Consider the following 72,089-nt stretch of genomic DNA (forward strand, 5'->3'; position numbering starts at 1 on the left):
CAACTTCTAGTTTAGAAAAATCAAAATATGCTGAAAAACAGCAGCTAAAATATTCCTTCAATACAAGGGGGTAATGGTGGTAGTGTCTTCTTGCTATTGTCATAGTTAAAATCAACCTTTGTCCATCCAGTACAATATACCTTTCTCATTTCTGTGTGATATGCCTGTATTTCTTTCTTACAAGCCATAAAGATTGTTGTTCTCTTCAGAAGCTCTCTAGATGCTCTTGAGTTTTTTGCAGCGCTAAGAAGCCAGAGAGGGATTAGAAACTAATAACACATTGGTAATCACCAACATGTATAACCACCATGATGTATTTTAATCACTGAAACACACTCTGAAATTACACTAGAATTAGAATTACCAGAATTCAAGTTCCTGACATAATCTTTTTCTAACTTAAATCTCACTTTGTCTCTTTGAATTACATACTCCTGTGCAAAGTAGATGCAATTACTAGCGCAAGTCTCCTGTAAAGTGTAGTGGCTGTTTGCAGACTTCCTATAAAACAAAATATCATGCCCCTGAGAAGAAGAAAAGGAGAGGAAGGCTCAACACAACAGATTGATCAAGGTAATCTCAAAGCTTACAGCCTTTTTTTCAAAGGAATTTCTTACAGCCTTTATATCCACTCTGTGTTAGCTTTGTAGGACTGCCACATTTGTCTAGGTATGCTGCCTAGTCCGTAGTAACATAGCACAGCAAAGATGTTAGGTAATTTTCTTCTTTTCTACCCAGCTTTAAGACTAATTTAACCACCGAGTTTCCCTGCAAAGGCCATGTTTCAAAAAGCCAGTTTCAATTTTGGCTCATGCAACATATCACATTAAATCCATCTGACCAGTTCTCTTTGATTCCCAGGGTGCCTATTTTAAGGGAGAGGTTCAGGCTGAGAAGGCAACATGGCAGGAGAGTAACAGGAGAGTAAGTTTGCTCACTAACCCAGACTAATCACATTATAGGAGCTGAAACCACAACGTTGTCAATGGCATTACATATAAGCAAGTTTCACTTGGGGAAACACTAGAAGACAAATCCCACTGATGATACCTGGCCTCTCTTGAAGGTACACAGCTCAGGAAGAACTGCAGAACGGGGTTTGAGCCATGCAGGCAGATCTCGGGGCACAGAGCAGCAGCTACTGACCCACAAGCCCCTTTGAGAGCACTTATTTTCCAAAGCAGGTGCTAAGGCCAACCTGCTGGGAACATTTGCCTTCTGCAGTATTGCCGAAGCCCAGAGTTGATGTGAAGTTTGCTGACTCTGCCAGAGCTCACACTGATTCTTTCATCTCTGGAAGGCAATTGCAGACTGGCTTCAGCCCACAGGATTCCAGGGCCAGCAGCACCCAACTCCCCATCCCTTTCTGGGGATGTGCCCTGGTTCCCTCCCACAGGATACAGGAATGGCACAATCAGACCTCAAAGGAAATATTAAATGCCCAAGATGCAACTGAGGCTTGGTGCCACAAGGATGCCACACACACCATGACAAAAAAGACCAGCCAAGTTAAGGGCAAAGCTGACATGAAAACAGACAGGTGTCACCTTGTCTCTGTTTCAGCAGGAGCAGGATGGAAAGCTCAGCTGCAGTAAAATCCAGCAGACCTGAAAATCTTCCCTCCCAAGTGTGATTTCCCCCACCCACTCACCCATTTTTCACATTAGACATTAGTGATCAATAATGCCAGGCAATGACACAAAGAAAATTGTTTATTCAGATCAATCTTTTAATCCCATCTTGCCCTTTAAAATAAATTAGCAAATAAACTCTCCCATGAACTATGCTCTAAATCATAATGCGGTCACGGGACAAAAAATTCCCATCAAAGAAAAAAAAAATCACTTTTTTTGGAACTTGTTATTGGTTTCACTGATTTGTTCTTTCTCAAAATATGAGAAATTCAGCAAAACTTTAACCTGACACAAAAATCAGAATACAGTAAACAGCAGATTTTTTCCTCAATCACACATTAGTTAAATATCAATAAAGTAACACCAATACTTTAACAAAGGAACTGCTTCTACAAAATCCTGATAAAAACATTCCTGGGAAACATTTAAAAAAATGCTTCAGTTGGTTTTGATGTGTGGTACCAGTCTATTTTACTGGATTAAGTGGATTTAAGAAAGAAAATAATAGAAAACCTTGACACAGCATTTTGCAGCAGGTTATCTCGATGTACAACAAGCACTTAGGAATCAAGCCTGAAAACATCCCTGTAAGTCAAGGACTTTACAAGCAGGGAAACTTGCATCAACAGTTAAGTCAGATGGCAAGATCACACAAGGACTCAGTCTCAACCCTTGTGGTGATTGCATTATCTTGTAGAGAATGATTTATTATGACAGTGATAATTACTGTTCAGGTTTCCTATTAGTGTTGTCTGCTGGAATGCAACCCCTCCTTAAGATGGGATGTTTTTGAGTAGAACAGTCTGATCCACTACAAAGCTTTTTCAGATTTAACCCATAACTGCAGGTTTTAAAACACTAACCCTGTATGGCTCCTCACTCATTTTGATACCAAAAAGGAAGTGCTCATCACTAAGACTACAAAGTAAGGCTGATGTAGCAATGAGCACCAGCTGTGTCACTAGAGAAGCACAACTCTACAGACCACAGGCTGTATGTCCCTTCTTTTACTCTAGATTTGAGTTCCCCCTTCTCCCTTTTGCTTTTTTTTTTTACTTGGCTTCAAATTTTGGCTCAGCCAGTTATCAGTGCCCCCAGACACCAAATCCCACGGGACTTGTCTTGCCCTCATCACCAGCAGGTGTCACATTGAAGGATGTGAAGTACCTTTGCTGCCCAGCTCAGGCTGCAGTCCCTGCTCCGGGGTTTGCCGGGGAAAGCCCCGCTCCCCCATCCCCCTGCTGGGGCACAAGTCAGCACCAGCACCTTGAGCATGCTCATGCCTGTAGTTTTCTACTTGCACCATCTCTCTCCACAACCAAGAGATGAAAAGTTTCCCCTGATAGCTGCCCACAGCTCCAGGCTATCAGGCAGCTGGTCTAACTCTTTACTAGCTGCTTTCTGTCCCTTTCTCTAATCACAAGATTATTTGTTGATTAATAGTTATGTATTTCTGTAAAAGAGAAAAAATGCCTCTCTGTGAAAAAGTTTAAATATATAAAAACACTTCATAAAAATATTTATTATAAAAATGAAATGCCCCATGAGCCTGTAAACGTTGCCTGTAAAATCTCCATTAACTGGAATAATTTGAATTACAGTCATTCAGGCTCTTCTCTGCCCTCTCCAGTAAGATCTTAAGATAGCCAACAGAAATGCCACTTGTCTTGTACTTCAATCCTACTGCAACCCGTTTTTCCTCTTATTTTTTTGTTTACAATACAACAGCTTGATTTCCCAGTGCTGGCAGTTTTCTTTGAAGGCATCATTTATCTTTACTTTTGCTAGAGTTCAGCATGTCCTGATTCTGAGCCCTTCTTACAGAGTGGGTTTGAGGTCTGCTTGGTAACAGGAGCAACACCAGGATGCTTAGAATATGCATGTGAAAATACACAGACCTGGGAACAAAAGCAGAAAGAAAATTATATTTTTGTGGGGAATAATATGATTTCTGCAACCCCAATATACAGAATTTAGTGCTAAGGGGTGAATGCAGAATGTATGAACCTGACCTAGAAAGAACAAAAATATACCCTTGAATTTCACACAGTCTCGGAATATGGTGTCTGCTGGCTGGTCATCTGATGGGTGAAAATGCTGCTGTGGATGATAATGGGGCAAGGTAACCATCAGCAAACCCTAGAATCCAAAGTCTGACAGCTCAGATAAACCCATATAATTCAACCCCAGACTTATTCAGCCCATCTCTCTTTTAGTGTTAGAATACACAAGGCCAAGTTGTGAAGAAATATCATTAATGGTTCCAAAAGAATTTTAAAAAGTGACAGGAAGAAATAAATTCAGCCAAAGTGCTGAGATCTGAAATAAATCAAAACACTCAGCTTTTAACTGGAGAACGTCAGGTAATGATGTTTACAAAAGGCTTGCACTGTTGAAGGTAACTGCTCAGAGATATCTGTATTTGGTATGTTTCTAAACATCTAATATTTTTATTTCAAATAATTCAGAGAAATAACAAATAGTTAAAGCAAATAGATGAGGTTCTGGCAGCTTGGGGAAGATGATGATTTGGATCACTATGGTCCAGCTGTTAAACACAGCCATGCACATTTCTGTGGTCTCATCTATGCTTCTTACCATAGGTCTTAATATCCTTGTAAGGTGCTTAAGACCACTTTTTGTGGTGTGAAGTGCTCCAAAAATTCATTCCCTAGCCCAAAAGCGTGACATTTCCTTGCTTACAAGTCTCTAAGTTTAAATGTTAACTATGTTCAAAGTTAACCAGGGCAAAAGTCACCAGGGCAATTATTAAGAAATGAAGCTAAGAAAGATCTGGAGAAATTTTTACTCCATGGTAAGTTTTCTATGTTGAAATCAAATGTTTCAAGAAACAAGAATAAAAAGTGTTGAAATTCAGCTTCCTGCAAACAGACAGCAGCTATCTTTACTACCACTTTTGTGTCTTTTATGTTGGAGGAGGGAATTGTCTTTCTTCTGAAACAGAAGCTGTTGCTCTGTATTGACAGTAAAATTAAAGAAGAGTAAAGCCATGTAGTCCTGTTTCCTTTTTCTAATTATTTTCTCAATTTTTCTATTTCGACTTGGTTTTATTACAGCAGAATCAATGTGCTCTGCAACACCTGTGTTTTCTTATTTTTAAGGAATCTGGGGAAGTAATTCTTTTGTAAGAAGAAAAGCATACTTTCGTAACAAAAAGCATACTGCTTTCAAGGAGCAATGCTTTACCAGGAGCCCTCCATATCTCCTGCTGATACATTACAGCTCCCCTTATATGCATTCAGCAGCTGGGAGCCTGGTCTTTGCTCAGCACCTCCTTCCTACTGCCAACTCACATTATTCTTAACCTCTCCAGCCTTGGTTACTGCTAATGGTTGAGGCCCAACTGTTTTGAAAGTGGAAACAGGGTATATGAAATGTCATGTAAGGACACAGAATGAGGAGAACAACCAAAGTGCTCTGCCTTAGCATTGTTATAATCTCATTATGTTACAGGAGTGCTAAAGTCACCTCTTATACTTTAGCAAGCATTCCGTCTGAGCTCCTTTCAAATTTGATGAAATGCTAGCTGCTTTTCAGTGTGGTTTGGGTGATTTAAAAAAGTCTATGCCACCCTGGAGAACAAAGTCAAGGGAAGAGGACTTACTTGTAAAACTTAATGGTGGGCTCCACAGCCAGCATAACAAATGGTGCGACAGTGTAGCACACAGCCAGCTGAGTGACCACCCAGGTAACAATGTCGTAGGCTATCTTAAGAGGCACTGACGAGAGGAAGTAATGTCTGCAGTTGTTTCTTATCTGCAAGTCAGGGAAAAGTAAGCAGAAAATTATATTAATTCATTTCTGAGGCAAAGCCACACAGACACAAAGCAGTGCATGACTCTTTGTTTACCATCAGCATTAGTATCACAGCAATGTTTATTCACCAGTTATAAAGCACTGGGAGCAGGAATACAGACATGTATGGACTGGCATTTTCAAGATTTCATAGTCAACCAGTGGCAAACAGAGAAGCGGCCCCCAGTCTACTCTGTCATAACCATAGGTGCAGACTCTCTCATTCTCGATGTCTGGCACAATATTTTTTGGGAGGGAAGTTGTTCCTCCCTCCTGGTTTTCATTTCTTACTGGTTATCAACAGTAAATCAGTTACTTTAAATGAACAAGTAAGTGCTTATACATACAAGTGTGTCATTCCCTAGAGATTTTAAGTTAGTTTCACATCTGTGAAATCTTCATAATTGAGAGGCAAAGCAACCTGCTCTAGCGATAGTGGTTAATACTGGTCACTAGTTTAATTCTCCTTTAAGATTAACCTGGTTATTTATCTGTAGTCAACTCCAAAAGACAACAGTGGTGCTTCTCAGCCCCGCACAAGTGGCTGGTTCAGCCTGAAAGATCAGTAGTGATAAATTCAACAACAGTGAGACATGAACATTGTTCTGTGTTTGGTGACTCTACACAAAATAAGGCCCATAAACACAGAGACCATTTTACTGCATCAATTGCATCCACACAAATTGTTCAAGTTTGGGCTAATGCTCACCCAGCAGCTTCTTGTACGAGACTGGGTCCAGAGTTAATTACAAGCCATCATACAGCAACATGACCCAGGAGAAGTCTGGAATCCAATATGACCTTGAATCCCAAGCTAATTTGACTGCATGGACATAGCTGGTGGCATCCCTAACTGTACATCATCAAGCAACATTTCCTCTGACAGCCAGGGACAGCAGTGCATCACATCCAAACTGATGCTGGTTATAACTGCTGGGTGCTTTGCAATTAGCATCCACACAGAACAGAGTTTCAGAGAACATCAAGCCTGCAAAGGCATGAAAGAGGGCTCACAGCAGTGACAAGCTGCTTGACCATGTGAGGGTGCAGCTGACAGCTGGATAGTGTCTAGCCTTAGAAGGGAACAATGAAAGGTACATACTGCTCTGGCTGCAAGTGTGATAAGGATTCCAGTGAGAAACGTAAAATAATATCCAGGATAGATACCATGCCACAGGGCCGACAGGATAAATGTTAAAGCCGTAGGGTACCAGGGAGCTCTGTCATAGCAGACACTGCAAAAATGAAAACAAAATAGAAGAGGTTGAACAATGGCCACTGCACTTGAAATCCTTCTGTTTCTAAGGCCTTACTCTGTTTTCTTAGCTATCTTATCTTGATCCAGTCACAGGCTAGGGCATGAGACACTCTCCCTTCATTTAAACAGAGGTTTATATGGAATGCGGAAGCTGCTTATAGGCAAATGAGTTCCCAAAGAGTGCCTGTACAAATATTTCTGGTGCTCAAAGCATTTAAATCAATAATGGAATAAAGGGCAGGCAAGACTTTGTTCACCTTTACATCTCTATCTGGAATCATACATTACCCTTCCAAACTCTGATGACAGATCAAGAGCAAGTTGAAGGACAAAGATATGTGACCCCACCCTTCACTCTAGTGAAGAGAGGTATTTTTAGGCACAGTTATCTGGCAGATGCTGGGAACAACAGGGAGTGCCGTAAACTATTGCAAAACAGGGGATTCCAGCTAACTTTAGCAGCAAAAATCTTACTCCCGCGATGCAAGGATAACAGTTCAAGAAAACAACGCCCAGACTATTTGGTTATCTGAAGTTTAAATCAAATGCTGTGCTCCACAGAAACAAGTCAACATAATGCATTTCTTACCAGGAACCATTTGAATAATGAAAAATAGTAGACATTGACTTTTAAGATGTAGAGATCATCATTATAGTTACAAAAACTAAAATAAATCTGTGACTGCATTTCAGACACTATGTTGACTGTACACTGAGCTTTAATCACCCCAGAAAGTGAAATGAGTAATGAGACACAGTCCAATCAACAAAATTTGAATTTATGCTAGCATTTAAATATGTGTCTTAAAAGTCACAGGTTAAAATTAGATCATCTCAGTGCTATATGTATCTTCCCCATATCCTAAGCAAGGACTGCCTAACAAGCACCTTAGGGTAACTCCAAACCAGACTACACTGGTGATCTGAAGATTCTGACCTTATTTCTCACTGAATTTCTGGATCCCAGTGACACAGCAAGACTCACCTCAGCGTGGGAAGCATAACATAGCAAAGCAAAACAGTACAGGAAAGTTAATGGAGGGAAACAACAAAGATGCTATTGCTTTCTATTATGGAAGTTTTGAACAGTTTGTTTATGACTTTGCTGCTCGTATATAAAAATAGGAGCATTTTACATTTGCAGCAATAAAACTTTACAGCACCAAATACCCTTGTATTGCACCAACTGTTACAGACACAGGAAACAAAGGAAGAACAAGAGGCTTTGCATTTATGAGAGCCAAAGCAGCATTTTTCCAGGCTATGGAGAGCTTTTGGATCTCACGAGCACATAACTGTTTCATTACTCTTACCGTTTCAGCCAGGCAGCTGTCTGAATGTTCCAGTTCTCAATGTACATTTTAAAACTTGTTGCAGTCTAAGAAAGAAGTTCACATGAAATGTTAGCAATGAAGCCTGTAAAATACTACTTGCAATTTAAATTAGTGAGGAGGTACATGGAAAATAGTAATTCTAGCAGCTAACTTTTCTGATGACTGTGCCACAATCCATCATTATACTAATATGACTTGGGAAGGACATTAACTAGGCTGATGGATCACTGCTAACACTTGGCACTTGCTCTAAAATCTCACTTTGTCTCATATAATTAAATACAGTGTTTGGTTACTTTTCAAATAATGGGCAATTTGAGAAGCTTTCTTGTTTTATATGCTTGGCCTTCCTTTCATTTCATAGTTTTATTTCTGGAAGAGATATCTTGCCACCCATTATGCAATCTGGACTTCCCTACGGTGGTACTCAAACAAAGTGTTATTTAAAAAAAAAGACATTTATTATTATTTTTATTATTATTATTAAATTTTGGAGAAGGAAGGGGGAAGACTGAAAAACATAGGCAAAAAAATTAGGACTAAATTTAGAAGCTAATTCTCAGCCCACTGCTGAGCTTGAGAAACCAGAGTGGACTCCAGTATCCTGAGAGAACCACCCATACCACCTCCTCCTCTGATCTCCCCCAGCTTTAGAGGACTGCTGGATGCCATTGTTCAGCATTGGTTCTCCCACTGCTGATGAACTTCACCTCCCAACTCCACCTTGGTCCCTCACCTGCTGGCAGAAACCTCCAAGGACACCCTGGCAAGTGGGGACTCTGCAATATTTTGCCATATCAGCCGAAGGCAAGGGATGGAAAAAATGACTGAAAAAATGGATTAAGGGCAAAGGCTTCCAAGGGGAATGTGCCCTTCGAAGCACATTCCCCTTGGAATCTTTCCACTTCCACACAGAATCCTTAAACCTAGCATTTCATCCACTGCCTTTAAAGAGTTAAAATAATTACCAATTCCCAAGGTAGCACTGCTACATTTTAATTGTATTACTGCACCACGAGAAGCCAAGAAAAACACAGTTTCTCTTCCGACTAATATTGTCACTCTTTTTTGGCCCCCTTTAAGTTCCCCTGTTACATTACCAAGAGAGGAAGTAGTTGCTGGCTGTCAAAACAAGCATGCTGCCAAGGCTTTCAAGTCCCCCATGTGGGCTTAGCCCCTGTCATGTTTTAAGGCCCACACAACCCCTTCCATGTGCTTATCTTTTCTACAGATCAGATAGTCACGTTTAGCACCCAAGTTCCCAACTCCGAGGGAATTTTACACATGCAGGTGGCTCTACCTGCTGAATATATAGACTGTACCTGTATACAATGTACAATCACACTTCAACTGCCAGCGTTGCTATTGGCACATTACGTGATTGTTCAAGGCTTAGCCAGAGCCATGGTCTCCGTGGCCTCTCTTTTTCTCATTGCAAACATGAAAAAATCAGACAGCACCCTATTTTATGCTCTTGGAAACAATTTCTGATCTCTGTTGCCCATGCGACCCATAAAGGAAGTAGGTTATGACAGGCCATCAGTTCAGTGGGTAGAAAGGAGAAGGATCCTGTTTCCTTCATTTGGCTTGACTGAAGAGTACTGGCTGCATTTTATTCTCCTCCTTCAAACAGAAGCTGCCTCAGCCCATTAAAGAATCATCTCCTGCCCCAAAACTGTATTAGATATAGAGTCAAGATCTCAGAGTGCTACCTAGGGTGTTGCTGTCATCAGGAAGTGTAAAGCATTTCTGGGCTGTGTATCCTGTACTCATCAAGGACTACACTGAAGATTAATCATGGTTAAAAAAGAAAAATAGAAAGAATGTTGAAAAACAGAATGTACAATAAGACTTCCAATTTTGGCATCTTCGAGGAAGAATTACAGGGGCTCTTTCATTTTTGAGAAGAGCTATTACAGCACATTCACTCAGTCAGAGATTGTTCAGCAATAAAGCAGGCAACTCATTTTTATCTGTGACTACTTTTAAAATCACAACTAGAGAATTACAGAGGGAGGCTCCTCCTATTTCTAAAAAAGAAGATTTTAGAAAGCAGTCGCAAGACACATAAATATTTCCACATCTCACTGGCACTCACAAAATATTTTTCAGGGCAAAAAAATTATATGGGCCATCTTTTGCATTACAGACACAAACATGAATAGTTTTCAAAAGGCTAATGGATCTTAAAAATATGCAGCAGCCACAAGGAAGGAATGAGAGATGTTTTGAGCAACAGTGCAGCTTGCTGCATGGTGTCCTAGACCAGCACCCACCTAAACTCTGTGTGCCCGTCAGCTCCCACTCAGGTTGCTTGGTTTGTACCTTTTATGTCTCCTACCCTTGCTTTTCTCCACGTACCAGAGGCAGTTGAGCCCTTGCATGTGTCTGTGCCACTTGTGGCAGCCTCTTTCACTACCACCACTCATCTCAACTGGGCTACAGAAGTGAAAGAGTGTTAAAAGAAAATAAACAGAGCACACCGCACATGGTGAAGAATCATAGCTGTGAACAATTTACTGACCCACTGAGTTCAGTCACAATCTACAGTAATTGACTGCTCATTTATTAAATATCTGATATCATTATTTTTTAGCCCTCATGAAGCTATTTAGAAATACCACCTGAATACAGAACGTGAGGAAGCCTGTGAGACAGATGCATTTTATCTGTTCAACAGATAAAATACAAAACCTCTTCATGCTAAAGAGGAGCAGTCTGGTAGCATAGGTTTACTTTCCTTTCAGTAAAGCCTTTACCCATTACCATGCTCATTTCTGTATAATTATGCCAATGCAGCCACTCCTTTATCTCACCTCAATGTTCCAGATATTCAAATTGGATAACAGGTCCCAGCGGAAAGTGCCTCTCTCATCAACTCCACTGAATCCATAACCAGCTGCATTGTTGACTGCATCTGCTGCAATGTCAAAGCAAAACAGGTCAAAATCAGACTGCTGGAAGAGAGCTGTTTTCTTACAAGTCAGTATGGCACTAAACAAACATTCAAGCCAGCTTTGTAGGATTTAGCAACCTCTCTTTCTAGGAGAAGCTTCTTCTTTGCAAAAGGGCATTACTATAAGGCTACACAAGAGTCATTTCCTCAAGAGGAAAGACTACCTACTCCTTGTGCAGAAGAAATAAAATAAAATAACAATGATAAATCACTTTTCCTATTATTTGGCCTTTATTATTCAACTGAGACAGATATTACCATAAAATGAATGAGAAGTTTTCTCAAAAGGGCACCTGGATGTCACAGCATTTTCCAGAATTCAAAAAAAATTAATATCACAAAGACATGCTTATTATTTCTATTAAAAGTTCCAATATGGCTATGTTAATTAAGATGGTCATTCAGAATTCTGCAGACAAAGCCTTTTGCTAATCCTGTTGCTGAGTGCCTCACTAAAGTGCCTCAACATCTCTATGAACCAAATATTGAGTAACTTCAGTTACACACGTAACTACCTTAAGGCAAGTAAAAGCTTGGATAACAGTAGGCATTTACACACTGATGCACCCTTGTCAATCACCTCAGAGTGTCTGGGAGTCACCTCATCACTGGGTCTCAAGATTCTGATTTCAATGTGCCCCTGCTAGAAATACCTACTTGGAGGACTATGGAAACAGAAGGGAGAATTCTTTATTGTCTCTGGATCCCTAGTTGCAGTCAACATTGAGGATCATTGGAAGAAAAAGGGAAGCATAAATACAGGTTAGGTTTTTCCTTCCAGGTCATTTACAAAATACAAGTCTGGTTATTCTTTTAAAAGGTCAGCATTTCTTCCCCAAGAATGAAAACTGATTTTGCTTTGTAGATGCTGTGAGTACAGGCACAAGCTCATGGAGAAGACCTGGTGCACAAAACTAGGGAGGGAACCTAATTATAAGTAACAAGAATAACAATAAATAAATAAACAAGCAACCTTCTCTAACCTGAAACTTTCTGTTCTGTTTTCCACTTTCCTAAATGAGATAGGTTTTACTGATGGAAAGAAAGCTCCCCATGTTTTTCATCTTCTCCCTGCTTAAAACTCCTCCAACAATAAACAACAACCCTGCCTGAAGCTGGCCCACAGGATCTTCCTGTCTCCTGAGGACAGGAAGCATCTATCGCCCCTTTCAGCACGACTTTTGTAATGCCCTGGGCCATGCCACTAGGAGCAAAACTGGGAAAGGATAAAAAAAGGATAAAGTGCCTGGATTTGGGATGTGAATAGATGAGGCCTCACCCTCCACTATGCAATGCATACTTTTCTGCAAACTACCTCATTTGCAAGACATTTCTAGAGTTTCTGCAGCTTGGTCTTGTCACAAATGCAAGTTCAGTTTATCTCTTTAATAATGGCCTTCCAGTTAACTATAATGCCAGAAAAAATGGAGGCAACAATTTAACATTGAATCCCACAAAAGTAAGTTTGTGAGCAAGCCATTCTTTATCTCAAAGCTTTTCCCATCCCACACATGCCAATCCTGGCTGCCTTCCCTGAATCTGACAGTTTTATTGCCAGCACTTTAATCACAGCCTTGCAATGAATCTCCCTGGCTATTTCCATCCCGTCACAATGACCCTGCTCTACTTCAAGGTGTATGCATTCCTTGCTGGACTTACAGGATCTCCCCTGTTAAAGACACAATGTGTCTTGTAACACCAGTAAACAAATCCAGGATATTTTCAGCCTGGCCTAAAGGATTTGACTCCTCACACATAGATGGTGAAATATGACTTGTAAAAGAAGAAGGTAAAATGCAAAAATATTATTTTGACCACCAGTCTGACTGGCTTCTAAAAAAATTTTTCTTCCCTCTTCAGTGAGCCCTCTTACTTCTCCTCTTCCTTGCAGACATTTTGATCCTTCCCAACACTTCCTTTGTTCCCCACAGTTCTACAATCTTTTCTCTGGACTGCTTAAAGCCAAGGTGTATACAGGACCCCACAGTGCTTTAGAGGCAAGGCTTAGCACCAGCCCTCCAACAAGCACAGGGCCCACTGCCTAAAGGAACACATCTCCCACGTGAACTTGAACTACAGGTCTAGGGACAATTTCCCCCCCCCCCCCCCCGCCATCTCAGATTTCAGACCTCCTTGCCCATTTAGGAACTTATTTGCTACACACAAAAGTACATAATGTAGCCAGACTTACCCAACGTCCATGCAAAATAATACTTTGGTTTTGCTGCCTGTGTTACAACATACAGGTAACCAAGTCTTGACAAGAAGGGAGTTTTATCAAGAAATTCGTTATCAATAATATATGCCATTGGAAAGTTCTTGGTAAGTGTCAAGAATAAAATGAGAGATACTAGTGTGATACACAGCTTGTACATCACTGCTCCCTAAAAAGCACAAACAATGAAACATTCATTAGAAACACTTGCTTAAGGGGAAGAACAAGGCAGTGCTCATGACATACAAAAACTATGGGCTTCAAGAACCATTAAAGTTAGCAATGACAAAGTTGATACTAATTAATTTAGAAGAGGTGACCAAGAAAAGGCCACAGTCACAGCTCTAGTTTAATTTGGTTTACTGAACTATGTGTAGATAGGTAGGACAATCACAAGTCAAATTAGTGATGAACTTCATGAAAGACTTCACACCAGTGTGCGAAGATTCTAAAGTGGGAAAGGAAACATATCAAGCCCTACAGTGGAAAGCAGAAATTTTCTCTAAATGTACTCTCCTCTCCTGGAACTAAAGACTGGGTTCCTCCTGGAAGCCAAAAGCACTGGTATTCTGTACAACAGTAGGTCTTACTACCCACCTGCCACCTAGAAGTCTTGCTAAAAATTATTTGTCCAAAAAGCATTGTGTTGTTGCAGCATACTTGTACCCACAATACAGGGTATGTGCTCTGCCACATGTTTTCTATTCCAGCTCCTTAGCTTCCTACACACCATTATTGACAATCATTGCAGTAGTGCAAAGCTTGTTTGCAAATACACACTCTTGATCCAGTTGTAATTAAAAAGTAATCTGGCACTTGGATACCATGTGAAAATTGACTCATGTTCTCAAAAGGCTAACAAAAATACAATATACTATTAAAACAACCACATTTTTTTAATGCTTTTGATTTTTGATCTATTTTTATAGATTCTCCAAATTCTGGACTAAAGTAATGTGATTTTTTTTTAATGCAGATTTTAATATTCTCTTCTGACTTGCAGCCTCTACAATATAGGCCTTATTCTGACCTTAGTCAGACTAATGTATATCAGAACTAACACTACTAGGGTCAGTAGAAAGACACCGTGCGCAATAGGAATCATTATACAAAAGCATATGCTCAACTTCAGAGCAGATATTCTGTGCACATTCACAAAACTACACTTTCAGTGTCACCTTAAGATAAGAGAGAGAAATCTGAACCTCATGCTACACTGTCCTGCTTTACAAAAAGGATATTTTCTATTTTCTAAGAACGTTTTAAGTAATATTAAAAAGATATAAAACCAGATTAGTGTTAAAACTATGTGAGAAAAAGTACCTCTTGAATCATCTTAAAGTATATAAAACGTACTCTTGCAAACAACCTGGACAGGCTACGGTTTCTGATTAGCAGTGATTCATGTATTTCTAATATCTCCCGCACTTATGGGGGAGATTTGACTTTTTTGGGTTTTTCTGACATTTCTTCTTCTGTCTAGAGCTGGACTGCAACTTGTTATTGTCAGAACCTGCAGCCCATTCCCATCACTGCACAAAGGACAACCACTAACAAGTGACCCTTTTTGCATGCCAAATCCATTTGGCAAATTCGCTAGCCCCTTCACCCCTGACCTTGTGATAAAAACAGCAGCCACTGACAGAAAAAACTCACTATAACCTTTACTGGCAAGATAACCCAAAACTGGTTTTTCTTCTTAGCTTTTAATTATGAGAATCATGTACAAAGCTGTACTTTCCTGCCCCACTACAATCAATCTTTGTAATTTTGAAACTTACAGTTGGAGAAGGATCAGGAAGTCTGTCATAACCCTTCTGCTTCCAGTTCACTTCTAACAGTTTCATGTGCACGTGCCTCCCTTCAATGAAGGCGATATAATCCTTGTAATTGCTGCAAGGCCCTGCTATGATGCTCATAAAATTGAGGAGATAACTTAAATACTCCAGTAAAGAAGGTCTTGACCTGTGAAAAATCAGCCACACACAACAGAACAGATAGAAAAAACCAAAACAAAGTAAAACACATCAAAAGCTTTCACCAATGTCTGCCAAAGTTCTCACCTCTCTCCTACCCCTTTCCCTCCAGCTGAAAACTCTCTAGATCTGTTCTGGGGGAGATGAAACGCAGCCTGTCATATTCTGGTGATGTCTGGTAGATGGCAGTCAGAGCAAAGGTAACATGGAAGTGTTTAAACTACAGGTGAACTAATGCAAATGATTTGAAAAATTGCAATCTCAGAAACTTTTTAGCTAAAAACAGTAATAAATGTGTAAATTTTGGACAGTCAGCAGTACCAGGAGTAAAAAGCTGGTATTTGGTTTTGTACATCTGCCCAGGATGTCAGGGAAAACCACAGGGCAGGGAGTCTCCAGAACCGGGACTCTTAGCCCTGGGAGGAGCTCTCACCCACCCTTCAGTTCAGCCTTTTGAAAAATAGGAAGTGTTATGTGAGACATACAGGAAGAGAATGAATAAGCACTCTCTCCTACTGTTCAAATAAAGGAAGTAATTGCCTGTATTGCATCATGAACTAAGGGAAAAAAAACACATTAATTGAAAGACTGCTGAAGATGAAAGTCAAAGAAACTCTGTCATATTATTTTTTTTCCATTTTGCAAGTGCATATCCCACTAGTTCCTTCTGGGGCTGTACATTTGATGTAAAATTAAGAAGATCCACTGCCTCTGCTACAGATCATTACGATGGAAAAAGAAAGCTGCAAAGGCCTCTCAGCAGTAGTGTAATTTGTAAATTGTTAGGCTCAGGGTTTTTATGTGGCAGAAAATGCCAACATCCAAATTGTGCACTGTGTTCTGCACTGCATTAGAGTGAGTGCTCTCCACAAGTGTCCTAATTGTTACCATTCAAGTAAACATGGAACCCTCAGATGGGAGCACAAACTCGGGCACAGTGCTTGAGGGCTCTCCTGCCCAAGACACAGATGGACACACATAACCAAAACACACTTAAAATTCTTTAAGACTAAAACAAATTTGTAGCAGAAAAACTAAGCAACAGTTAAATATTTTCTGTTGCCTACTTCTATTCTGAAGTGGAATTAGTCTGAATAAACAGTTAGATTAGCAAGGATTTTCTGCATTCACCCTACTGGTTATTGTAGATGTTAGTGCCTAAATGGTATGTTCTCTGGTGAAAGCATTTCACAGAAAGATGAAGCAAACTATTTGGGATAAGAGTCATCTTTCTGTCCTGCAAAAACAGGTCCATGATGTGGGCTTCCTAGCTCTACAGTAAGATTAAAAATAAAGTCATTAGTTTCAACTTGGGTTCTGCACATGGTTGGGTGGGGAGACATGAGCAATGCACAAAGGAATGTACAGAGGATGAGTGAGAAACAAAAACAGACCAAGAACAGGAGGGAAGACAAAAGGCTGTATTACCAAAGGGGATTTAAAACTCTTCAGTTATGACTTGTCTGCCACTGACACACAAGCTATTGGCATCTTCTTTTCTATTATGAACTCATCTACTGTACAAGGAAAAAAACCAAGCCTGTTTAGTGAGAATTTGACTAGAATTAAGGGCCAAGTGAAGTTACAAATTATGCCGTGAGCTTTAAAAATAGATACTATGGGGTCACAGCTACCCACAAGATTTTTGCTTTTCAAAAAATGACACTCTTACTTTCTGAAGTTCATAGGCAGATTTTCTGATGGCTGAATCTTCTACCTTGGAAATTAAGGACATAATTTCCTTGGCTATAACAAACATATCATGATGAAAAGTAGTTATGGTTTTGAGAGTAATTCTGTAACACTAATTCTTCATTAATAAACAAATTTAAAAAACCTCTAAAAAACATCAACAAAACACTCACATGTTGCACTTGTATTGAGAGACAACCTAGGAAAAAAAGGGTGCTCTAAGAGGTCCTCTCTCCATATGAAAAATGAGGAGTTGCATAATGCAGAGACCTAGGAGTATTAAGAATATGGAGGGAGACCAAAAAAAATAAAATCCAGTGTGCAAAAATTATGGCAAGGAAAAGCAGCACTTGAACTGTCAGACTCAAACCAAAATGGAATTTTACTATGCAGTAGATTGTTGACAGGGGAGGAGTAATTTCTTGAAAAAATAGCACATCACAGATCAGATGAAGATAACAGCCAACAAGCCTGTATAGTATAGTCTTAGCCTGAATTTAAAAGAGTTAATACAGCAAAGACTTGTTCTGTTGCATGTGGTGTACATATTCAAATCAATGAGACATTGCCAAGTACTTCAGTGCTTTGCTGACCAGCACAGGTGATAAAAGCAGAAGTCCTGAACTGAAGAAATAAGGAATAAAAGGGAGAAGGTATGTTTGTGTAAGGAGGGTGATGACAGCAGCATTACAAAAACAAAACTTCTCAAGCAAGTAGAAAAGGCATGTAGGACTTCTGGCATCTCATGGACTGGAAAGTAGCAGGAAACATTTCCATAGCTGGGCCACTATGCTGTCCCTGACATTGTAATGAAAAACAAAACCCAAAACAAAACAAAAGAACAAATAACAAACAACCTAAACAGTCAACTTCTTTGGAAGAAATTAGACACAAATAACTCAGATAATTACATCCTTACTTTACAGCAAGCCGATTTTGCTCAGCAGTGAGTTCCTCAGCTTGTCGTCCTATTCCTGGAAAGAAAAGACATATTAGATCATTCCAAAAGACAAACAGTAAAAGCTATTCCCAAAGCTTTATGCTTGCACCCCACAAATAAATTTCTAAAGCCATAATTTCAAAATTTCTTTGTCACAGGTGGTTTTTAAACGTCTTAATCTCTAACTTTTATGTCAAGTTCTACTCTATCTCTTTACCCAGTTCCTTACCTCATTCCCCCCTTCTCACCCTGGCTACACTGTCAGGAAGAGCAGCCATAGATAGCATTCCCACACACACAATGGAAGTGGCAATGCCACCAACTGGCTGCGACCCCCAACAACCTCTACAAACTGTCCTGGGCTTGAAAAACCTCTGTTGCCAGAAGCTGCTGGCTCATTTAAGCACAAGCCTCCCGCTGGCTCATTGGTGAGAAATGGAGCATTTCACAGCAGGAGGAGTGGGCAGGGGAAGGGAAACAGGGATTCAGGGAACAGAAGGTCCACTGGTGTGAACGAGCAGCCCAGCTGCCTGCTGCTGAAGCAAGCCTAAACATCCACATCAGTAATAATCTGGAATTGTACAAGGTCCAGACTGGAAGGGTGACCTCCTGTTGAGTGCACAAGACCTTTGGGGCCAGAGGTAGCACATAAACTCAATGTCCCAGGAAAACGATGGAAAAATCTTGTGTCATGGCCAGTGGTAAACAGATACTGCTTATAGTACATACCTCAAAACCTTCACCCTAGAACTTTAGCTGCACACACTGCAGGGAATCCACTGGCTTCAGCAGAACTATACGGGATGAGTCACAGGACTTGATGTGGAGTATGTGCACAGCTCCATGTGCACAGCCCCAGAAGATCAGGGGCTTGGCACCAATTGTCACTACTGTTCCAAACATATTGGCCATAATTACCAATACAGACACAGGACCCACATCCTAAAACGACTGCTGATAAGCTGCTCATTTGCATTCTCTCTCCACTGTTTCAGTTTGTAAATACTGGGAGGGCCTGAATTTCAGAGAAACAATTAGCACTTAATTACTTAAAGAACTGGGTATTTTGTTTGTCTGTTTCCATTTACTGACAGCTGTGTTAAATTTTTACAAATACAAATTTGCCACTGATGCTTGAACTGCAAGCTGCCTTCATTTGATCAACTGCTCCATATATGGATGTTTGCAATGTAATGAGCCTTTTCCACCACCATTAATCTGTAGGATTTCTCGTCTGTGTAGAATGCCTCTACCTCTGCTGTTGTCTTTTTCCTTTCTGTCTGGTCATTCAATATCCTAGGTGTGTACCTTGGCTGCTGTGGAATTGCAGCAATTCCTGAGCTGACTCAACTTACAGAAGCAGATAAACCTCGGCAACATGAATGCCAACATGGTCAATTAGCCAAGCTTCCAGCTGTATCTATTATACCCAGATAAAAGCATTAGATTCACTTGTCCAATCCTGGCTTGCAAACAATGCCAGGCCCCCGTGTGCCATCACCTAAATCTTTGCTCACAACTCTATAGCAAGGCACTTATTCAGTCACCCACAGCTTGTAAGGCAGTGGGCCTCAGACCATCAGAAATTCACATGGCAACATCAGTAGGCACAAGCAATAATGCTACTGATGACAAGTGACATTTTTAGCCCTTGCACTGTACTAGACACAGGCGTTTTACAGGGAAATAATAGCGCTCTTTGTCACAGCACAGCACAAGACTGAAGACAATGTTATTTTGCTTGCAACTGTGCTTCTCTCTGCACTGGGGAAAAGCTACTGAATTCTATCTCTCACAATTCATGGAGTACATTACCACCACATATATCAGGGCTAGCATATTTTTTGCTAAATTAACATGAATGACTGAACATATGTATCAACAGCTCTTGACTTCTGAGAATCAGTAACAGCTTCAGAGAACTTAATGGAGATGCACTGCAGCATCTAAACAGGAGATACTGGTACTAGCTAAAATCCAAATTGGGTCCCAAGGAAGTAGAATACCCAAAGGGGAAACCAGTTGTCTCTGATATTGCAAAGACAGTTTGAGCCTAAAAACTGATCAAAAGTTTAAGTTTCTAATTTTCTTCCATAAAGCATTTTTCCGCTTCATTTGGAACAATTCACTGAACTACATTCATTCACTCCATAAATCAACCACGAAATTCACTGGTATATACAGGCTGTCTTCAGAACATGGGAAGAGATTCCTTTTCTTACCATCATGTAGCTGGCATGCAAGTGTTGTGATCTTCTGTGTAATTATCATCAGCGGACTATAACAAAGACAGAAACAACAGTTACATGTCTTGCAATACAAATTATTCCCAACTTTCTCACTGAATGTCTTTATGCCTTTAAAAGGCATAACTGTATTAGCAACAAGTAGAAAACATCCAATTAAAGCTGAAGCAGGCACTCAGGCATAAGACAATTGCCTGGGTTCAAAACAACCCCACAGTAACTTGCACTGGAATTTTTAATTGCTAAGTGCACACAAAGCCTTATTTTATATCTCCCTATCGTGCAACACTGCAAATTGTAGTTCAGAAGAAATCACACCACCAGGAAATACCAGCTTCTGCAGCCCACTGAGCTTCTTTTCAGGCAAAGAGCAAATTGAAGCCCCATACAACTAAACACTAGAATACAGCAGTGCTGCTGTAACCCAACTCTGGCTCTTCTTACTGTTTGTTACTCTCCTATTGTTTGTCTCCTCAGTGCCCTAAAAAATGTTGACTCTGCAGATACAGATGCTTATTTCCCCGCATGAATAGCTCTATCAATTAGGACTGTGTGCAAATACCAGAATAGCTGTCAGCACAGCAGTTTCCAGCTTGCTTATTGGCCACGCATCTACGTTGTGAACAGCCCGTACAAGATACACCATCCAGCTGGGAGTGTATGGGCATGTGGGATCTGGAGCCTCTGGAAAAAGGAGCTGGCTGTACCCGAGGCAGGCTTGCAGAAGCCCAGCAGCTTTGGTGCCAACTAAACACTCCGCACAGAAATAGCCACTGCTCCCAGTGGGGCCAGTCATACTTCCCATATCCAGCTTTACAGAGCTTCTTGGCACTGAAGGCAAATGTGAGCTGCTGCAGCTAAGGAATGGGGAAAAAGACTAAACTCAGCTTGGTGGGATCAGGAGCTGGCTCCCACAAGGATAAAGGACACAGCCAAGAGCATTTAGAGGATGGTAAGAGGAAAGATGGTAGGAAAACCAGGGGGATAATTGACCATTTCCTCAGTTTAGGGTGGCACCCCAGGCACAAAGCCTGGTGCTGAACATCTCGAAGGACCCATGGCAGGCAAACCAAGGGATGAGCAACCCATCACACTGCTTCTCCCAATCTCTCTGACACTGGGGACAGTAGCACAGGGTGCCCAGATCACTCACAACAACAATAGCCACAGGATGGGAATGGCTGATGAGGATACACCACATTTTAAAAGCATTAGTTGTGATGACTGTATGTAAAACCAGTCCCACAAGAGATCTGCCTTCACTGAGGATTAATACAATGGGTTGTCTCCATTTGAGAATAAATTGACAGCATTAACCAGATGGAGGTTTCTGTTTGAACACAAATGATGTCTTCAACCTGGAAATGAAAACTTGAGTTTGTACACATTTATTTAACTATTTACACTGTTTGACTAGTATATGGAACTTTTTTAAGAGACATAGATGTTTGCCCCAAACATTACAGCTCTTCATTTTAACTACTGAAATATATTTTCTGGGACATAACTAAAAAAAGAAGTTGAGGGATTTTTTTTTTTTTTTTAGTTCAAGAACTGTGATTTTTGTCACAGATTTCTCAAGGTAAAGAAAAAACTGTGGAACTTACATTCACTGATGTAGTCTCTGTCTAAAATAACAGTCAAATACTTATGTTCTACAGAGATTTTCAAGAGATTCTGGATCATCCTTAACTAAATCAACCTACTGGCTACAATCAAATGTAAACCCAATGGCTAAGGTAAACTGTTTACAACCTGATTACCCCTCCTAATATAAATCAAACAGATTCCCAAGATAATTCATGGGCTGAGCATGGTAAACACACAAATACTGGCAAAAGACATTCTTTCATTTTAAGTGGGGTTTTTTTAAACACTTTTTCAAGAGACCACAAGTAATTCTGTGAGGGTAATTTGCATTTTCTACCCAAAACCAGAACATGCAATATCAGCCAATTATTCAATCAGAAACTGCTTTTATCACTTCAGAAGTACCTACTTTAACTGCCAATTAAAAAAGTTAGCACAAAAAAAAAATCAAAATAGGCTTAAATATACACAGAACTCGAATAAAATTGTAACAGAGGGGTTTGTACAGCAGCTCTTCTTGGGTCACCTAGACCACTGATAATAGCTAAGGAATGGACAAATTCAACAATGACTTTTCATCTTCCAGCAATATTGTCAAACAGTCATTCTCAACTTTATTCCAATTAATCTTTCAAGAAAAGTGATTTATAAGCTGTTTTTATTATTATTATTTTCAACATCCTGTTTCCCAAAGTAGATTTTCCCAGACAAAATTCAGCTTTGCTTTCAAAGATACATAAATCCTAATCCTTTAAGCATATGAAAAGGCAGATTTTTTTTTAATCCTTAAGAGAAACAGAGGCTGTCACTGAATCAAGTCGTTTTATTGCAATAAACACAAATTTTTATTTTGAAAGTGTTTGACCTTTTTAGCTTTATGGGGGAACATTAACACTTGCTTCAAATTGCTTCAATTTGTTGCATATGTTTCTTATGGCAAGCACTTCACGTCAATATTGAAATGGGTAACTTTAAACCTCAGGCTCTAAGCCAAAACTGTATGACTTCAAGTGTCTAAATTTAGACACTTGTCTTAGACAAGGCCCCCATGGTAAGCCAGAGAGAACCAAAATGCAAACAATCCAAGGGCAGCAGGAGTAAAGCCTGCACTGAACTCATAATACATATAAACACAGAGGAAAGAGGCTCTCCTCATCTATATTAGGAATTCATTGCTTCATTGATGGCACACTGTAAGCCAACAAAACAAGTCAGCCTTTCCTGCACTTTCATCAGAAAAGATGGACAGTCTTTCTCCCTCAAACCTCCCAGCTTCAGAGGAGACAAGGAATAACAAAAGCGACATGTCTGTCAAGGTGAGTGGGAAGGAAGTATCATTAGATACCTCCTGCTCTCCCTCCTGATATCATCATATTACATGTCATACATATTTTCCAGAGTGGCTGGAAAGTGGCCCAGCAGAAAAGGACCTGGGGGAGGCTGGTCAACAGCCAGCTGAACAGGAGCCAGCATGAGCCCAGGTGGCCAAGAAGGCCAAGGGCACCCTGGCCTGTATCAGCAGTAGTGTGGCCAGCAGGACCGGGGCAGAGATTGTCCCTCTGTACTCAGCACTGGCGAGGCCACACCTCCAATCCTGCATTCAGTTCAATTCAGGGGATAATGAGGGACTGCAGCATGTCCAAAGAAGGGCAACAGAGCTGGGGAAGGGTCTGAAGCACAAGTCCAATGATGAGTGACTGAGGGAGCTGGGATTGTTTAGATTGTTTAGGAAAAAAGAGGCTCATGGGGGACCTTGTTGCTCTTTACAGCTGCCTGAGGGTGTAGCCAGGTGGGAGTCAGTCTCTTCTCTTGACCTGCACCAGGGAAGGTTTAGGTTAGATATCTAATTAAGATTTTTACAGAAAGAGTGATTAGACATTGGAATGCACTGCCCAGGGAAGTGGTGGAGTCACTGTCCCTGGAGGTGTTTAAAACAACTGGATGTGGCACTCAGTGCCACGGTCTAATTGACATGGTAGCCATCGATCATAAGTTGGACTTGATGATCTCAGAGATCTTTTTCAACCTAACTGATTCTGTGATCTCTTTTCTACCCTCCTCAGGTGGGTGGAAAACGCTGTAGAGTAGCTACAGGATGACACACACTAAATCTTTCACGAGATCAGTGTCAGGTATCAGCCAACACTTCACACAAAGGGTAAGCAATGTTTCAGGTGAACAAGGAGCATTCTCCTCCCTCCTCTCTTCCTGCCCACCATTCCCCACTGACTTGATCTCAGGGAGACCATGTTGCTGCAGGAAAAGACAGAGCACAACAAAATAATTACATTACTGGAACTCTCCCTTAAAGGTGGGGAGTGGGGAGGGAAAAACCATAAAATCCTAAACATGTAAGTTTTGATTATTATAACTTTGAAATACCAGAGTATTGAATTACTATTTCTATTCAGCCTTTCAGGCAAGCTGTAACTTTAAACAGCAATGAAACATTGAGTATGTCAATACATTAAATACAGCTCCATATCACATACACTCAACTGTTTCCAACATGATACTATTTTAACCCTTAGACTCTACTGGAAAAAGTCAATAGTGCTAAAAATAAGAAAGGAAGTTAACAAAACTATAAACATCCCAATACCTTTTCTTACTCCCAAATTTTGTGATGCACAGGTTTTTGGAGGGGAGCAATTAGGTTGAATTCAAAAAGAAAATCTACCTACTACAGATGAAGCACAAAGACTTATCCCTAGGAAGGAAGCATTTGAAATAAAACACATTTAGGAGCCTAAACAATTTGTAATCCATCACATTTGAACACCTACCGATTGCTTTGCTGCCACATGCTGAGTGGTGATTCCACACCCTCTTCATTTGTCCTATTAAGCACTACAGATACAAACTACCACAGAATCAGAGAATCAGATTTATGTGTAGTGTGATTTCCCCTCCCTTCCCATGTTTTATATATTGGCTATGAGTTTAATCTTAGGTTGTAGCTGCGCAGTAACTCTTACACACAAGCCATAGTGGCCAATTTTTCATTAAAAAAAAAAAAAATCAAGAAATTGACCCAAGGACCATTTTATTTTTCAAGGCATTTAACATAAGGTAAAGACAGCTTTGAGTTTTTGTTTACTTCACATTAGATGTCTTGAGAAATAACACAAGACTAAGATGCAACTGTATACAGAGAATGCTCAATAGAAGGGTTTAGTCCCCTAAATAAATCCTTCCAAATGAGAACATATCAGTGAATATAATTTTTAAATACAGCTTGCCCCAATGCAATAAATTTGCCAGAAGCACAGGTCAGTGGAGTAAAGATGTTTTGTTTGTAGACTGCTGTGGGGGTCCTCACCGTATCACAGGCTGGCTTCTGCACTTGAGCAAGTTTCGATGCTTACGAGAGAAAAGACATTTTCCAAGCACAGTCTGCTTGACCTTAGGTAATCCCATGGAGAAGTCTGGCACACGCTTGCTAGAAATAGTTTCCACTGACCTGATTTCACTAAAAGAGGAGGTGGAGTCAAAAGGCTCATAGCAGACAAGACTCCAAAACAGAGAACATGTATTTCAGGGTTACCTCTGCAGCGCTGAAGCCATGACAAGAAGTTCACACAGTCACACCCTGCTGTGACAGTAACCATTGCTGACAAGGGGATGGCCAAGCTGGCAGTGAGCTTGTACTTTTGCTTTCAACAGTAAAAGGAAGAAGTACTGAAGTACATCAGAGGAAAAACACTTCACTAAACACACTTGCCACCTCCAAAGCAAATTACAGTTTCCTTCATGTGATGTGTTGTCTTTTATTTTTTTGTGTGTGTGTGTGTGAAGTATTTCTTAAGCTTTCATGCTAGAAGCATTTCATTTAAAAGAGTGTTTACTTCTGGAGAAGTGTCCAGGGATGTACTAGATGCGTGGAGCTCTCTAGTAGTGATAGCCTGCTTTAAATCTGCCTAGATCCCACACAGCAGTTCCTGTAGGGCTCCTGTGACTCCAATGGTAAGTGATCTCAAGGCTGTTTCCAGTGGACAAGCACCAAGTTGAGCAGCAAAGCAGCAAGCAGGCATGGCAAACAGACTGACCCCCCTTACTCACCCTGCACCTGCACTGCTGCACTGCCTCTGGGGACCAGCTGCACACCAAAGTTACCCAGCACTGCAGGAACAAACACTGCAGCAATATACTGCACGTCATACATTTAGAAGACAAGAAAATAAAAATAACCAACTGAACTTGCAGGAACAGACAACATTTCTGCTCTGTGTTTTCACATGGTAACATCTATCTTTGCTTTCATCAGCAAATGTAGTTCCTTTGTGAAAAACGGCTGCTGTACTTTTATTCCTTCCTTTTGTGGTTGAAACTAGAAGCCACTGAGAGAGGAAAAAACTAGCAACAAAGCACTAACCACCGAGCAAAAATTCACTGCCTGAAGTGACACTTGTTACTGAAGCATCTGCTTATATATGTGGCTTTTTGGAAGGGTTCTCTCAACAATCGTCCCTTTCTAGGTGGTTTGCTGAGAATGCTGCTGCTGCTCCGCATTTGGGATAGGGAAAACACAAAGCGGATGTCTGGAGAGTGATGTCCACCAAAGCATTTGTGTAAAAGCTACAGATTTGACAGATATGGGAAGGAAAACTGCTCAAGTCTCCCAGATACTTCAGCTATGGTCTCTCTAAGACCAATACTGAACACTGCATGTGGTGATCTTCACAAACTGAGTTTCTCTTCTGTAAGGAATGGTAGCAAGAATTATAGAATCATTAAGACTAGAAAAGACCTCTAGGATAATTTAATCCACCTGTTAACCCAGCACTGCCATCTTCACCACTAAACCATGTCCCCAAGTGCCATAACTGCATCTTTTATGAACACTTCCAGGGATGGTGACACCACCACTTCCCTGAGCAGCCTGTTCCAATGCTTGAAACACTTTCCATAAAGAAACTTCCTAAAATCCAATCAAACCCTCTCCTGGTATAACTTGAGGCCATTTCCTCTTGTTCTGTCACTTGTTATATAGGAGAAGCTTTACCCTAGCCTTACTACAACCTCCTTTCAAGCAGTTGTAAAGACTGATAAGGTCCCTCCTGTTCTCTAGGCTAAACAACCCCAGATCTCTCAGCCACTACTCATATATGAAAGAAACTCCTGTACACACAATCATTCTCTGACATTTCACTGAAAAACCTGCAATATTAGGAAATTTTACTCAGACACTGCAAGAATTCAAAGAGGAAACTAAAAAGTTCTATGGCCCAAATTACGCAAAGAATTGAAACAGATACAAGTTCCATATCTTCTGACTTTTATCTGGATGATGAGGTGCATCTGGCATTTGGTCATGAAGCTTGCGCAACTGAAATCCTATCTATTACTACTTTCTAAAAATCAGAATCAAGATTCCTCATTTTAAACTAATTTTCCTTAAAGCTATTATATTGCTATACTCAATCTGAGCCTGTGATACAAAGGAAAAAAACACAAACTGTATGATATTATTATGGTTTTTATAAAGTTGTATAGGCAGGCAACTTACCAGCATAATCCTCTTAGCATAAAGAAGAAGAAATAAGAGAGAGAAAGAGTTAGGATTTAATTTTTCCAGGTACAATGTATAAATGTCATGGCAAACCAAGCAAAATAAAACATGCATGTTTCTCTCAAAGATTGATTTGAATTAAGGGGGAAGCACAGGATGCAGTCACTGTACAATTAGCATTCAAAAACAAATAGAATTTTTGAAGAAGCAATAGAGAGAAAATTCCTAAATTACATAATCACTTATTTGAGAAATATTATATCTGAAAGTATTTTGATAAAATATATACATATTTTTAAAAAATAATTGGAATTGAACTGCAGCAAGCTGGAAATTGTTTTCCTTAAAACCTGGCAGTAGTTTTAAAAAGCCCACAAGTTTTTCCTTAAGTACTATGCAATACATGAAGAACTCTTAAATTGAGAAAAAGCTGCAAGCAGCTTGAATACAGTTTTGACAGTGAGACCCAGTGACCAAATCTTCCCTTTGCAGGAGTTAAGAATTAACTAATCACCAGCAGGTAAGAAGTCCCTTATTTCTTATTTTGTAACCTGGAAGTGATATGCCACAGCTTGATCTTCCATTTTCCAATTTGCTTAAGATATGACTCAAAAGTTACCTTGTTCTCTCCATCTCTACCTGCATTTTACAAGATCTGTTCTCAAAATGGGAGGGCTCCCAAAAAAATAGCACGGCCAACTATTAGAAAAAACACTCTAAAAATGTATTTGCAAGCACACTTCAAAAGTGTTATGCATGCAAATTGTTAATTGCACAAGGCAGATCAAGAGGGCAAATGAGGGACACTGGCTTACAGCACTGCCACTGGGAAACACTCAATGGCTCATCACTTCAGGAAAATGACATTGGAAAGCTGATGGCAATAGAACTGGTTATGTGCCTATTTGATGTGGATTAAAACTTCCTCCTTGCAAGCAGATAGCACCAGACTTATGGGGTACTGAAACCTCAAACATAAGTCAGCAGCTGATGGGTTTTTTGTTGCAACTTAAAGATTCCTCCAAATCCAGTGTCTTGCCTTCTCAACATATATCCCCAGGCACATTCACCCAAAACTGTGGAAGGCTGGGGGGAGATGGGTACATCTCCATGGTTCAGTCTGATGCATTTCTGAAACCCTGAGGGAGAATTTTAATGCCATCCTCCCAGCCAGACCCTGTCCTAATGATTCCCTATTACCACATGCAACAGATGAGGAACCATTAAATATGGGAGAACAAGCAAGAGGAGGTTCAGTTGCTGCTCATACATAGTAAAACTGTGTACAGGCAGTATATTTTGTCTCTCTGGGTCATTACATCTGTTCAGGTATGTGCAAAAAGCTTCAATGGGCACTTATTTACAGCTAAAGAAAACAGGTTTTAAGACAGATTTATGAGGGTGATCTGGGTTTCAACACTTTGGATTGCAAGTTTTTATTGATACCACTACAGTATTTTTATTTATTCTTAGCTTTTAAAGTATACCATGAAGATGCAATTCATATCTGTAGTACATTTTCCACTTGTTTACTACTTGGTAGTTTTATTTTTGACTGAAGTTTAGGAATTGGTGTGTATCTTGAGGCATCAAGTCAAAATCAAATGACAGTGTAAGTTCAAGCACTGTTTTTTCACTCAAGCTCATCATTAAATAAGTGTAATTACTTTTCCATCAAGGGAGCAGAGAACACTACTTAATCCATAACAACCACCATTCCTCTTCTTTTGCCCCCAGTCTCAGCTGGATCTTTATTAAATGTATTCAGAGAGAGAGAGAGAGAGAGTTAATATGCATCACAGTGCATTTCTGAACACAATATTCAGAAAAGCATGATCTCTCTCATTTCTCTCTCTGTCTCTTACACACACTGAGTTATAGCATTCCAATCCCATTTATAGCCTTCTTGGTACTACATGCTCTTTGAGGACATGCTTTGTGTATTAAAAGAACTGTAGAAAAAAATTACAGAACTAAATATATTTAAATATATACATTCCTATTGCTGCAGCCTCCTTAATAAAAAAACCTCAGGAGTTTGAGAGAAACTTCACCACCTGAAGTTTAATTAAATGCTGAAATCCACCACCTTAAAGAGAGAGACACAGGCACAAAGACAGCAAAAACCTTCATTCTCCTACTCTGTGCCTGTAAGATTAAAGAGACTTGGAAGAGTTGTGTAAAACTTACTGTGTGAGTTTACAGAAATTTTCCATGGTATGTTACTAATTACTGTGCCTTCAGACATTCAATTAAACAAGTGGAATACAGATTAGCATGCTGGTTTTAAATCACACAGAAGCATACCTTCCTCTCACAAACAAAGCACATAGGGTTAGCTGTCTCTACCTCTGCAAAGCATCCTCCACTGCTTCTCTGAGTGAAAGCAGAGACTACAGTATGAAAACTGTCTCACACATAACACAGCATACAAAAAGTTGTGCTATTTAAGCAGCAGCCACAAGCTGGCCCCGTGACAGAATCAGTGCTGACAACCTGAGCTGATCTCTTGTCTCTCTGCTTGGGTTACTCACCCAGCTCCATCAGCAACTCACCCCTGCCCAAGTCCTGCCCTCACACCCTGGAGAGCCTGGGCTGGGAAACACCTTCCCAGCTGGTGCTTCAAGATAATTCACAGTGGAGGAAAGGAGACACAGAGCTGACAGCTGTGCCTAGGAAGCTGGAAGAAGAGCAGCCCACCCCACCTCTCAGGGCAGACCACCAGGGAGCAGAGCATCAGCCACTTAAGTCACTCCTACAGCTCCAGGGAGAGACTGCCCAGTTAATCTTCCCAGGCTGCTCTGCAGGGAAACCTGGCAGGCTAACTAAGCTCTACCTTCCCAACTACACACCTTATAGCAAGAAAACAATAGAAACAATAAATCAGTACAAAAATCATACAGTGCTTATCCCTTTAAAAAAAAAAACAAACAAAACCCAAACAAAAAAAAACCCAAACAAACAAAAAAGAAACCACCCAAACCCAAAACAAAACAAACAAAACAAACCCCAACAAAACCCCAAAGATCACAACAAAAGCCTCAGAAAAAGCTTAAGGGAAACAAAATTGCAGGTACTCCACAAAGAAAATAAAAAATATTCTTACAACTTACTAACATCAACTAATACTGATTGACATGGGAAACAGTTTGCAGACTCACTCACCCGGAAAAATCTGTAGTGAGAATACCATAATGAAATATGTATATTCGGCTTATGTGGCACAATGTGAGGTATCCCATAGCTACGACAAAGGAGTACCTAAAAACACAACACACAAAACACATAGTTACCAACACAAGTACCAACAAGAACTAGAATCACTCAGATTGGGCTGGGCTTGTTTCAGTTTTTTCAAATCAGATTGTTAAAAAGTCTGGAGTCATGCTACAAGACCTGGAAAAAATTCTCAAAGGTGGCTCATGGTTTTGTGTACTCAGCTGGAACCTTACAGACATGTCTCCTCATACTGGGGATAGGGGAAAAAATGGAAGAAAAAATAGGATCAGCTCAAGTTGCAAAATTTAATTTTCAAAGTTCCCATGTTCATATATTATTTTGAAATTTATGTCCAACTTAAATATTTGAAACCAGATGATACTGTATGTCATTCACTGAAGTTATCCTCTGCATTTTTGTCTGTAAATGTTCTTTATGTATAAGTCTTCCTCAGATTTAGCAAAGACTGAAAGCTTAAGGTATTCTCTCTCTCATTATATTATATAAAGGCAGATGATTGCACATAGTCCAATCCTTTCAGCTCTCCACACTGAAGCACACCATCTTCCAAAAAAATCACAGAATCAGATAAATTGGAAAGGACCTAGAAGATCACTTCAGAAGCATTCCTTAGGTAGGATGTGATAAATTCACTCTGTGTTTCAAGATGATAGCACACTTCTGTTGGGTAGGGTGGGAACATGATTCTACCTTAACAACTGAATAGTCTGAAGACTGAAAATATTGCAGTGTCTGCATGGGCAAATGCAGCCTTTCATACAAGTACTTCTCCCTGTATTTACATGAGCAAGGAAGAGGATACTGGGGAGGAAAGAAGTGGATGGATGCTTGGAGACAGACTGACACATGAAGCAAATTACGCTGCAATGGAGAGCTGGGACACCAGAATGAAAGGCTGGCACCATATGGACAGGCCAGGACCAGGTCTACTGGTGTCCTCCATAGCAGAGGTTATCCATGCAGGAGAGAAGAGGCAAAGACCAACAGACTACAGAAGATGGCACATCCTGCATGCCTGGTAGGGCTGAGCCTCGGGAGGCTGGTTAGCACACACTGCCAAGAAGGGTCCTCCACAGACCCATGAAAACATCCACCACGGGAGAACTAAAGGTGAAATCAGGCAAGAGGATCAGGCAGCAGACAACTGAAAAAGAGCCAGACCTTTGTCAAATTATGGCTGGTTTTAAAAGAAATTAGTATTTTCTCCCCAGGGGGCTAATAAACTGCAGTGTGAGTGACAGTGATGGATCACAAGGCAACCTGTGGGTCATGTGGCCCACAGCAAACAGCTGGATGAAAAGCAGACTGAAGGGACATGACAGATTCTTCAGGAGATTCGGAATAGAATTTATTGTATTTTATCTGGGTCAGGCATTCAGTCCTGCCTCAGCAAGGTCCTTGGTTTCTCCTCATGGAAAGCATCCATCCAAAGGCAAATCACCCATCTCAGATATGAAACAGCGAGATGCACGATGAAGGATCTAAACTAAGCCCCCATGCTGAGGTGTAAAGCACTTAGATTGAAACAGGGGGCAAGCAGGGAGAGATACACTGAACTGCTGCTGCAGCTGGGAGCATTTCTGATGCTGGATTAATTTGTCCGTTTATATGCCTTGAAGGCTAGCAGCTTCACCAGAGAGCAAACTAGCAAAAAATAACCAGGGAAAAGAGTATAAAGGTTAAATTATGCAGTTTATTTAATTTGCTCTCTTCCACTGTGTTTTTCTGGGGGAATAAAGAGCCAAGTCTTGAAGCCCCACTCTGAGGGATCTGTTCCCCTATATGAACATGTCAAGACCTTAAAGTGGCCTTGTTCTAGCTTACTCTCAACTGGTTTGAATACATTTAATTTGCCAAAATTAAAAATGTGGATGCACTTTGAGTCACACTGCTGTGACTAGTAGAATACAATAGAAAAGTCCCACCTCAATCCTCCCTCAGAACTCCTGAGGTTTTTCAGCACATTGGAAGGGCATTTCACATTGACTCAAATCAACACATGACTGTCTTGCAGCAGTGGGTGACATTATACAAACTAGCTTGATTTGTGTTTCAGTATAAAGCTATTTTGTTGTTAGCCACTGTGGCTAATTGGCTAAAGAGGAAGAGTAAGGGGGTTTCCCGTTGAAGCTATGTCCTTTTCCTTATCACCACCCCAAGTTGTCTGGGAAGATGTAAATAACTAGTGGATGATTCCTTTGTAGACTCAGTTCTTCTAATCTACAGCCACTAACTCCTGCATTTCCCTCAAGTGACATGCAGGGACAATGACCAGAAAACCATACTACAAATTTTTAACACCTTTTTATTTTGGTCTCTGGATGGCATTTCTTTAACAAACATTGTCCAATTACCTTTCTTTTTTATGACATTATTAATTACCTCTAGACTTCTGGGCTTTGCACTCTGTGAAAGGGTGGAAAAAATACCTCGTTAATACCCTATCTTGCTGGTGCAAAATGCTAGTAGCTGCTGTAGACAGGATTGTTTTTACAGTTCACATTTCTAAATAATATTAGGAAAGTCATAAGTAGAGTTCCCATTTTGAGAGGGGTCTCTTCAGGAAAAAAGGAAGGTGAGAGGATTATCTGACCATCAGATTCTCAGACAGCCCTGGCCTTGAAGGCAAGTGAAGAAAGGGTTTTCATTCCCCAGCCCAGATTTATGTGGATTCTCAGCATTCACCAGCAGCTACAAAGACAATCAGACAGTGCAGAGACAGAAAACACCTGTCACATACCCAAACCATAAGCTTCTACTTTAAGCAATAACAGTTTTGGTATTTTCTACTTTTTCACAAAGCCCAGTACCAAAAGCAAGACCTCATTTTGTGGATCACTAAGCTAAGCTGCCTCAGTGACCTTATTTGAACAACCTAACTCAAGAATAAGTGGAAAATACCTAAAGGCCAAACAGCAATGGGGAAAACACATTAAAAATGTAATCTGGAAAAATACAAGACCAAGGAGAACATGACTTCATTATGTTTAAGAAATCAAAGGTTTGTCCATAAATTATTATGCCTGCAAAAGTCAAATTTTAATGCCAGCAATTTCTTAGGAAAATGTAATACATCAACCCAAAAAATCCACAAATTGAGATTACATTTGCTTCTGTAACTCCATGAACAAAGCTTCTGTAAGTAACTGGGAAAGAAAAGAAGGGAAAGAGAGAAGCTCCAAAAGCTCCCTGATTCTCCCTGAAAGCAGAGAAGTTATCAGAGGGGCAGCTGCAGACTTGCAGCCCCATCAGCTCACCTGTGGATGTTGGGAATACTCGCCATATTGATAATGCCATAGCTCATCATCACCAGGACAAAAAGATGAATGGAATACCTTGAAGACAACAAAGTGAGTATTTAGATAATTTCTATTTTACCCAGAAGTGCTGGTAGTTCAGAACAAGAGAATATTTTTCTATGCAAATGACATCAATGTGATGTCATATCAGGGTATCAGTAAACGTGGATTACCACAGGACATCTTTATAGCCTGACTATCCAACACAGACTGATACTTCTTAGAAAGATATTATCCGTATGTTTAACTGAAAGAGTAGCCTGGCTCAAAGTGCACATTCAAATTGGATACATCTTTTCCAGAAGAGGTATCTTCACAGCAGACTGGTGTGGCCTTAACTTCCAGAACAAACATCACAAATTAAATTAAATACTTCACTTAAAAATACTTTACTGAGTCATTCCACTTTGAGGGTTTGGAATGGTTATGTTGGTTAGGATATTTTTTTTTAAGGTAGCAATAAGGGCCTTCAGATTAAAAAGATGTAATCCAAAAAAGTGATATGAAGTTTAAAATTATTTTTACCCACACCTTGTCTAAATGGTGACTAAATACTCACCACCCAAAGCAGAAGACAGCAAAGTATATTCCAAAGAGGGTGGCAAATGCATGGCGAACAGCGGAGCTGGCATGACTGGGACTCAAGTAAATACGAAACCAAAATGCAGCCAAAAGTGCAAACAGTTGACAGGCTACAAAATTGATCTGTAAAAGACAAGAAAAACAAAGAGGTGTTTTGATTCTTGGAGGAAGAAGAGGGGGAGGATTCTCTCTGTCCTCAGAACAATTAAGAGCAGAGGTAAGAAAATCATGAGCTATTAATCTTTTGCTTCTCAGTATTCTCACTTGTGAAGTAGTGTGGTATCTTTTCTTGGCCAGTGACAGAGGGATTAAACAGGCACACAGGCACTCAGAACCAGATGAGGAAGGTCAGGCTCCACCTACTCCAGGGTACTGGTGGGGCTCTGGTGGTTCTCTCTCCTTGGAGGAAGGCTCTGCTCTGCTGCCAGCCTGGCCCAGGTGCAGGGCACATCATTTCCCTTCTCAGTCCTCTTGGCAACAGGAAGCAGTCTGGGACTCTGAAATATTACCCCAGTACCTGACTCTCCCCCACCTCAACACAAGGGCAAAATCAACAATCCTGATGTGACACTGCTCACTAGCAGTGAGAACAGGGCAGCTGCCTTAGCTGAATTCCTCCACTCCACAGCATCTTCCACACAGACTTTCCAAACCCCCATTGTTTTGTGGTTTGAGTGCAAAGAAAACGACTTTGCTCTACCATCAAGCAAACATCTAAAGGAACGGGCTTCTCAAATGTTCTTTGGCTACTGTATATGAAAATCAGTCTGGCCTTGCTGCAAGGAGGTAGTGATGGAAGTGGGAGCAGAAGACATGCAGAGGAAAAACAGTACAAGAATAGAGGTTACTCTTGTCAGACACAAGGACAAGCAAAAGCTTCAGTGTCCTCCAGAGCAAAACTGACATCACGCTGCCTTCTTCAAGTCACCTTCTCTTTGACAGCCTCAGCAAAAATCCCAGAAGTCAGAGGAAAAACAGATCAAAGTCAGAGTCAAAACAGAGCCAGGAGCTGTGTCTAACAGAGCAAATACACCACTGGGATACAACATCCTTAAGTCCAGCCTGGACCCTGAACAGCTGGAGGTAAATTCATTTATTCAGACACAGTGTTGCAGTCCTAGTTTGTTTTTTTTTTTTTCCTTTTTAATCTTTTGGGTTTTTTTTAAATTCACCCTGAGCTCTCCAGCAGCAAGTCATACCAGACCAAGCAAAACTAAGCAGGCTGCAACATTTAAGCAATCACTTGGATTAGAGGATTATCCGAAGCTATCAGTCCAGGACAGGATAATACATCTCACTCAGAAATGCTCTGACATGCTAGCTGTCTAGGGCTGGTTGAATTCTGCCAGGCTTCTTGTCAAAAACATTTACAATGTGTTTAACAAGATACTATAGCCCCAAAGTGCTTTTATTCTGGTGGACTACATCCAACATGGTGTTAGCTGTTCATGCAAATGCTTCCATTAAAGGTTTGTTGGCTTCATTGGTGCACTTGCTTTATTTCAGCGATACATGCAATAGAATAATGCAATACTTTAAATATTTAGATATGATGAATTCTAGTTGTTTGGAGCAGAGACAATATCAATTTATTTCTTGCTCAAGCAAGCAACCAGCATTTATAATAAATAGTATCACAGAATTATAACCAAAGCAAGTAATTCTCATTTTTAGTGCAAGATCTATGGAACAAAAAGAACAAAAGAATGAAACTGCACTGGTCCCACAAAACCCTGATGCTGTAAGTCCTGAATTTGTCTGTTACCACAGATTTACATTCAAAACACTAACACCTTGCTCCCACCCTTCCACAGACAGAGATGCAGCAGAAACCACTGAAGCTCCTACAGGACTGCTCTGATTGCATGCTTTCCAAGCAAGCTCCAAGACTGATGGGTGCCAATTCATCAGTGCCAATTCAATGAACCTTAATCCCCCCTCATCCTGCTCCAACTTAGGGTCACACTCGTATATCCAGATCCAGGGCAGCTCAACTCTGTGGCATGCAGAGCTTCTCTGATCTGGTATGAAGAAGGAAAGTGCAAAGACTCACAGAAGCTGACTTGGCTGATTGTTTGAAAGACAATGCCCCACTCTGTGCAGTGTCACTCACGGAAACTTCACACCAGTAAAAGCCATCACAGCAAGCATTTGCTCTTTACTGTCATCCGGCTCTTGTAGGCCCAGTTTGAGATGTTAAGGATACTGGGACCTCAGAGGTTCACACACAGAGCATAAGGAAAGTGCAGGACCCCAGAGCAGACACACTTGTAACATTATTTAGTTAAGGCAGGGAATGACAGTGGCAGCAGCAGTAAAAAGCAGCAGTGACTTCATCACAAGGTAACATCCAGCAAAGGCAGCTCAGCAGCCTCATGTACATGTGCTCTCGCTTGCCTTGGCCTTTGAGTATGTGTTACCTGTGCTACCAACCATGCCACTGTCACACCTTCGTTTCGTTGTGCAAATTAACCAAGACAATTGACCAAGACTCTGTGCTCATTTTTGCAAGGGTCGGTGCAAAGCCTCATACCAAATCAAAACATCACCCTTATGTTTCAATGAGTGTTTGGTTTATAAGGGTTGTTCCTGCAGACCAGCCAAACATCACAGGCCCAATGCACTCACCAAGCAATAATCTGGCAACAGATCAGATTTGCTCTGTCCTACACACAGGAATAGAGGGACACAACAGCCTTTCATATGACCTCCTCTATTTAGTTATTTCTATGTACCATTTTAAACACATGCAGTGTTCAAACATGCATACACACAAAGGCTGGTACTTCATCTGACAGTGACTTTACTGCATTCCTTCTGACATTAGTTTTATTCTCCATTCCACATACTTGAGGCATCCAAGTAAACAGATCCCTAAGAATTTAACAAATGTTGCACTGCATCACAAGTGAACCAAGTCACACTTTCCTTCCTTTCCCTTTCCAAAGAGAAAAGGATTCATACTAATCCCTTTTGGTTATTTCCACTGTTGCTAAAAACACTTTATAAACAGAAAATTCAGAGCTTCTGGACACTGATGAATGGTGTCCAGGCAAAAATAACATGGAAATAAAAATTATATGCCAATTAACCTTTTTTCAGCATTGCAAGTAATTTGATACATGTTTTTAGCTAGCCACATCTCTTTGGTGTTGCCACCAAAAGTTTGCACATATGGTTTCAACTTTTCTAGCAGAAAGGAAACACCTTTGCTTTTTACAGTCACTTTCTTCTATGCTCTAGAGAGTAAGATGTAATAAATTTAGGAACCAGAGCACATGATATGCTGCCAAAAGAAGACAGTATCTTCCTTTCATTGTCCATGCTTAAACACTGGAAGACAGAAAGGCAGTCTCATCACAGTATTCTGCAACGACATCTGGAAGACTTGTATCTGAGTCACAGCCAGCTGGAGACAGCTTTGCAATACTGAAACAAGATAGCCACGCTTTTGGAGAGAGAGAAAACCTGGAACAGCTCCAGCGCAACCGAGTTGATCGTTATTGTTGTCTGGTTAATGAATCCTTTAATTCTTTATTAGCCTCAACTTTAAAAGGCTTGATGGATCCAGAGCAGGTATGAACAGCAAAAGAAAAAAATAAGCTGTAGCTCCTTCCTGTATTCTTTCAAATTCTGTAGTAGCAATAACTCAGCAGTGATGTTTAGATTGCAAATCTGAGTTTTACACAAAGTTAGCAATCAGGTCAAACCAACCCACTGAGCACCCATGATGTTGATGCAAGAATAGCCAAACACAGTGGTTTCAAGATCCCCCCCATTGGATTATGCTGTAATCCAATCCCTCAAAGTACATAAAATGTCAGTTCCATCTGTCTTGAGCCTTTGCATCTTCTCCCATTTTTAACAGGGTGAAACTTGGCAAACACTGGACTGGTACTGTATGAAGGGGAAACACTAGCACCTAGGGATCTGCAACCACCTTTTCAATCATTTCCATCAACAGGCAGGGCCTTTTCCATAGAAAAGTCATCTCCTCAACTTCCTAACCACTCTTAGAGGAAAGCCATACATTTTTTTGCTCAGTACTTTATTTGATCCAATTAACCATTTGCAAGTGGGCACTTCTAAGGACAAATGCCAGTTGGCAAATCACAAAATAATGGTTCTAAATGCATGGAGTTAAATAGGTGCATCTAAAAATTTCACCCTTTAAAGGACATGAGCCTGATGTCAATAACACTGAATAGGAACAATTATCACTTTTTGTGCTGGGAGCAAACTGGCTCCATGGTGATGGCTGGGGAGGGAAAAAAAACCCTCAAACAAAAGTAGTAACTTTTCCTATAACAGGAAAGTCATGGAGCCATAGAGGATTTCCAAAGATAAAGGTAAATATGTTGTTTGGTACATGGAAAAATTACTGAAAAAAATCCCACGAAAATCTTAAAAGGAGAAAAGATAAAGTGCTTCTCCCAGCTAGAAATTCTTGAAATGAGAAACAGAAAATATGAAAGGGTTCAAAACCTGAGTATACTCGTTTAAACCAAATCATTACAAAGAGTCTTAGTCACTGCATCTTGTAACTGAAGGTAGGCCACTGACAACCTACTTCACAAAGTTTCATTTCTGCTCACCCCATAAGCCTTGCTTCTGTAAATCTCCCTGTTTAAAAAAGTGACAATACACAGTTGAGAATTACTAGATCACACTCTAGGAAGAGATAGTTAAGTACAAACACATAGCCTCTTATTTTAGTGCTTTTAACCTTTTCCTTACAGTTAAGTATTGGAAGGAAATGTCCCGCATTCTGTTTTGACCACAAAAATACTTTGTTTTTACTCTACTGCATTTTTCCTCCCTTAGGCTTGCAGAAAATCTGATCTCACTTTCCAAAAATCTAGGAGGATATAACAAATTGACCATGCAGTTTTCTCTAAACTCCAAATGCCAATTAAGTCCATTACCCAAACCAGACCATCCTCTGTAAGCAAAATTCCTACTAATGCTGTAACTCTGACAATCACTACAAGCAGTCACACTGCTAACTTGCCCCTTGCTGGATGACAAGGTGCTGGTGTATCCTCAAGAGCATACAATCTGTAGATAAAAACCAGGCGTGTTGCACATTCACACACATTCACGGAGAGAGGTACAAGTGTGTTTGTGCACATTCACACACATTCACGGAGAGAGGTACAAGTGTGTTTGAGCACAGCCAGGCTGTCAGAATATTCCCAGCCAGCATTCACATCCATGTCCACTTCAACATGTAGCAGATGATGCAATCGGGTTATAGATGTGGCAGAAGATACCTCTAATTTATTCCAGGCCTTAGATTTACCAGCCAAATGAGAGAATAAAAGTTTAAATCTGCATTTCATTTGCTGAACAGAAGAACAGAGCCTCTTATGGTGGTTCAGTAGAAAGATGAAGTTACATGTCATGCTCAAGATACTCTGTTGCCATGTACTAATGAGCTTCTAAGCAGTACTTTATTAGACTTTCTCCTCTATTCACAGACTTACCACAGACGACCAAATAGCTCTTTTCAGTATTTGGAAAAGCATAAAGAACCTTGCTAACAGAAACTACTGCCAGCAATAGCAACTCAAGTCAAACCACTGTCTGTGGAGTACAACAGCGCTTGGAAAGGGAATGCCATAATAAAGCATTCCACTCTGCCAGAGATCAGCCCCTTCTTCCAGGGTGATGCCTATAGAAATGCAGTAATTTGTTTTCCATGTTTAAAAGATTATTTTGCACATATAACCAAAGACACCTGGCAAACAACATGTTTATGTTCACTTTGCTGGAGACATTTCTACTTTGATGTTGAGAAACAGACCTGCTGTTATTACAGCATTTCATAACAACAAAAATGTGATATTTAGAAGGGGCGTGTTGAGAATGAGAGATGGAATAGTCTTTAATCAGATCTCAAAGATATCTGATACTTGCTGAAATTTCTCAAAATATTTTGATCTTCCAGACTATTTTTATGAACCATAAGGACAAATATCCTCTGCAGAGATCATTTAGCTCTACACGGAGAGAAGACAAGCACCTCCAAAAAAGAGGGCAATACCATAGAGATCATGTCAAGTTTCCCACTGCTAGTGACCTGGCTTCCATGAAGCAAAAGGATTTGTGTAACATCGTCCATGCAGTTCCTCTTATTGCCCACTGCACAGAACTCAGCACACTGAGAGCCAGCACAAACAGGTATTTATTTGTAAAGGAAGCAGAATGGACTATCACTTGCAGGATGCTGTACTTTCCATCCATAGCCAGGCACTGTAGACTGCAATCAGCATGATCAGAAAGGAGAAAAATTAATTTGCATTGGGGAAATAACTGATTCCACTGCTGACATGTCACATCTCCAGCACTATACAGAAACAACTTATTTCTCTGGCTTTGTGTTGTAGGAGTACTATGGAAGATTTTAGCGGGGCAGAAGCAAAGGCTTGAAAACAGAATTTCTGTCATGGGAGAGACAGAGAGAGAAAAGTGTACATGCATGACTAATTCAAGATTATTGTCCTCTTCAGAAGGAGCACTAAGTTGTCGTAGCCTTGGCATTTTTTGTGCAGTTGCATGCAGAAAATGGTGTTGAAATAGGTGAAGCAGAATATACAAAACTGACAGTACTTTCTGCTGTTATGCAGTTGTGCTGTTTTCCTGGTAAATTCTGTTTCCCTACTTACAGGGTCAAATATCTTTCCATGATTTAGACTGTAAACTTAAAACAGATGTTCTTTCTGGATTACTTCTATGAAACCACTAGCAGGACACAAAATACAGTTATAGATTAAACCCTGAGTCATCAAAAATTTTAAAAGAAAAACATTTAAGTCAAAAGTAAGCTTGAGAAGTCAAATCTTCATCATAATGCTAAGTCACACTCCCATACACTTATCTTTGATAAATTTAACATGTGGACCTGATCCAAAAACAGCTTTAGCTTGCTGTCAGCAGCTCTCACATTGAGGTGTAATGACTCTCTATGTTGAACAGATGTTTAAGCAATGATCATCTATGTGCAGCAATGTTCTGCAACTACCTGTACCTCATTAATTACTGCTCTCTAAGCGAGTGATGCCAAATGATGAAATTCCCTGTTATTTAAGATAGCCAGCACTAATTCTTACCTGTAATAGGAACAGCAGGAAAATCAAACCATCTGGAGCATTAAGTCATTCTGGTGATTCTTTTAAATCAGAACACCTCTAGGTTATTAGAAGATCTGTCTTGCTTCTTCAGACTGCTCAGCAGTGAGGCAGTACACTAATTACAATACCTTTAAGTCCAAAAATACTTTAAAATAATAATTTGACATACTTCTGTGCAGGTGGGGTATTTCACAGTATTACGTGTCAGACATGTCTAAAAGCAGAACTACAGCTAGGAGGTCAGAGTATGGAGGGTATTTTAATAAGAAAAGGAAAAGAGGACTGAATTGTTTTTATCCAAACAAGAAGTTTGACACACACACACACAAAATAATATTAACAAGAAAAAAACCCCAATACCAGAACTACCAGCTTTGTTTCTTCAGAAACGAGTCACTTGGATCAAGAACTTCTGATAGGAAAGATGGCATCTTGTAACATCCACCCTCCTTGGTTATGCATAGATTCATGCTGATGAAGAGGGAACAGACTGACTTTATCATACATTACTCCATCACTCCAGCTCTTCTGTCAGGTATGCTCAGAAGGCCCCATTTAAACATATGTGAAGTTAGGAGAGAGATGCTTAAGTGAAAATTAACAGAGAGAAGGAAGACAACAACTCCAGGAGAGTAAAATAAAGCAGACACTTGAGTCCCTGCAAAGCTTTCTCTGAAAGTCCCTAGAACTCTAAAAATTTTCCAGGGTGGGAACACCATAGCTCTGCTTCCCCTCCCTCTCTTTCTAAGCCACCTGTAGGGCTCAGGCACCTATCTGGAGCTTGGATCCTTGGTTTCCATAATAATTAAATACACCACTTCTCCACCTTTTTCTCACAAAGGAATTCTTGGGTAACAGATACTGGCCCAAATTAGTCTTTTCAGATGTGATGAATGCCCCAAATCCCAAGCAGGTATTTCCACACCACCTCTCAAGAGCACTGCTGAGCTCCCAATCCACAACACTGTGTCCCTTCATCCACCACAGACACCACAGGACCAAAAAGGAAGCAGGACTAAGACAGGTTTCATTAGACATGATCCAGCTCCAGCTCACCAGCCTCAAGCACTAACTGATCACGAGATTTCAGTCAAGTTTCTACATCTGCATTCTTGAGTAAATAATTTCAAAGAAGCAGCACTCAGAACAGCATCAACACAGACCTCATTTTTCTCCCATCACATTTAAAGGTTTAGTTTTTAAAAGATTAGAACAAAACACAGTAATTGAAACACCTTTTCATTTTGTCTGTGTAACTGTTAAGCACACAGTTGATTTATTCAAAACACAAAGAAGGAATACACACAAATGTTTGTCTACCCAACCATCCTCCTGTGACTTAAATCTTATCCTACGGTTTTTCTTCCCCAAATACCAAAAGGGCTTGCCTGAATGCAGGGATGGAGGGATCCTTAGAACAGTGTTTGTAAAGTCCCAATTCAGAAACACACTTAACTTTCAAGGCAGATGAAAGCCTTGGGCCTGCACATATTCATCAATTTAAAAATAAAGCAATAGGCTTAAAGTGCAATTCGTCACTAGAATGGGAACTGGCACATCTAAAATAACTTGTCCAATTCTTGCTGCTGTAATGTCTGTGCAATTCTCTCTTCAGTTCCTTTTCTATAGAAAAAATGTCAGTGGTTTTTAAAAAAACAAACCAATATAAACAGTGCAGTTTTGTTCTCATTATCCCAGTGATATCCCAGAAAGTGCACACAACAGAAAGAAACAAATATCAGTAAGGAGAAAAAAGTGCCAACTTGTCAGGTAATTCTATGCCAAAAGAAAGTTGCTTTTTTCCCCACTGTAGAAACTGTCAGCACTGTGCTAAATTTAAGCACATTATCCTTGGAATTAGTGGCTTGATCAAAGACTAAACTTTTCAGATATCACAATGGAATTATGTAACACTTTATTATGCCCCTAAACACAGAAAATCTGGAACATCCTGTATTTAAATGCTCAGTCATGTTCATAGTAACTTAAAACAAGGGCGTTGTGAAGATTAGCATATTAGGATGTGCTTAAAAAGTTTAGGATGTGCTAGAGAAAAGGATAGATTTTATCTGTCCTTACACTCATCTCAATAGCAGAGCTAGTCAATCTAAATTTCATTTCAATGGGGAAAAAAGGGAATTCTGGGTTGCAGTTCATCAAATCCTGAAGCATAACTCTAAAACAGGTACTTCTACTGTAAAAGCACTCTAGATGAGTAAGTTTAGATGCAAAAATGCACAGTGCAGACTTATAAACAGTATTTATACTATGCACACTACATTTACCAGAACCAAAAAGGAATCCCTGGATTGTGAAACTGGACTTCATTTAGTTTTAAGTTTTCAAAAATGACCCGTAGTTTCTCATGCTTCACTTTTTGGTTTAACACTTAAAGACACCATAAAAAGGTATCGTATTCCAGAAGCTGGTATTCTACACTGATTGCAAGTGCCTGAAACAGAACTAGGATAAAACAAAAGAAAACAAAACAAAATGCAAACCTAAAGCCAACCAAACAAAAAAAGGTGCCAGTCAGGACAAAAGCAAACTAGTATATCTATTGCTAGATATGTGTGGAAGAGTTTTAGGGTAACAATGCTCCCACACAATGGGTGTAGTCAAATACACTCAGCTTCCTGCTTCCCCAAGTAGGTGCTACAAACCTCACTTCTTCCTGTCCTCTTCCTTGCCTAAGCAGTTTTCTGTCTCAGAAATACACAGGAACAGCACTTGCAGAAGGGATGAAGAACAAAGAAAATGCTTCAAACAAGCATAGAAATGTAATTTTGGGGTACATCAACATGGAAAAGTGAAGATCTATGTTGCTGCCTTATGCTCCAACCTGGCAAAATAAAGGGAGACCATACCCTCTCCACTAATGCAGTCAACATAATTTGGTGAAAGAGGTACAGAAGGTATTCCCAGCTACCTTTCATGGGCAGAATAGAACACTCAAAACTTTTGGGAAGCCAGAAGCAAAGGGCGGGGAAAGTATGCAGTGAATCAGTGAATCTGCAGAGAACTTTTTTTTCTTTAGAATTAATTTTCAGTCAGCTCAACCAGATGCACATCAGAGAGGTTTTTCACATGGGGAAAAAAGAAGCATGGCACAAGGGCAGGAAATATATGCACAACCACATTTTTTGGCAGTAAACCTTAGTGAGAACCATTTAATTGGGAAAATCAGTTTATATTTAGACAATTATATTTGCAAACATAAGAGATAGTAAAACTCATTCTTTTTGCTTCCAAAAACAATGAAAACTTTATATTTTCCAGCAGCTTGCCGAGTCACACATTTTCCCCAAGGCACTTGATTCTGCTGGCCAGCAGATTTTCTAGATAGATATTTTCTTTATTTTTAGCCTATTTCCAAAGAACTGTGTATGTGCTGCTTTTTTTTTTTTCCTAATTCAAACACAATTATCTTCATTTAATTCCTTTGCTACTACAGTGACCATGTAGAATCTGCAAACCTTTCTTAACTGCCAGCTCCAGATAGTCACTTTCACAACCACAAAATACTGGTCCTTCCTATTGTTCTACGGTTTAAAAGTGAAATTATCACCTTGTGTTCTTCAATATACGACATGTTTATCTATCCTTCATTTATGTGAGCTGCAGACTTATTTTTAATCCCCTCAGAACTGCGGCAGGAAGAGAAGACACCGACAAAATGTGCACAGTGACAATATCCTGTTGTGGCTTTTTTTCTCCTTCCTTATTTCTGCTCAGAATTTGCAGCATACTTGCTTCATGGTCATCTATTTCAGATTGTGAACCATGCAAAAAGACAAGAACATAACCCCAGCTGTTTAGTTATGCCTGTTACAGGCACTTTACATCTACAGCAAATATCTCTGAAAGCTGAACTTTGGAGCATGTCTAATTTTAGGCACTCAGCTTCAGACACTATTGAAAACAAGTAACTTGGAGATGACGAGTGCTCAGGACTTGGCACAAGTCAAACATCTCAACCACCACTAAATTAGCATATTTGGAAATCATCAGTAACTTTCAAAAGTCATGCTCTGAAGGAATTCAAGGGGTTGCCCCATCATATTGAACAAATAACAAAAATGAAAAAAGCCCACATTTCCTAGTTTTCAAACTTAGCAACCAAATCAAAACAAAAACTAACAGGAAAACACACAGCATGAACAAGCGTCAGTTGGTGAATAAAGAAATACAAACAAACAAAAAAAGAAGAGATATTTGGCTTCTGCTATGAATTAATTTTATTTGCACTATACTATATTTGAGGAAAAAATATTTAATTTCCTTGCCTCATTAAAGTCTTTACATATCCTCCCACTGGAGCTCTATAGTTCTATTTGCATGCAGTACAGCAGAACTTTGGTTTATAACACTCATATTTTCCAAAGATAACTGTGATATGAGGAGGAAAAAATGCACTCACCTACCTTTGCTTAATCATGGTATTTTTGTACTCTTGCCATGCTTATGAATCAGCAATAGCAGAAACTTAGCTTGCTTTTCTTAGGCAACAGCAATAAGTCTTACTTTTTCCTCTTCAACGGTTAGGAAAAAAAGAGAAGAATGTCCTTACATTTTAAAATTATTACAGTGATGCTCCTACTGTGCAGTGACAGGCAACTTATTATCCAAGAAACAAAGTACAACAACAAAATTCCAAAAACTCCAAGTGAACTCTTCTCAAAATACCGTAAGAATTTGAACATAGCCAGGGAAAAGAAATTCAACAATCCTTTAAGTTGCATAAACAATTATAATTTCCTTCTGAAGCGAGCACTTTACACATAAAGCCTAAAAAAACATGCTTTGAAAGAACTAGGACATTGCATGATCTGCCCAGCTGGCTTAGAAAATGTACTTCCACATCTCTGTCACACGGCTTTATACCACTAACATCTGGATATCTCAGAGGCACTTTGAGAAAACATTTCAGGTCTGATTTTTAGCAAACTTCGCTATCTCAAAATACACATGGTGTTCTTCCCACTGTTGCTGTAGCACCAAGGTGCAGATTCAGATCTGGGGAGCGTTTCAATTTCTCTGATGCTGGGAGACACCCGAGCAATGATTGGCACGGGGTTTATATAGGACAAGGGAGAGGAGATTCAGGAGCTGGATGTGACCAGCAACCTGGGTCCCCAAAGACCACCTGAAGCTTTTCCAGGGCACAAACTACTAGTTCCACCTGTCAGCAAATAAATGAGGCCACCGTCTCATAGGCAGAAATTCTCCAAGTAATTGCAAAAACATGATCCCAGACACAGCAAACAGGCACGCTTGCCATTTAGGGCCTTCTAAAATTGGGCAGGTATGTCATCTTTATTAGTGACTATGCTCAAAAACTGAAGTGCCACAGGAAAAAGAAAGAGAGAAGGCAGATACAGAATTTATTTTCTCCTGATAATCATTTAAACACTAACTCAACTCAATCTAGGCAAAAAAATAAATAGGAAGCCTGAGACACCTAGGCAACTGAGGTAATGGTGCACATAAAAATGTATGACTGATAAGCAGATAGATAACAGACTACAGAGGATGTCATAACCCTATTAAAGGATGAAGGCAGACTTCACCAGACACCTGCTGGCATAATCCATTCAAAAAATATATGCAGATCATGAAACTATCAAATACAGCATTAAAGATAAGCAGCATGAACTGAAGAGAGGGGAAGTGCTCAGCATATGGACAAAAATCCCCCAACAGTTAAAAATCAGAACAGAAAAGTAAGAGGATAACCCAACAGGGGAATACATTTCAAATCATATAAGGAGCCAGTTACTTTTTATATAAACTAATAAACAGAAAGACAGCTGCAGCTGGGGCTGCCTGAAAGTGGGATGTGAGAGAAGTGACATCTCCAGGGTGTTGGCTAATCTTCCCTGCAGAGATCTGGTGCTTCCTGCTATATTATCACCATGTGAAGAAACTCAAGTAATAAATGCAGCATGAGTCAAGGTCTGGGAGGGGATGACGACTCTAGCAGAGCCACCCATCCACAATGGAAGTAGCCACGCTTTGGACTGTCAGCAGTGATTTAGGATCCTAAAGGCATCAGCAACACCAGAGGCAGGGCTGACAGAAACCAGTGCCTACTGAAACAAGCCCTGAAAAGAGCCAGCAAAAGAACAGGTATTTCCAAAAGGCTTTTCTTTTAAGCTATGCTTACCCTAGAAACTCATGTCTTTCATATAAACATCCAAGTGCACTCCAGCTCTGGCCAAGTTCTTGGCCTTCACAGACTTCTGTTGAAAGGGTTTCACAGCCAGGTCTGGACTACATGAAAAACACCGTAATTTTAATCACTGTTGAATCTGCAGCCTATCACATGTTTCTCTAAATGTGAAGAAACACTGGAAGACAAAAGGGGATAAGTCCCTTCTTTGCATGACCAAAAAAGGCTGTGAACTCCTCATCCCTGGACGTGTTCAAGGCCACCTGGGGCTCTGAGTAACATGTCCTAGTGGAAGTTCCCTGGCATAAGGGTTGAAGCTAAATGATCTTTCACACATTCTATTACATGATCTAAGGCCTAGATAGATTTCTTTCATGCTGCCCACATACACTTTCACCATGATCCCTCTTAAAAATCACATTTCTGAAGCAAACCTCTCTGTTACTTCACTTTGCTTTAGCATGTTTAAGAAAATAAGCTTACCCTGTAGTTTTTTTTTTCTTTTATCTAGTTCAAATTTTCATCCTGTTCATGGGAAAGAACAGCTACAGTAATCTTTTCATTGACAAAACCAACCACAATGGAACAGAAATATAGTTATGTCATTCTGCCCTGACCATTATTTGTTCTTATACTCATTTTATTTACTGATTAGCATCAGCAGAACACCTCTGAAACTTTCTTTTTCCAAACTGCTGAACCCATTTTCCTCTCTGTGATGTTAGGTTTGCAAATTGGGAAATAATACCCTATCAGAGAAGTGGCAATAAAGGTAACACAAAATTAAAATTATATTCTCTGAACAAAAAACAAACAAGTTTTTTGATAGACTCAAGAGTCTATCATACTTCACAGTGTCTCACAGCAATATGCCTACACTTTCAACATTCTTGTACAAAGTAGGGAAAACCCACCCATACTCCAAGTGCAGTGTTATTGTTGCTGTGGCAACTACAGACCACAATTTTTTGCCTCTAGAGAATTAGCTGAACACAAATATACACACTGAGGCAAAGACAGCTGTGGGTCCTAACCATGCCTACAATTCACTGTGGATGCCTAATGCTGTCATCAAAAAACTAGATTTAATTTTTAAAAAATGAACTTTAACTTCTCAGTCACTGTCTCTGTCTGTCTACACTTTGTTTTCACCCTCAATACAGCATAGTTGGCAAAATATCCTGAGAAACCCTGGCACGTAAGAATTGTAAATGTCAGGCTACTTAAACTCCACTTATGAGTGAACAGAGTAATTATAAAACTCTCTCTACAACAGGTAAATTAGTGATCTATCAGCTGGAATTTGCTGGTATAAATCCTTAAGGCGAACTGTAGGAGTCAGGGATTTGAACCTGCCCCCTGTGTGTGTGCACATGAGATAAACAGTCACTACTGTACTCTCTTTAACACTACTTCACACTGGTAATAGGGGAAAAAAAAAACTACTTTCACCAGTTTATAATGTCATTTAAGCCAGACGTAAGAGTTAACAATTAAAACTTTTCTACTCAGTGGTCCTTTAAAAATAAAGTTTTGGTTAAAACCAATATAAGAGCATGAAAACAAGCACAGGAGTTATTCAAGAAAAAAAACCACGGGGGTCCTCAACTGTTTTAGGTTTTGCTTTTTCATTTTGCCTTCCCCATTCCTGCCATATCTACATACCAAGGCCAAATTGCACTTGAACAAGAAACCACAAATGAAGAAATTGCTGAAGTCCAATTAGAGCTTTGTCACAAGACCAGGGCCTATGGAAGAAGCAAACACTCATCCAGTTCATGACAGTCAGCATTTGAAGTCTGTTTCTTAGCCTGAAGTTGTTATTTAGCTTTTCTAGTATTCTGCACATAATCCAAAGAAATTATTTAAAAGAGTATTTTCTTGCCTCCCTTTTCCATCCCAGATGTCCCCAACCTGACACACTCACTGAACTTGAAGAACACAAAATATAATCTCTCACTGATCGAAAATTTAAAACTTGCTATTCCATAGGGTTGCCATGTCTTTGTCTGGGATTTAGCAGCCAGACACACACACTCAGGTCTATTTGCTTTTTGCTTAAGTCATCTAGGTAGGCAGCTCACATGCTTTAAGACAGCTTTCCACCCACTACACTGCAGAGTGTGACATGAGAGTACAGGCAAAACTCCCATTATCCAGGGATGTCACCAGGTGAACACCAAATCTCACAAGGACAAAACAACCCAGAAAGAGGGAAATTAAGAATTGTTCTGAAGTTTAGTATTTGTTTTGCCTCAGACCAGATAGCATGGCAACACTCATGCTACAGACTGATTAACTTTATTAAAAGTTTTCAGAACAGTACCATTTCCCATTGAAGAAAAAAAATTAAAATCATTCCTGCCTGGAAAAGCTGTCTAGTTAATACTTTGCATTTTGGTTTTAAAAATTGCCTCTATTTGGGTATTTTACTAACACTTAGAGGAAGGATTGAGAACAAATTCTTTGGAAATTTGTAGATTCAACCTATTTCATTCAAAAAAGAGTTTTTCTCCTCACACTATTAAGATTGATTTTTTAAAGCCTGGAATTTTCTTATCATGAGGGAAGTTAAAAACATGAGAGAAAAAATATTTCCAGTCAACTCCATTAAGGATGTAACATACTGGAAGTAGACCCCATCCAAAAAACTTAACAAAAACATTTATGTCAGAATGTGTGCTTTTGGTTGTGCATCATTGCTACCTGCTATTTTGCAAAAGATGTTTAAAATGCTTTGAGATGGGGGAAAAAAGGACTGGTGAAAATAAACATTCCCAATCAAGGTCATAAGAAGGGAGAGCAATGCAATCTTGCTCTGGGAAAGGACCACCCAAAGGGTTTCCCTTTGCTGTTTTTCTCCATGGGCCATTCGTTCTCTCTGCTGGCTGAGCTGCCTGAGCCCTGGGATGGATTCCACCTCTTCAGGAGTGACCAAACAAGCCTGACCAGTGCTGTGCGCTGAAGGAACCACCAGATGAAGGCCAGAGAATTCCACTATGTCCATCTCAGCAAGTGCTGAGGTGAACAGAAATGGCACTGAAGAGCAAAGCAGCTGAGGGAGAGGTGACTCCTTCCTGTGACTCATTGTCTGGAGGGTCTCGGTTCAGAGGAGCTGAACTCAAGTGCTGTGTGCTCCTCAGCAGCTGAGGCACTGCAGGTCCCTGAGGAGCAGCCTCTGGCTTCACATTCTCAGATAGGAACCCTGTGTAGATGCTCCAGGGCCACTTTGTGTCCAAAGTGTGCCCAGTGGGGACAGTCAATGGCTTCCTTCCAAAAGCACACTCCTGGTCCAAACTACATTTTAACATAAACACCCTCATCACCATTAGTGACCTAACTGTAGAAACTTTTGCATCAGGCTGTACTTTTAAGAGTGTGCCTGAGTTTCTGGAAGAGCTCCTTAATGACTCTCACCAGACTATCCAAGCATCCAGGAGATCAAGTTTGGTACCCTCGAGGTTATCTGTAACTACTAAGTAACACAGAGAAGGATTTTTTTTCATTCCAAAGTAAAATGTGTTTTAAAAATCATGTTACCTTCTACTTGATTTTGGACAAGTACAAAAGGTTGGATTCCTGTAGTAATGCCAAGCCCAGTGCTGCAGCCTCCCCTGCCCAAAGACTAGCAGCAGCACCTTGCAGTTTGGCAAGCCTGTCTCCAGTGCTGCCTGTCCTTGTGAACTGTAACCAGAGCCAAGGAGCAGCCAGAGTGTTAAATACCGTGCCAGGCTGGCAAACGCACAGCAAATCCCTATGTGTCAGGGGCTCCCCCGAAAACACAGAGCCAGCTCTGTGCTCAGTGCCTAGACCCCTAGGCTGGAGCCCAAGAGTCTTCATCACTACTTCAGATTTTCTCAAAATAGCTGCAGAGCACCATTAAATCAGTGCTGGTGTGATTAATGCGCAGAGAAGGTTTCAGGGAGCTTTATGCAGCCCTTCAACATTTATTTTTCCAGACCTTGTTTAACACAGATGAGAAGGAAAGTGCTTAAAAGGTGGAAAATTGTAAGCAGCTGATCCCAGTTGCACTTTTGTCCCTTGCCAAATTAAAGAACTTAATAGGAGAGGCTTTGTTTTCAAGGCATGAGGGATGTGGAAATATTTATACTCATAGTATCAAGACATCAGCCATAAGGTTCAAGACTGCAGTGCCAAACACAGTGAGAACATGTTGGAAAAGGCAGCACACATTTCCAAAGCAGAGGAGAATGTGTATTTATTGTAATTGTTAGTCATAGCTGACCTGAACAGAAAAGAAATTGCTTTGGGTCTCCTTTGGGACCTTAAACTTTGGAAGAAAGTATCATACCTCTGTCCCAGGACTGTCCCAGGAGGATACAGACTCCTGGACCTTGCACAAGTTACTGAAACAAGTCAGAAACTGGATTTACTCTAAATGCACTATGAAGTGCCCTGCTCACAAGCACCTGTTTAACTGGGGACACAAATGAGGGTCAGTAAGGATCTTCCTCTGTTCTTTACATCATGCCTTCTCCTTCATGGCATTACAATAAGAAGCAAATGGTTTCTTTTAAGGAAATCAGTTTCACAAAATTAAAGTTGTTTTTGGCAATGTAAGTAATATTTCTCTATAAATGTGTTGAATTCAAATTTTATTTATTCTTTTTGCTTCTCAAATAACTAAGATTGACACGGCAGGGGTTTTTTTGGGTTTTTTTGGGGTTTTTTTTGCAGTTGAGTGTGTTAGGCAGGGAGGGATATAATGTAACAAATACTGCTGCAATTCAAAATGGAAATGTAGAATTTTCAACTGTAAAATGATAACATTAGGAAATTGAAATGTAGCATAGTTCATACCAACCATGACAGCTTTTTCTGGAGCATCATAGCAGCTTTTTTCAGCTTTTTTAAAAACCTGATATCAACCCTGATGCTAAAGCTTAAATCTTTAATGAACTTCCACCTTCAGTTATCTCACTTTGGTATGTAACAAATTACCTTTATTTCCTCAGCATTACATTTTCTAATGTTTCTATTGACAACCATTAAAGGTTCCTCAAAGTTCACAGACTAAAGTCCATAAAGTTCCTAGAAAGTCAGTTTATTATTTGACTTTACACTGCCCAAAAACTGGATAAGAAAACTCATGCAAAGAAGCTTGGGAGTAACAGACCTTCTGATTAGTTAAATCAAAAAGCATAGCAGTGAAACTGAAGTCAGACAAAAAAAAAAAAAAAAAAAAAAAGTTAACAAAATCATCCCTGATTTGGGATTAGAATACATGTTGGTTTTTGTAAAAGTCATCCCTGATTTGGGATTAGAATACATGTTGTTTTTTGTAAAAATTAAAAAATATACATATACTTTTTTCTTCTTTCTAAACCAGTTTACCAGCATGCTTTATACAGAGTTGTTCAAACTTAAGGAATGGTGGAAAGACATTTTTAATACTCCAACTATCCCAAGATTCAGAGGCATGTCCCAGAATCCCTCCACAGTTAGTTTTTTTATTTAAACTGCTGCCAAAATATAAATCTGCAGATGACCTACAGTGAAAGAATTAAAATGAAAAATTTTTCATTCCCACCAGCAGACAAAATTAAGTTCAAGTGAATTTTATTTTTCTGCTTTGGGGAAACATGACTGGCCTCATCAAAGGAAAGAACAAAATTAAAAGCCCTCTGATATAAAATGAGAAGATGCTTATACAGGTTTTTGAGGGAATTTCCTCTGAATTTACTTCCCTCAAAGTTAACAGCTTTGGTACTGCCTGGCAATAGGTCAGGGTAACAAGGCCTGTTAAAATGTAAGGTTTGCTGTACAGCAATTCACCTTTTGCACTAGAGCTGCTACTTCTAAAGCAATAGGTAACCTGGCGTATCAAGGGTACTACAAAATAACCTTGGGAAGTGAAACTTTTTAATCATGTGTCTTAACCCTCTGAGCCTGAATTACTTCTAGAGATGCCTAGAGCTTAGGAAGGCATGGTAAAACTGCGTATTAATAAACAATGCCATTAAATTACTTCTAATATAGCTTGAAATAGTTTTCTTCACAGTATTTTTACATGCACATGCTTTGTTTACATAAATTACACTATCAAGTTTAATGTTTAACTTCCCGTTTCTCACTGATTTATTGTAGAGGACTATATCCTGAAATTGGTGATTTTGGGCATGTATAACAAAAATGTGTATACTTTGCCAAAAGTCATTGTATAAGCAAAAGGCAGGGACAAAATTCCAGCATCAATGGTTTGAAGAATACATGGTATGGAAATAAAAAGCACCCTAAAATTCTTTTGCAATTGCTGCTGAAGGTATACCATTGACCTAGACAGATATTTTTAGAACACAAGTCAGCTAAACTTCAAAGTCTGCTTTCCTGAGATATGAAAATTAATTGAACACAGAGAGTCTTTTCATCCTCTTTCAAGATCATTAATCTTGTTACCACATATAGCACTTAAAAAATAGTACTTCAATGCTAAATTCAAAAATCAATCATCCATTGAAGAGACATGCTGACACATCAGGATTGTTTTAGCATCTAAAGCAGAAAACACTGTTATGTCCTCATGTAGTGCACTGTCTCCTAAACAAAATGTGAGCTGTCTGCCAGGTACACAGTGCAAGAGAGGAGCTCCATCCTCTGTAATTGTGGGCTGCTTTTAAACCCAAGTTGCAATTTTTTTCTTAAGAAAACCACCAATGTGAATAACAACATTTTCATAGTCATCCATGCTTCCCATATTGAGTGACACAACAGCTGCTTCTGAGATGACAAAACATTTTCCAAGTACCATTGCCACAGCTTTTCTGCCCCATCCATGGAAGGGTAACAATTACAACCTTCATCCCTCAGACCCTCAGCTCAATTTTTCTTCTGGTCTTTTACATTGAGTGAAATCTCTCTCATAGCAGAGTTCTCATGGAAAACCATCTCTATAAAAGAAGGGACAAGTCCTCTGTTCATTTAACACAGAGACATATGGCTTTCACATATTACAGTGACCTGGAGGGTCTAAATTCCACCTTTACCTCTTGCTCTCCAGGCACATCCTGGAATTTTTGAAGGTTTAGGGCCAGCCATGCCGGCCTGCCAGCTGCATGGACCAGAGTGAGATTGGGGCTGTCATCATCCAACAGCCTAAGCACAATGACAGGGACACAGAGCAGCAAACCAGAGATACCTCCTCTGCTGCAGCCTGAGCACCAAGCAGAAGGCACAGAGAGCCTGTCAGCACTGCAGGAAGGGGCTCCTGTAAAACCAGTCCCTGCTCCACACGAGATTCAGATCTGGCAAAAGTTGTCCTTCATATACAGAGCTCCATTCTGTGCAGAGGAGCATGTGACTGAACTTCTCTCTGCTTCAGCAAAACACTCTCTCAATCTTACAAGGAAGGGAAGCAATCCACCAGGCAGGAAAGTAATGTAAAAAAGATTTTATTTTGCTTCTGAGGGCCTTAGCACTGCAGGTCAGAGTTGAGACTCATGAAATTTAAGGGATCAGTGGTGGCATAGTGCTTCCACACATACCCACAATCTGGGTATATCCTGTTCCAGACAGCAGAAGTCCCTGATGCTTGGCATGGTGCAGCATACAGCAGTGGGGCAAGAGGAGCAGGGGAAATTTTTAAGAAGTATTGATGGCATAATCTCACAGGGACAATTAAATAGAGGGATTTTCAGGTGAGGAAAGTTCTATTTCATTGCAGCTATGCTGCAGTTCTGTAATGAACCCCAAAAAAGGGGGATTCCTCCTGGCCCATCACTGCCCCGTGCCACTTGAGCCAGTAGGGTCATGGGCAGGGACAGCACCCACACCTGCACACACACTCACACAGCCCAGCCACACTGCTGAGCTCAGAGCATGTGCCCCCTGCTTTCTGCTGTGGGCTCAAGAAACAAACCAGCAAACACAGAAGTGCCCACCACCAGCACCCATGAGACCAGAGCTCAGGGACAAACACAGCACGTAACCAGATGCAGTGAAGCGTCCTCAGGCCCAGAAGAGCACAAGAAGAATCTTCTCCACAAACAACACCATCTTTGTATCACCTCAGCTGAATGGAAGGGCAACATTTTTAAAGTTTAGAAAGAAAAATTGCAGTCTGTCAAGACTTCATTGTTTGGGAACTGAGTCAGCCTAACACTGTACGTACACTGTGGCACCACAAACAAGCTGGAACAGTAAATCTTTGCTATTCCTGGTTTCTTTGGTGCTCCTGCATACATCAATCATGGCATGGAATACCTCAAAAAAGAAGCTATCACTATTCCTGTGCCTTTTCCCAAACTAATAGCTCACAGATAATTATAGGCCTTTATTGTTTGACTGTTTTAGTGTTGAGCAACATATCTATCTTCTTGCATCAAAACCTGTTTTCTGTCAAAAAAAGGGCAAACTGGCATGGCTAGATGAAGGAGTTTAATCCACAAAATGACATATTCCTTACTGAGCTTTAAAAACAAACAGTAGTAAAAAATGACACATAGCACCACTCACTCTGCAAACAGAAGAAAGCAAATAAATCTCAATCTTCTGAGATTAAAATATCTGTTGATATTTTACCAAGCATACCTCTGTAACCCTGGTTTCTTAGAGCACAGATCAACTTCCTAGTAGTCTGGTGGAGTCTTTTTCTGTTCGGTACGAACTTCCAGACTTAACTTCCTTGTTGTTGAAAGAATGCAGGAAGGCAGCAGGTGCATGCAGGCTTGAGAGACAATAAAAGGCAGGGGGTAGGGGAGAGCAACGTTTTTCTGCCTGTTAGGGATAAAGTTACTAGGAGACTATAAAGAATTAAAAAACACAACCACAGCCAAAAATCTATGATGCTGTTAAAGATTAAATGCAAACTTGCCCTCCCAGAAGACCACTTGTGTGTCTGCGTGTTCTGCCTGTCTCCATATATGCACTTCACAATTCTATCAGGCACTTGGACTAGGTTGGATTCTGAGTTTCCCTTCTACAGTCCTGTAGCGACGAAAGCAGTGCCTGAAGGTAAGGATTCCCTACACGGCACCCCGCATCTCCGCACGCGGTTCCCAGAGCGGGACCAGCACCCGAGCTCCTGAAGCATTCCAAACTCTGCCCCAGTCAGCCCAGCACCGTGACTGACAGCATCCAGCAGCATCCAGCGGCGACTTCTTGCGAGAGCAGGAAAAGCGCCAGGCATCGCCGGGAAAAACGAAACGCTTCCCCGGTGACAGCAGCCCGACCCCCGCCCACACCCGCTCCTGCCGCGGGCTCTCCGCGCTGCTCCCGCGGCCCTCGGGCAGACACGGCGTGACAGCGACGGACCCGCCGTCCCTGCCGGCCGGGGCTCCGCGCTGAGGATGCCGCCCGGGCCCGCCGCTCCCGGCGCGGCTCGCAGCCTCACCTGGTCCAGCGGGATGCCCAGCAGCGCGCTCAGCGGGTGCAGCAGGGTGGAGCCGGTGGTGCGGTGCGGGGCTCCGGGTGCCTCGGCCATGCCGCATCCCCCCCAGTGCCGCCGCCGCACGGCCCCGCCGCCACCTGCGCGCACCTCCCGCCGCCGCGCCCGCTCCGCGCCGCGCCGCGCCCGCCCCGGGGCCCTCCGTGAGGCGGGGCCGCCGCCGACGGCCGGGGCGGGGCGGGGCGGGCTCCGGGGCGGGGAGCGGGAAGCCCTCGTCGTCCCCGAGGCCGCATCTGCCGCCTCCCGCCGCCCGCGGGCGCGGTGCCCTGGCGCGGTGGCACCGCGGGCTCGGCGCGGCCGGGTGCGCACGGACAGCCGCTGCCCCGGCGGAGTCTCCCGGCCGCAGGTTCCTGCCAAAAGCACACGCTTGTCAGGCACCGGCAGAGCTCGCAGCTGCGCCAAGCAGGGGAGAGCTAAAGTGTCACAGGCAAAACAGTCCCAGGAAGAAATATTTATTTACTTATTTATTTATACAGAGACCCTTCACAGGGGGAAAAAAAGGGAAAAATGAGTAGCAAGCTTTAAGCGATATCTTTATCTTGCAAGTTTTTCTGCCAAGCTCATCTTATCTACAGAAGGAGTGTTCTTACGCTTGCCCCGGACAATGTGGCATTGTGTTCCAAGGAGAGCTCGGTCAGCGCTGCAAGCTCTCTGTTCAGCTCACAGCTGCTGGCATGCTCGGAACCTGGAATATCCCAAAGGATCTTTGCGGGCTTGGTTACAGTAGCTCTTCAATAGGCCGGTCGTTTTCTTTTCTTCAAGTAATTGCCAACTGTGGTAGCTGAAACTGTAATAGTGGCTTAAAATGTTATTGTGCCATGTACAAATGCCCTGCTTATGTTGTGCAAGGGTGTGCTGTGCTGGAAAACGCAGGCAAAGGCTGTTCAGTGGGGAAGGAGGTTTACAAAAACTACATTCTCTTAGTATCATTTTAGTGGTGCCAGTTTAAATGTATGTGAAAATATACACATGCATACATGCACACACATACTTTAAGTGGAGAAAGTAAGAGGTTTGGAAGAACTGGATAGGCATGCGAGTTTTTAACGTTTTCCATTATAAGTTGCTCTTTCCAGTTTAAAATTTGCCAGCCTGAAACTCTCTGGATGGAACTTTCCATGGGCTGTGTCTGCCACAAGCAGGCTGCTTGTTGAGCTTTGGCTAAAAACATTGATCTGCTTTTGGGAACAGAATAAAAGTGATTTACGACACACACAGTACAGATAATATCAAAGCTTTTTTTCACTGTGGAAATCTAGTACCTCCGGGAGGGTGACTTCAAGTTGAGACATGGTAGTTTTTTTTTTGAATCAAGGAAATGCCTTTCACTGTGTTTGTGAAACTGCCCAAGAGCCATCAACTGCCAGAGTTCTGGGGGGAAAGCCACACATAATCCATGTGGATATTCAGGAGGTCAGCACATAATATTTCTGGAGACCATAAGCATTCTTCTCCCCTTCATATTCCCCCTATGTGACGGGACTCCACCTATTTCTGCCACTAGAGGAGCAGGATGGGATATCACACAGTTCCAGGCACAGGAATTGCATGTCTCTCTGTATTCAGTGCTCAGCCATCTGGGCTGTGTGGAAAACAGCTGGAAGGAGGGAAAGACAGATGGAGAAAGTCAGGCACAAGAGCACAAGAAGGAAGGAGATGGCAACTCTGAAGTGGGTTAGCACAAGAAGCCCAGGGAAAGGAACTAGAGCAAAGCTCGCTACAGATACAAAGGAACAGAGCAATCCTTTTACCTTGTATTGTAGCCATCAGGACTTCCAAGATGGAAATTTCATCTGGAATATCATGTTTAATAGCTACCCATAGGCCAATCTTACATTTCTAATATATTTTGAATTAACTTATCTTTTTGACCTCCACAGGATCCCATGGGTTCTGCTGTTTAATTATGTGCTATATGAAAAAGTACTTCCCTTGGTTTGCCTTAAAGCAGCTGCCTTGTAATTTCATTGAGGGCTGTCTTGTTCTTGTGCTCTGAGAAATAAACAAGTAATCATTGCTTAATCACCTCCCCCATGCTTTTCATAACTTCATATACCCCGAGTTGCCTCTTGTCCTCACTGAGAACTCTAGTTAATCTCTAATTACATGGAAGTTATTGGTATCTTTGGCCTTTCTTTTCAACCTTTTCTGTTTTCTTTGAAAGGAAGAGACTGATGTTTTGTGGCAATGAAATATGTCGTTCTTCATTCCTTTACCAAGAATCTCTAATATCATCCCTAGGGACTTCAAAGTCTATTTTTTCTGAGGTAGTAGCTAATTTACAGCCTAATGTGTATGTATAATCAAGATTTTCTTTTTCCTGCTTACACTTACCAATATTAAATGTCTTTAAATTGCACCACATTGTTAAGTCCATTTCAGCTCAATAAGAAAGCTCTGAATATGCTGAATTACTTCATATCCTTGCTAATTTGGTCTTCTTATCTCCCTTTCCAAAAATTTAAGGTGCTCAACAGGACATATGTCTTTGTATTAACTTCCAATTCAGCATTTATTCTCATCCTTTATTTATTTTCATTTGAACAGCTAGTAAGCCAGGGGGAAGTATTTCCTGTGATTCTGTGATTATTTAATGTCTTTAGGTGTGAAACCTTACCCCTTCTTGTATCTGGAAATACAAATATACTTTCTTGACAGGATTATTCTTGGTGTTTAGAGAATACAAATAGATTTGTGATGTATAACGTCTGTACAATTAGTATATTTTCCCCATTATATCATGGTTTCCTGTGTGCCTTCCATGCTTAAAGGACTCACAGACATCAACAAGAGTAATTAGTACAGTCCAATATTACCATTTCCTTTCATGGGAATATTAAATCCCTGTGTTTCTTAACTTTTAAAATGTTTCCCCCTCTGTTTCCTTGTCAGAAAGACAGGATATATTTTGCCAGAAAAGCAAATAAGACTGTTGGGAAATAGAGATATAACCATTTTATCATTCCCCTTGCAACACTGACAACATGAATTTTGTGTCAGGTTCCTTTTTTTAGGGAAACCAACTGTTAATGAGTAACAAATAATTCTGAATTAAAATAAGAAATCAGGCAAGAAACATCCAGGTGTTCTTGCTAATAGTTTTCCTGTATGAATTTATGCTGTTTGATGGCTTAACTGAGTTTTACTTGAAAAACACGTTATTTTGTTAAGCTTATCTAATGTTATTAAACTTATATACAGCTGTGAGCTTTTTAAGACTTTGTTCTTTTGTTTTATTTTTTAAGTAATTTGCTATTAAAGAGAACTAGCATACATATATTCCTTTGTTCTGTTTTGTATCAAGGCCTGTTTGATAGTAAATCTATTTTTGGGTGACTAATTTTACAAACCTCACAATTTTGCAGCTGATAGAATTCTCCCATAACTAAAATTGGGAAAAATCCCAAAAAGATTTGCTAGTTTTCCTATTGCAAATGTGAAAGAAAATAGTTGACAATTTAGCTGATACATAGTTATAAATGTAAGACTATTGCTGCAGTTAAACTTGTTCAGGGAGTTTTTTTTAATGACACAATTCAGGCTAGGCCTGGGTTTTTGGTATGTGGGTACTGTTCAGGCAATACTCAGCAAATAATGTGAGTTTTATCTGTTCACTGGCAATTCCTGGGAAAATTATCAAACTTCTACATGTCTCCCTGCAGAGATTCCTAATTTCAGCAAAGCATTAAAGCATAGGTTTAAATCCCATAGGATTGCAGTTTTCATTGAATTTTAACTAATGCTTTGGTGCCTTTATATGTCAGAACCAAAATAAAGTTGTGGAAAAAATGGGTGAAAATAAGGAAAATATAATCCCCTCTCAGTCGCACATAAAGTACAGTGAAACAAACCTGTGTGAAGAATAGAACAATATGAATATTCTGATCATTTGAAAATATAGGGAGAGAATTGTTGCTTGAGTATTTTGATTGATTACCCAAAATGTACATAAAAATAACTATTAGATAATAAATGTAAATGCCAAATTAAGTATCTCCAGGAAGGGTGTGTTTATTAAGTAGTTGCAATCAGAATGATTGAATGGGATGCCCTCAAGGATGTTTTGTTCTGCGTGTCTGACAGCCTTCAATCTAAGTTTTAATCAAAAGAAGTGCTGTGGACATGGCAATAGACTATGGATCCATCTGCTCTATGTAGATTATTCTGTGTGTGCATGTTTGTATCCATCAACTCACAGATGTGTGTGAGTGCTGAAACTGAAGGCATTTGCTGTGTGCTCACACACACTGCACACATAACTCATGTGCATATTAATATTTTAATTTTCTTACAATGTTAGTGATGGAAAATATTATTAGTTGTAGCTGAAATTTGCGATAATTACACAAGAAAATATACGTAAATCTAGTAATAACCTCATGAAAAGGGTGTTCTATCTTCTTATGCTATGTGAACATTGGTGCTTTGCTAAACCAAGCTCAGAATTCTTGAAGCCTTGAAGTAAAATGGAAATAGTGGCCTAAAAAAAACCTGGGAGCTACAAAGGTCGTAAGGAAGTGGACAGGATTTTGAAAATTCAAGAAAGAAAGTACAAGTATTGCTACCACATGTGATACAAAACACTGAAATATCTTTAGTATTAACTACAGTGCAGGGAACATCAGACTTAAACAAAAGGGTTTTTTGAAGCAGTAGGCAGATTTCCAACAAGCTCTGCATTAAAGGCATTCCAACCAGAAATGCTTTAATGTTCATATTTTTCTTGCTGTCACCTGTGATGCTACTTAGCCCTAATATTTGCAATTTTATAAATGAATCCCTCCTTTTTCCTTGTCCTTAGTGGGATCAAAATTTAATTAAAATTTAATGTTTTTTTAGTTGAGAGCCTTCACTCTTTAATTATAAAAAAGTTTCAAAAATCTCTTACTTGGAGTAAACTAGAAGGAAACTAATTCTCTGTAAACCAATTCACAGTTCTGTATATCAAGAACATATAGTTTCATGATTATGGTTTACAGATTTTCAAAGGCACAAGTTTTATGCATGTTATTTATACTGTGAACTCTCTGATTAGTGTCAATGCATTTCAATGCATAAACCACTGCCTTACAAAAGTATTTAAGAGTAGTTTCACTGGACATTCACTTTTATAAACTGGACCCCAGCTTTTGCACCCAGCACTGATGTACAGCAGGTGAAGAAAAGTTCCTAACCCAAGTTCCCTCCATAGAAGAATTTTTCAAGGCATTTACTTTCTCCATACTCCAAAACAAGTTATGAAAAAGTTTGTCCAAGGCTAAATTCCTCTCTAGAAGTCCCAAATTACAGCATCAACACTAGTAGTTTCCAGGAAAAAGGTGATGCTACGTTCCAGGCTTCCAGGTGTGTAAAAAAGCACCAGCTGGGTCTTTAAAGCACTTGTGGTACAGCCACCAGTGCTGTGCTCTGGAAGATGGACAATTCCTCTCTGATTCAGAACTTCCCACCTACCACCAAAATCATGGTGAGGATTTCCTCCCTCTCAGCGTCCCACTGCCAGCTCTTTCCCAGGGAAAGCCTTTCCTCTATCACTATGGGACAGGGTTATATGTTATCATTATGTACCTCTCTAGAAACATAAACTAAAAACTCGAATATGTGTTTCTTTCTAAATGTGCCAGGAGGAAATGAAGATGGGGGAGCCAGGCTCTTCTCCAGAGTGCCCACTGAGACCACCAGAGGCAGCAGGCACAAATTATAGGACATAGAGAAAGTAAAACGGAGAGAGAAAAGCCCCTTTTATTTTGGTGGACATTGGGTGCAGGAGCCCCAGGGGTCACAGAGATTCAGCCAGGGACAGGAGATTGGTACCTGCAACAACAGAGCCAGAAGGCACTGATAAACCTCCAGAGGCAGTAATAGGCATGCCTTGGTTCCCCTTTCTCTGGGAAACATGCTTGACAAGGAATCTTTTACAGCCCAGAAGAGAGGGCTAGTGCTGACATCAGTGACAGGCTGTCTCTGGCACCTCATCCCTGTGGGAAATCATGTCCTTAGGAATCCATGCAGGTGCAGAGATGCACAGTGCCCCAGTGCCAAGGCACAGGACTCAACGGAGCCCCTGGGGAGCTGCCATGGAGTTCATCCCAAACCCTGTGCAGCACCATCCAGGGATGGTGTCCTGGCTGTCCATTGCCAGCAAGCTGAACTGACTTAGAGCAGGGCTGAGTGCTGGGAAAAATGGGCAGCAGAGCCTGGACTCAACTGTGTCCCTTTCTCTTCTGGATCTTTGTGCTTAGTTTCAGTCTCTTCCTTCTCTTTTTCCGTGCTGGATGCCATTCCCTCTCCTCTGCCCAGGGCTCACTTCACCTCCTTTTTCTTGGCTTTTTTTTTTTCTTGTGAGGTGCCTACAAAGCTTAGTGGGATGAGATAGGGAAAGGTAGAATCAACTGCAGTCAGCTCTTGATTTGACTAATGCTGCCTCCCTTTACCTTCTTTCCTCTGACAGGTTCCTCAGTTCTCCTGCACATACCAGACAGCCTAACCCGGTCTCTGGGCTGGTTGGAGACAAAGTTAACATGTGCCTAAAGCAGAAGTGTTGGAGTCTGCAGGTGGCAAGGGACAGCCTGGAGCAGGAACAGACACTGTCCCAGTCTCCTTTCTGCTCTGCAGAGGAGATCCCTTGGCCTGGTTTGCATCAGACCTTTCTCCAAGGGCCTCTCTCAGGAGCAGTGTTCACTCATTGGGAAGGTGATCCTTGGTTCATTGGGGAACCACATGGGTTAGGGAGCCTGCAAATCACTCTCCAGCTGAGAAAAGGTTTGCCTACTTTATTCCGCTGGGTTTCCTCTGCTCTTGTGAGACAGAGAGCCCTTTGGTGCCATGCCACCTTCTGTGGTGGAAGACTGCTTTGGAAAGCTGCCGTTCTGGAGGAGTTTTGCAGGTGTTGAGGCCTGTGTGCCAAAAGAAGGCCAGCAGCTGCCTCAGGAAGAGGCTGGCTGCTGGTGGCTTCAGCCGTGCTGAGGCAACAGCAGCACAAGGTTCACCAAGTCAGTCCCAGAGCTGGCTCGGGCAGGAGGCTGTGCTGCGCAGCTGTGCAGGTGCTCTCAGCCAGCCATCAGGGCTCCTGTGCTTGAGGAAGGAAGGAAGCCCAGCATTGCTTCCCAGCACTTGATTCCAGCCAAGCCCACACTATGGAAGGCTTGCTGTCCACGCATTTTTCCCCAATACACAGGTCCACCCCAACAAAGGTGAGCTACCAGAAACACCAGCTTTTGAAGGGGACAGTCCCTTGGCAGGCAAGTGCAGGTCCCCTCACAGTGCCTGCTCATCTGGCAGGCTGCAAACCATGCTTATGCTTTCAGTTCCTCCAGCTGTGCCTGCTTGCTGCTCCTCTGCATGGCTGCCATGCATTCCTTGTAGAGCTCTGTCATGAGAAACTCTGCCAGGAATGCTATGCAGGAAGTTCTTCAAGGGTTCCCAGTGAGCCTTTGGAGACTCCTGGCCAAAAAGGAGCTCTTCCAGCATCAGGTCAGAAGGGGTCACCTTGAGGTCAGCCAGCAGCAGCCCAGCTTGTCTTTGCCAGCACCCAGGATCTCCATCGGCTCATGAAGGATTATTCTGATGGCAGCTCTGTGGAAGATCCCCTCTCTCACAGGTCCCTCTTGTTTGCAGGATGCCCAGGAGCTGGATGGGCCAGGGCAGCATGCCATCCTCTTCACAGGGGGATGCTAGGGGCTGTCTGAAGAGCACCCTGCTGCAGCTGGGAGCTCACCTGGCCTGGGGGCTGGGCAGCAGCCACTGCAGAGCACCACAGAGCAAAGGCCAGCAGAGCCTCTGCTGCTGCGGCTGCTGCCCATCCCTCCTGCTGCGTAGGAGAACTCACCTTTATAGAAAAGGAATGTCACCTGCTGAAGGAGTCTTCAGAGATCATGGGATAATGACTTTAAATATTTGCAAATAATAATGAATTAGAATCGAAATCTATTGATGCGAAATTAAAGACAACAGAAGACAATGAATAGAGGCTTACACACACTTTTAGCTTGTGAGGCCTTCTGTGTTCAGGCTTGAGATAATTTTGCAGCCTAGTTTTTCGCAGCAGTTTCCTGCTGCTCAGACGGATGTCTTAACTTTAACAAAACCAGTGGTCATAAGGCAGGCACATGTACCTATAGAAGGATTCTCATTTTTCATTTACTAAGTGAATTGAAAAGAAGGTGGTTTACATGGGATCTTTTTGTGAGCTCTACTCCTCTTCATTCCAGAACATTTTGAGATATAGAAGCCTGTGTAATAGAGCTTGAAACTAAAAACCTGGAAGGGTATTTTTTGTGCAAAATAAGAAACTGTAAATATTGAACTTTAATATGAATTCTTCATAGCTAATATGAAAAAAAGTTTGCATGAACCTTTGTTCATGCAAATATGTCAGGATCCAGTAATCATTGGACATGGCTGGAGATTTCAGTTCAACTACATTTAAGAAAATCAAGAGAAGGTTTTATAAAGAAAACAGAAGATGCTTAGGACTATTCAAATACTGATGATTGTATTCTTAAGGAAGGGTTTGCTTAACGGCTGTGTAAAGGCAAATCATAGTGCATTAATGTTTTTGATAATAAAAGTCTTTCAAAACTCCATCATACTAAGAACTATTGGTGTATCCAGTATAACTCTTCTTACCTATGTCAAATGAAAACCGAACATGAAGATAATTTACTATAGAGTGATTTTTCAGATTCTTTAAATCATAATTCATCAGCAGCAGGTTTTTATCTAATATCATCCCAGTCTTCACAGTGAAGGTCCTTAGATTTTGTTCTCTGCTACCATCTAGAGGAGAAACTGTACAGCACAGAAAAAAAATAAATTTAACTTTTCTAGAAAGTTAGATAAATAGTTTATTTTTTTTCCCCAGAAATCCTTTTTGCAGAAATTATACTAGTGGGTAAAAAAAGGTGTTGAAACAAGTTAAGACTTAGAGTTAGTGGAAAGATATTTCAGCGTTTTTAAAGCTGTAGGTGTAATACTACAGTTTTATAGAAGGAGAAAAAAAGCTGGTATAATCAAACAAGCCTTTTCAACTGTAGTTAAAAGTCTTATGGAAAAGATTCAATTACATTGCAGGAATCATTCAGTACTGTTGCATAGAAGAGAGCCAAGATCTACAAAGTTTTTTGTCCACTAATGCTATCGGATAACAGCGCTCAGCAACATGTATAGTCTGAATAAAATATCTAGTAATATTAGTGCTAACTGAACACTTTGTCCCTCAGTACATGGTTAAAGAGGTTTAATTGTGTGCATTATTGTTCTAGTTGTGGACAGTCACTACTTTTCCAAATAACATCTGAAGGAAAAAAAATTAGGGATAAGCATAGTTTGAAGCTGATTAGTGTTATTTAAGATTACCAATATATTAATTATGTAATTACAAGAGATTCTGGGTGGTAGAGATTTTCTAACTTCTTTTGCCTTTTTCTTCTTTAAAATGGTACCTCATTACCCTACTTGAGTGTATACCTGTGGAGATATGGTTAACACCTGCTCAGCTAAAATCTCATGAACCCTCTCATTGTCTCTTGTTGTGATTACTGAAACTTTTTCCTCCAGCATTGGCAAATCAAACACTGTCCTGTCAGAAAGCTACTGCAAAGTGTATTTTCCAAGTTCACTTCTTAGAACACATCACTCTTATTTTTGCATATTCTGTTTTGCTCCTTCTCATGCCATTCTTCCTTTTCTAGGTTCCCATTGTCTATTCATCCATCCTAAGACAAGCGTTAGCCCTTATGTTAGGTTTTCAAATGAGCACTCTTGGCTTTTCTTCTAAACTTGCCATTTTACAATTAGGAGTTGACCCCAATAACCATGCAAGATTAAAATACTATCCTCTTTTTAATTGCTTCTTAAAACTTTTCTTTTTCTTATTGTTTCAAGGGGGAGGGGGAAATGCTTTTCTACTGAAAGCTTGTCAACAGAGACTTGTTATGCTGAGATCACAGCATATTCACTGATTAGTGCTGTCTTATTGTTTCCTTGGCCTTCTATGCCAGCTGGTCTATATCCAGCTTTGAGTCCTGCCTCCTACTTAGATCATTAGCCCCTTCAGCCAGAGCCGCCTGCTTTATTCTGAGCTTGTGTAACATCCAGCAAAACAGGGTCTTCCTCCATGAATGCAGCTGCTTGGCACAGTGATGATAATATGGTAAACATATTACCACTGGGCATATTATTATGGGTGTAATATAGCTATGTGTGTGGGATAAGGTCTGGATCCAACACCAAATAAGCTCCTACCAGAAAGAACATGATCCAGTTTACAATGATATCTTTAGGTGTATTTTCATCACTGGCAAAAGCAGGACCCCTGTTGATTAATCTGTAAAACACTGATGATGTTTGTTTTAAAGGCAGCCACTTGCTAGACCTTCCTCGATGGATCAGTCTTTTTTGCTGTCTCAAGCCAGGATAATAAAAGAAAAATTGTAGATACATTTAAGAAAGAGAAACTAAGATGCTCACATTCAAAGTCTCATGTCAGTCACATCTGTCAGCAGATATCTTGCAAAGTTATCATGGATGTTAGCACACCTTCTGGCTGTCTCATAAGTGTGAGACTACTTCTATTTTAAAAAGGAGGTGTAGTTAAGGAGAACAATTTAGATTAAGTTGGCCACAGTTTGTTTTAACAGCTGCTCAGAGAGAGCACCATGCCTACAGTATTAAGTGAACAAATTTCAGGTGTTTTAGCAGTGCAATAAAATAAAAAGTAATCATCTGTCCTACTGTAAAGCTGAGCCTCCAAATTACAATTTAGCTTTATTCGTGGTCCAGGTAGACCAATCTCATAGCACAGCATGCATTTCCCACAAGGCTAAGATGACACACACACTGATGGCCTCCAAGTGCCATCAGAATGGTGCAACAGAAAAGTACACAAAGATCCTTCAAATGAGGAGCTAGATGTTACATATATAATAGGACTGCATCTATTGGAAAGATGTTTGAGAATTTCGCTCTCTGACTCAGTCGTACTATTTAGCTCCTCTTTCAGAAGTCACTCCCTTACCACTAGCAAGAAGCCTTTTACCTAAATTGGCGGAAATGTGATGAGCTTGTCTTTGCTGAATGTTTTTCACTGCATATTTTACAGCTCATCTAAGAAATGGGTTGTTCGGCAGTGGTGCACTCTTCTAGGTTAAGTCAAAAATTACTGACTTGCAGTAAATGTTGTCTTGTTCAAGTGATGACTCTCTTAGATCCTTGAGTGGATTAAAAATGTGTGAAATAAGAAATGGAAATGGTTAATGTAACTGAAAGCTTCACTCCTCACATATTGCTGGTAGAGATTTACTGGCTATAAGGCCAGAAGTGACCCTGACAGTCATGAAGTCTAAACAAACTTCATTTTAGAATGATTCATCTTTCCTTTTGCCTTCCTTCTGTAGCTTTCTTTACACTAAATCAGCTTTGGACTTCATTTGGAGAATATATACTATGTGTAGAAATTAAGCACCAAAAATTACAGTCATAAGTTGCTTCCCTTACATTTGAAGAGAAGTTTTGGTGAAATTTTCAGATTTCTTTGCATGTTTTCCCTATGTCTGCATTAGTGAGAAATTGCTGAGTTTCACTCCAAAAAGCTTTTACATTACTTTGTCCTATGGAAGTGGCCAAGGCATCATAGACACCTGAACTCCCAGAAACTCATTCTGCACACATGGTAATGAAGCTTGTCTCAGAAAATTAAAAGGTTTAGAGGTTAAAGATTGGGGGCGGGGAGAAACCAACTGATGTGGTAAGATCAGGTTTTTTGTAACAAGTATTTCTTGTTCAGACCAGAGCCTAACTTTAGACAGGCAGATTCTCTAGCGTTTAAAATTGCTAGGGATAGAAAAGAGTTATAGTCCTACTGAAGTTGTTTTAATTGATAATTGCCCTGAGAGACAGACAGAGAGGTGAAAAATAAATACTTAATGTAGAGGAAGAACTGATTCTCCTGTCATGAACAGGTAAAATATAAGTCATAACTTTTTAATCTTTGTAACCACAATCCTGATTATCTTTAAATAAGATACCAACTCTGTTATTAGTTCTTACTAAATAGGAAATTCCAAAACAAGAATGCCAACCTACAAATTAAAAATACCTTCCAGCTCCTTCCCACTACCATTTTTTCACATGGACAGCATCAGATGTTAACAGAAGGTGGCTGAGTTTGGTGACCTGTGGTTCTGGACAAGAAGACAGCTAGTCCTGGCAACCTTCTCTTTGGCTAGGTGCAGTCCCCTTGGTAATGATAACTCTCAGAAACTTTTTCTGTGCTTTCCTTCAGCATCATTTCTGAGGAGCAATTAGACCTGCTCCAGAACTTCCATTGAATACATGCCTAAGAGGGCTCTGCTGTCTCCAGTTGGTTCCATAGGAAGACTTTCTTTCCTCTATCCCATTGTTAGAATCCTTGGTCCAGTGCAGCCTTTCTTTATAGGAGGTCATTGCTGCTATCACTACACAGGCAAAACAGCTTCTTCTGAAGTGGATGACCCAATTACTGTGGTAGCAGATGGGCCAGTGCACAATGCACTTGCCAGATGACTGCTTGCAAACATGTTATTAAACAGATATCATCATAATTTGCTATGCAGGAACTGACAAATTGCATCCTGTGTGACAGGGTATGATATGGATCTGCTGGAGTGCCAGCCTCCTATATAGTTAATGAAAGGTCTCTTTTCCCATCCCATGCATATGCAAGGCTGACAATGAGGGGGATCATCATTACAGTAGTTATTGTAGTCCTGTAGTTTCCACTGATGTCTGCAGCTTGCCTGAGTTATCCTTGTAAGGAAGCATTTAGGCTTCTGATCTAACCTGAATTTATCTTCTCCAGCTAGACTGCAGATAATGTCTTATAGACTGCTGCACAGTGCCACTATGGGAAACATATTCCAGATATGTGAGATTTTCAAATGTCACTACTGATTTTAGGGGCCTGGGCTTGGGTTTTTAGAGAGCTTCCTGACTTCTTGAAACCAAGCAATATAATGATTTTGGTTTAAATTCAAACCATAGAGGATTGCAGTTTACATCTGCCATGTAAACAGAGGGATGCAGCCATTTGTTTGTCTTGAAGAGGACAAAGAATGGTTTCAACTCCACTGTTCTTCTGTGCCTACCAGTGGGAAGCATCTTCTCCACATTCATGCTGTGGGACCAGGGAAAGGAAGAGGCAGTGGGACAGTATCTGAAGCACAGTAATACTCAGGACATCCGTCTTGAGATCCCATGTCTGCAGGCAAAGCCCTCTCCTCAGCCACCTTGGAGAGCTTCCTCAATGATTGCACTGCCATGGCCTGACTGTCCCCACAAGGCACTGTGACTCCTGAGATGTCCAGGAGAAAACAATGGAGTCTAACAGAGAACTAACACTGCTGAAGGTATATTGACTCTGAGACGTTCCTGATTCCTCTTTGCATTGGGTTTGCAAATTTTACCATGTGTCCCTACACTGTAGTTTTGACTCTAAGGAAGGGAAGAAAAAGCAAAGTTGCTTGTCCTCTTTGCAAATCTTCCTTCTGCAAGATTTTTCTGGTCACAGGAGTGGCAGGACAGGTTGGTTGGTAAAAACATCCCAGAGTTTTACATTAGACTTCTGGAAAGGTAAAACTAACCTGTGCCAATGTTTACAGTATGGTAAATTATGACATAATGTTGCAACTCCCATTCTAATTTGCCTCTGCCTAATTCAGGTCAGGTTTGGTGTGCAGATAATTAAGTGCTGACTGCTTGCTTGAACTGTTTCTTTGGTTTCTCACACATAATGGAACCATGAAAAGAAAAAAGAAAAATTACAAAGTCCAAATTCTGTTGTTTCAAGATCCCTGCAGATGTAACATTCATCTTCACATTTGGATGTGGCAAAGAGTGCAAAACACACAGATAATTCTAATATTCACAAGAGACGCAACAGAAAGAAAACAAATATAAAACCACAAAGTTATTAAAATGTTTTTGTGATGTCAAGATATTATGGCCCACTAAGAATTATGAAACAAGCTACGGATCCAAAAACCACACTGTTCTAAAAAGTGTAGTCCTTTCAGTAGGTGCTAACACTCTATTGAATAACATCTGCAAATTGAAGAAGATTTACTGGCAGTAAAGTTCGCTATAGGTGAACAAATCATTCTGTATCTCTGCAACATGTTTCTGAGGCTCTCCTGTGCATCACTGAATAACTTCCTAGTTTCTGGCACCTTCTTTGGGGTTCCTCAGGCTGAGAAGCCCGACCACAACAACAACCCAGCTACTGTTTCATACCTATAATGAAACACCAGAAATTATTGCCTCAGGAAAGCAGAAGGCAACCAGGTCAACAACTAGATGACACTTAAGGACCTTGCTGAGCAAAGCATTTCCATGATTCAAGATGATAACTGGCTATGTATTTTAATTTTATATGACCATAATTATTATCATTATCATTATTTTATTTATTCACTACTACTACTATTTCAACTTCTTCTTCTTCTTCTTCTTCTTCTTCTTCTTCTTCTTCTTCTTCTTCTTCTTCTTCCTAGACTTATTGAAATAATTATTTACTACGACTATTACAATTTCTTCTAATTCTTCTAGTTCTTCTAATTCTAATTCTTCTAATTCTTCTCCTAATTCATGTTCTTCTTATTCTACTTATTTCCTACTGCTACTTTTATTTCTTCTTTACTATTAATACTGCTTAATCCTCTAATTATCAGTCTTACCCTAGTCTTTTTTTTTTTACTTTGGGTTTTTGAAATATTTTATGCGTTTTTTTTTTTTTGTTTTGGAATTGTTTGTTTGTTTGTTTCTTCCTATTACTCTATCTTAAAGCCAATATTCATTTCTTTTTGAAGAGCTGGGCGTGTCAGAGTCGTGCAGTGTGCAGTGGGGTCCAGGGAGCAATACGTCCTGCTTGTTCCCATTCTTCATGGGTCAAATGCCAGAGGATCAGCACGCTGTCATTTTGAGTTGGAGGAAATAGCATTAGAATGCAGCAGGGGACGTTCCGATAAAAGATCAGAAAGTCTTTTTCCCTGGCTGAGTGATCAGTCCTGGGAAGAAGTTGACTTGGGAGGTGTCGGAGTCCCTAGGTCTGGAAGCGCTG

The 72,089-nt window shown here is 40.6% G+C and overlaps 1 protein-coding gene across 1 annotated transcript; it reads right to left on the reverse strand.

Moving 5' to 3' along the window:
• Positions 1–1,694: 1,694 nt before the first annotated feature.
• MBOAT1 (membrane bound glycerophospholipid O-acyltransferase 1) lies at positions 1,695–57,110 on the reverse strand. Its single transcript, XM_021553460.4, has 13 exons — positions 56,945–57,110; positions 34,268–34,413; positions 33,667–33,744; positions 30,335–30,430; positions 20,044–20,099; positions 17,801–17,855; positions 14,995–15,178; positions 13,190–13,382; positions 10,859–10,962; positions 8,022–8,086; positions 6,553–6,685; positions 5,260–5,411; positions 1,695–3,532 (listed from the first exon to the last, which is right to left on the reverse strand). The coding sequence occupies exons 1-13, from the start codon at positions 57,032–57,034 to the stop codon at positions 3,400–3,402; spliced, it is 1,485 nt and encodes a 494-aa protein (XP_021409135.1). The 5' UTR covers positions 57,035–57,110; the 3' UTR covers positions 1,695–3,399.
• Positions 57,111–72,089: the final 14,979 nt, after the last annotated feature.

This window comes from Lonchura striata, chromosome 2, assembly GCF_050655825.1.
Source record: "Lonchura striata isolate lonStrDom1 chromosome 2, ASM5065582v1, whole genome shotgun sequence".
NCBI classification, from domain to species: Eukaryota; Metazoa; Chordata; class Aves; order Passeriformes; family Estrildidae; genus Lonchura; species Lonchura striata.

Bases quoted from the DNA above. Each gene is read 5' to 3' on its own strand.
- MBOAT1 (XM_021553460.4), bottom strand. From the start codon at position 57,034: ATGGCCGAGGCACCCGGAGCCCCGCACCGCACCACCGGCTCCACCCTG. The intron at 34,414-56,944 runs GTGAGGCTGCGA...TGTCTTTTACAG, and splicing joins TGGGCATCCCGCTGGACCAG to ATCAATTTTGTAGCCTGTCA. The intron at 20,100-30,334 runs GTGAGTGAGTCT...TCTTTGTTATAG, and splicing joins CTCACTACAGATTTTTCCGG to TCCGCTGATGATAATTACAC.